This window comes from Alosa pseudoharengus, unplaced genomic scaffold (assembly GCF_046254945.1).
Source record: "Alosa pseudoharengus isolate Yale_2024_CS ecotype anadromous, Long Island Sound unplaced genomic scaffold, YU_APseudo_1.1 YU_APseudo_1.1_scf_1, whole genome shotgun sequence".
NCBI lineage: Eukaryota > Metazoa > Chordata > Actinopteri > Clupeiformes > Clupeidae > Alosa > Alosa pseudoharengus.
In genome coordinates, this window is record NW_027468564.1 from 42,563,376 (window position 1) to 42,632,566 (window position 69,191).

Consider the following 69,191-nt stretch of genomic DNA (forward strand, 5'->3'; position numbering starts at 1 on the left):
GAGAGAGGGAGAGAGAGAGAGGGAGAGAGAAGGGGGGAGAGGAGGGGGAAAAGAGAGATAGAGGGAGAGAGAGAGAGAGAGAGAGAGAGAGAGAGAGAGAGAGAGAGAGAGAGAGAAAAGGGGGGAGAAAGAGAGATAGAGGGAGAGAGAGGAGGGGAAAAGAGAGAAAAGGGGGGAGAAAGAGATAGAGGGAGAGAGAGAGGAGGGGAGAAAGAGAGATGGAGGGAGAGAGAGAGAGAGATAGAGAGAGAGGGAGAGGGAGAGGGAGGGAGAGATGGAGAGAAAGGGAGAGAGAGAGAGAGAAGGGGGAGAATGAGAGATAGAGGGAGAGATAGAGGGAGAGAGAGAGGGAGAGAGAAGGTGGGGGAGAGAGAGAGAGGGAGAGAAAGAGGGAGGAAGAGAGAGAAAGAAAGAGAAAGAAACAGTCCTAGTCAGTCCTCTGATCATGGATATAAACATGTGATTATATAAAAAAAAATGTATGAGTTTAGGGGGGAAGTACAGTAATGTACACTAATGTCCATATGCAGTTTGTGTCAAGGACAGAGCCCATGAGTGGTCAGCTGATGTGGTGGGAGTGCCACTGAGGGGATGATGTCCCGCTGGCATGTGACTCACCGTCCAGCAGGTACTCAGCGCACAGGTGGAGGTTGATGCTGCTGTGGAGGCCGGAGATAAGCCGGTAGAACACTCTCTTCTCCAGACACAAGCCTGCAGTACACAAACAAACACGTCAAACGTGTAAACAAACAAACAAACAAACAAACAAACACCACCAGTGGAACACAGAGGAATGCATACCTTCTAAACACTACGACTGTGCACCCTTGATATATGCTCTTAGAAAACGAACAGTCGGAGGGAAACACTGTCACGCTATGGACTACTCATGACGGGGAAGTCAGAGTCGTCACTGTGACTAAAAATAACATTTAAAAAAAAAGTGAGTCTGACAGAACTGGGGAAAAGAGAATGTGGTGAGAGAGTTGGAGGCACCACAGGAGACAAAGAGAAAAGAGTATGAAAGATGTGAGACAGAGAGAGAGAGAGAGAGAGAGAGAGAGAGTGAGAGTGAGAGAGAGACAGACAGACAGGTGTTCTCTGATGTGATGTAACTTCATCTGCCTCTCCAGCAGGCGTTGACAGGGGGCACCTAAGAACACCTAATACGGGGGGGCCTTTGAGACTCTTTCACAGAGCACCGAGGAGGCCATAACAAAGATGGAGGGAAAACTAAACGTTTCTAACGCGCTCCCCACTCGCGAGAGAGAATGGAGCGGCCCTTTCATGCGCCTCCAACAAAGAGAAACGAGTGAAAGAAAGGGGGAAATGGAGGAGACGGAAACGGAGGCTGGGGGAGAGTCAAACGGCGACTCTGGGGGATTGTCGTTAAGTGGCGGTGGCAGCAGCAGAGATCGTGCACAATAAGTGAGCACTGATCCGCCACCCGATCCCATTCAGACCCAGAGAAAGACATTCTCCAGAAAAAAACGCACACAGAATCCACCGCATCGGAAGGAACAGTGGCCACTTATTTTTGGAATTCTCAGTCAGAAAACTGTTCTCGCATAAGCATAAAAAAAAAACAATACGTGTATTTCAAAACAATAAACTGTAACAAAAGAGACCGAAGAAACATATTTAGCGGACTCTCCCTGGCAAAGAAAATAGAAAGTAATGTTTCAGTTTTTGTACCCATGTTATCAGGTAATTTCTAAAGTCACAAGTAGCGTACTGAACAAAATAATGGGTGCACTGGCTGCCTAACTCAACTCAGGCGAGCAACCTCATTATAACCTTTTGGTGCTGTCAGAGATGTAGTTCCCTACATGGCCTGTAGGAGGCACTGAGGAGGCAGAGATTAAAATAGTGCTTACCTTCCAGCCAGTTATAGAAGGCCTCACCTGCCAAGAAACAACACGAGGACAAATATTGAGTTGAGCACTTAGTCGGGTCGTGGGAAAAGACATCTGCCTCTCTTGTGTGGAGAGTTACGTAAAATGCAAGATAACAGCTGATAAAATATCTCAAATATAGTCGACAGCAGGGGAAAACTTACCATCATCATCCCCTGTGAGGGAGAGACAGAGAGAGAGAGAAACAAATACTGGTCAAGGCATCAAATAATTCAATAAAAATAAAGTTATTTAACAAGCTCAATTAACCAGTGCAAGGGTGCACCTGACAAGATTCCTGTGGTGTATGACCTGTACGTCACAGTAAAAGTGTTCTAGAAGTTTCACAACATTCCACTGAATTTGCCTTGACTCCTTAAGTATCAAATTAAATATTTAATTTAATTAAATTCAGTTAAAACAAATATAACATTAAAAGCCCATATCAACTAATTCCCCCTTTTTAAATCTCAGCTGTTATGTTCAGCCTCTAAATTGTATTTAATAAATGCAGCTTAGCGGTGAGGTTGGCATGAGACTATCGTGCCAGCGAGGGTCATTAACACTGGGCTGTGATGAGGCATGTGGCCGCTGGACATGAGGGCCACCTCATCACACAGCCGGGACGCTGTCTCATTATCAGTGGGGGAGATTGAGCTGGCACAGGGTCCACTGCACAGTGGACACAACACAGGACAGAGCAGGGTGAGAGGGGGTCGATGTGACTGGGGCAGAGGAACACACACACACACACACTCACCTCGGCTGGGAGCCAGGGGGTTTAAAGGCCGGTACACTGATCTGGGCCTGCCGAAATAGAAAACAAAATCCCACTCAGGAAGGTGATAACATGGTGTGTGTGTGTGCGTGTGTGTGTGTGTGTGTGTGTGTGTGTGTGTGTGTGTGTGTGTGTGTGTGTGTGTGTGTGCGTGTGTGTGTGTGTGTGTTGATATGGGAGAAATGTGATTTATGGCTTGTGTGAGCCAATATCACAAAGAACCAGTAAAACCACAAACAGTAAAACAGGAACAAGAGAACTAAAATATGCATGCATGAGGAAGTGGTGTGTGTGTGCAGTGTTTCCCACAGAATTGAATTCCATTTGTGGTGATAGGTTTGCAGAATTAACTTGAATGCAACAGTTTTTAACAAATTAGCACAGCGTGGTTATGATGCTAACCAGCTTTAACTCATTGAGTGCCAAAAACGTAATATTACGTTTTTCCTTCCCATGCGTTGAATGCCAAAAACGTAAAAACTTTTTTAAATTACGAAACTAGCCACTCTAACACACCTTATATGTGATTTTGGGAACTCTGTGATGAATGGAATATATGACGATCGAAAACTCATGAAAACGCACAATCTGGACATTTTATCATAACTCGGTTGCCGCTTTGGGTCGAATCAGTGACGCATGCACGTCAGCTCAAAACCAGGCCATTTTCGTGGGTCTATCACTAGGTGGCAGTCTCGCCAGGTCACTTCCCGGAAACTTTACAGGCAACACTTCATATTTCATGAAAGACGTTATATCTCCATTTCTAGAAAAAAAAACAGCGATTTTGATGAAAACTAGCCACTGTTTAGCTTGGGATTTCTCAGAAACAGAGGTGTGTAGAAATACACGGTTTGCACCCACTGAGAGCTTACCTTTAAGTCTCACCTTTCAAACGAGCCATTGTATGTGTTCATAGCTATAACACAGAATATGCTGTGGCTGTACAAAAATCATCAACAATGGTCTAGATTGCTGGCACTCTAGGACAAAGCTTCCGAAAACAGCTTTGCATTCAATGAGTTAAGCACAATTTAGTACAACCTGGAAAATCATTGTGTGGTGGACAATGTTGATATTGTGGTGGGCCGCCACAAATTCAATTTCAATTTATTGTGCTTATAGAGCGCCAAAACATTACACATGTATCATGGCGCTTTACAGTATGTAGGCAATCAGAGAAAAAGGAAAGAAAGGAAGAAAAGAAAAGAAACAAAGAAGGCCCATGGGTAACAGGGGAGAGGAAAAACTCCCTAGAATTGGAGATACATATAGGAAGAAACCTCGAGCAGCTCCACGACTCAAGGGCCTGACCCATCTGCCTAGGGTCAATACAGAACAGTAAGGTCTGTATACATGACAAATGCATATCATAGTCAGGTGTAGGGAATAGGACATGTTGTTTAAAGCACCCGAGGTGAAAGTTACAAGAGTTGGGGTGATTACGTATCCGGTATGATAATGCATTAATCCTGATTTAGTGACAGAAAGTTAAAATAGTCCAGCGTTGGAATTGTCTAGGGGAAGGGAGTTGTCTCATTATCAGTGGGGGAGATTGTATATTGACAAATAAGTCAATGTATGGGAAACACTGGTGTGTGTGTGTGTGTGTGTATTCCTGCCTGCATGTGCGTGGGTTTGTAGGTATCTGTGTGTGTGCATACAAACGAATGAGTGTGTGTGTGTGTGTGTGTGTGTGTGTGTGTGTGTGTGTGTGTGTGTGTATTTTCATACTTGAAGCAGTTCTCCTCATAGATGCTGTTCCACACCCTCCAGGCTGAGGGGCCCTTGTAGCCCGTGTAGCGCTCTGGGTTCAACATCAGATCCACATACTCTGACTCTGGAGCCGTCTCATCTGGAGGAGAGAAGGGGGGGGGGGGGTTAAGTTAGAAAGCAGAAGACAGGGGAATGAAGAGCAAGTATGCACTTGCACAATAGCCAGTATAGTAACACAGCAAATGTCACACACCACATCGTTTGCTAATGTCTGTGTGAAATTGTCCTCGTCATGTCATGAAGCACACTCACCGTCCAGCTCACAGAAGTGGTCTTGGGCGTCGTCATGGCGAGCCCAGTCTGCAAACGCCTCTTTGCTCTGGTTGCTACAAAGACAAGATGAGACGAGAAGAAATGAGACGGAACAACCAATCAGACAAAACTGGGAGACAAATAGAGACACTAGAAAACCAATTAAAAAACTGAGCAGTATTGATTTGTGTATACACACACACACACAGAGTATATACATATACACACACCCTTGTGGGAAAAGGTCAGTAATCCCTACTAATCAATGCATTGTAAATTAATAAAGAAATGTCCCACTAAAATGCATAATGCCATTCAAAATGCAGTCATTTTTTTTTTTTTTTTCTGTGTTTCGGTATGTGACAGTGGTCGTATAAACATGAGCATCCATGAATGTAACCCTTCCATATGGGAAGAAAGATGAGCTTGACACTACTGATAATGAAGCAGTAGCTTCCCCTGACGACGCTGATGTGTCTTTGCACCTTGCTGTTCCCAGAGCAGTCATTTTGACACAGCATGGGCCATTCTTTTTTGTATATTTTGTTCCTGTGCTGTTTGTTTTGCTAATGTCCTTACAAGTCTGAATATACCCAGGCTACTCAACCCACTCAAATTCCAATCACTCCTCCTCTCTATGTGTTTACTCACCCTAAAACACACAGAGCTGATGGCTCTGCAGAAAAAAAAATACAATGATACACGGGCAAACTTTTAGAGCAATGTTGCTAGGCAACCACTTAACAGTTCCATCGAGTGTTCTGATTGGATGATCATGACAATTTGCCAGAATTTTCCAGAAAATAAATTGTTGCCCAAGGTCGATGGGAACATGCCAGAATAATAATACACAGGATGGAACACAGCCCAGCAACACTGCTCAAAGGTTGCCTTGTTCATCATCAACTTCAAAATAGATTTCTGCCCCAAGCAGGTGTTGGTCACAAGACAAAAAAAGTCTTAAACACCAGATTAACACCATAACACAAATGTAGTGTTCGAAATGTGTAACGTGTTGATGTCTGATTCAGTGAGAGGCATGTGAAGCAAAAAGCTGGTGAACTGCTGATGCTAAATGCTAAAGATTGGAGAAATGCTCTGGACTCTGGAGTTAAAGTGTGAGATGTGGTGATTTTTACCTGAGTGTGCTGTTGATGGCGCCCAGATTCTGAATCTGCTCACACTCTGTAATGTCCTCCACGGCGTTCAAGGCCTTGGAGTACTGCCACGTCGAAGGAATAGTCGGAAGAAACCAAGAAACGGAGAAGCCAAAGGGAGAAAAAGGAGGGAAAGTAAGAGTTTAGCTGATCACACACCATTTGGGAAAAGTCTGGTGCACCTCAGAATCAGAATCAGGTTTATTGCCAAGTAGGGTTTCACATATTTACAAGGAATTTGCTTTGGTCTCAATGTGCATGACATACAATAATTAAAATACATAAAATACAAGAACACAATAAATACCGGTAGACAAAATGTTAGGATGAGACAGACAACAATAAGTATAGCAACACACTGAGTTTGCAAACAAACAAAAAACAACACAAAGAGCACAAAGACACCGAGTCAGCCATTCACCTATACATAATCCTTGTTTATGAATACACTGCAATACAATGGGGTATTTAACAGGCTTTAAAGAATGTTACACCAACAGCCACTGCTACACTGCAAAAACTGCTTATCTAATAAAATGGGTTATTATTCTTATAAAGATCATAATATCTAGTTGGTATTGTTTTTAGTATAAAGAGACTAGCACTTTTCCATAAAATCATTTGACTTAATTTAAGAAGAGTTAATTTAAGAAGAGTTTGACCTACTGTATCTTAAGAGGTCTCATCCTGAAAACAAGCAAATATGTCTGCCAGTGCGTGAAGCAAATTTGTCTTGACAAGTCAAGATAAACTCTTCTTAAATGAAGTCAAAATGAAAGATGAAACACTTTATTGATCTTAATATAAGATTAATAACACTTGGTTAGATTTAATTTTTTTGCAGTGTAGGTCTATAACTATAAGCTACGTAGGTTCAGCAGGTACGACTAAGATAATCAGATCCCGCATGTAACCGGTAGGCGCTTGTGGAGGTGTGTGCAGTCATCCAGTGACTAGCTAGCGCTCAGCAGTCTGAGTCGTGTGTTAGCGGTAGGATATGGGTCACAGGCCTGAGGCTACAGCACAGGCAGGGAGCGCTCAAGCAGGTGGGACGGCCTCACCACCAAATGAGTCAAGTTTACATAAGTATATTACACACGCTTGCACACAGAGATGCAGGGGCGCACACACACACACGCATACACCCACATACTCTCTCTTACTCTCTCTCTCTCTCTCGCTCTCTCTCTCTCAGTCACAGTCACACATACAGACACACACACTTTTTAGCTGGATCAGAGGGAACCCAATGTTACTGGGGAAAAAAACAGACCGATGTTCACACCAATGACATTCTTATACTTACTAACAAGAGAAGAAAGAGAAAGGTCACACACTACATCAGAGAGAGAGAGAGAGAGAGAGAGAGAGAGAGAGAGAGAGAGAGAGAGAAGGCAGGGGACTGGAAAAAAAAGAGTCTATTTTTGGTCTGCAGTGCGAAGTTCCTCTGCTGCTACTCTCTCTGTCTGTCTGTCTGTCTTTCTCCCTGTCTCTCTCAAAATCTACAGATAGTAGCCTATATCTCTACAGATATAATGAAACTAAACCAAAGATTTAAGCTCCCACAAACTAATCTAACTTAACCTACCTAATTTAATTGGTAACACTTTACTTGACAGTATCGACATAAGAGTGACATGACACCGTCATGACACATGAAACCTAACCCTAATCCTAACCTCTAACACTAATCCTAACCCTAACCCTAACTCTAACTCTAACTCTAAACCTAACCTATGACAAAAACCGAATATCACTTAATAACAGAAGCGTTATGTCATAAAAGTTTATGACTTGTTTATGACACGTTTGTGACAGTGTTATGTCACTCTTATGTCGACACTGTCAAGTAAAGTGTAACCATTTATTTTAACAACACATGCCTTTTATATCCCCATCACCCTATTGTGTCAGCTCAGCTAGAAGTAAACATTGCATTACACATTCTGAATAAAACATACATACATTTCTGTTCCTAACTCGGCTTGTTGATTGGGGCTGCACTATAGGTGATCAAACCACAAATACAGTAAACCGGTCAGCTAAATAAACGTAAATATGTACCTTATCACATTGTGTGGCCCCCTGGAAGTGCAAACCAATAGACTATCTCAGGTTAAGTGCCTACACTCCAACAAAACCTTTGCAATACATGTGCGGTGTCCGCAGATAAGAAGAGTGCTGCGAGGTGGTGGACAAGTGCTGACGTGTGTACGAACAGCATGGCAGTGGACGCCGCGACCTTGCAAGCAATCAGATGTTCCTGATGTCCCAACCATGTTCGCAGCAAACACGGGGAGCCCAGCCAAAAATCAGCCTCCCTCGCACTCACCACAGGAGGGAAGGAGAGGAGAGAGAGAGCAGAGAGAGGAGGGGAAAGAGAGGAGAGATGAGGAGAGAGAGAGAGAGAGCAGAGAGAGGAGAAAGAGAGGAGAGATGAGGAGAGAGAGAGAGAGAGAGCAGAGAGAGGAGGAGAAAGAGAGGAGAGATGAGGAGAGAGAGAGAGAGAGAGGAGGAAAGAGAAGAGGGAGCAGGGAGAGAGAAGAGAAAGCAGGGAGAGACCGCAGAAAGGAGAGGAGAGAGCAGAGAAGTATAGAGGAGAGGAGAGAGAGCAGGGAGAGCAGAAAGAGATAAGTATAAGTAAGTATAAGTATAAGTATATATACTCTTTTGATCCCGTTAGGGAAATTTGGTCTCTGCATTTATCCCAATCCGTGAATTAGTGAAACACACTCAGCACACAGTGAACACACAGTGAAGTGAAGCACACAGTAATCCCGGCGCAGTGAGCTGCCTGCTACAACAGCGGGGAGCAGTGAGGGGTTAGGTGCCTTGCTCAAGGGGACTTCAGCCGCTTCCTACTGGTCGGGGTTCGAACCGGCAACCCTCCGGTTCCAAGTCCGAAGCGCTAACCAGTAGGCCACGGCTGCCCGTGGTCAGATCAGAAAAAAATTAAGAGTTAGTGAGAGAGAAAGTGAGTCAAGGATGGAGGGAACCAAAAGTGAGAAAATGTATGGAAGAGAGAGAAAGAGAGAGAGAGAGAAAGAAAGACAAAGAGAGAGAGAGAGAGAAAGAGAGAATCAACAATAGTTAGGGGTTGAGGTGCCCTGCCAAGCTGGCCTGCTGCTCACCCCACTACCCTCTTTTACAGGAGGGAGGAAGAGAAGAGCAGAGGGAAGAGCACAGAGAGGATGAAGGGATAGAGTGCAGGTAAAAAGAGAAGAGAGGGAGGAAGGGATAGACAGAGGAGGAGGAGGCTAGCCTGCAACTCACCACTGCCAATTTCAACAGGAGGGGAGGTAGAGAGGGAGGAGATGAGAAGAGAGGAGAGAAACAAAAAGAGAGAGAATGCAACGGTGAAATGGTGGGAAAATTGGAGTGAGAGGTATGGAAGAGGGAGAGGAAGAGAGAGAGAGAGAGAGATTGAAAGAGAGAGAGAGAGACAGATAGAGAGAGAGAGAGAAAGAGAGAGAGAGTGCACAACAAACCTTGAAAGAGGAGGTTAAAAAAAGATTGAATGAGAGATAAGAGAGAGAACGAGAAACGGAAACGTCAGACTTCAGACAAAGGCTCATATGCTCATGTCTGAGGGCCCAGCAGGCCTAAGAGAATGTTCTAGAAAGGAAGGGGGGGGGGGCAGCATGAGCTCCATTAGCCACAGCAGCCTGGGCTAAAGCAAACAAAAGCCAAAAGCAGTCCACACACACACACACACACTCTAGCTATTTCTGTCCCAACCACTCCACTTCATAAGCGAGGGACCTGCCAAACCCCCTCCTCCCCCCCTCCCTCCCTCCCCCTCTCTCTCGGTCTCTCTCTTTCTCTCTCTCTCTCTGTACCACATGGAACAACACATACACCCACACATGCAGAAAACACTCGTGTCTTGACTACTAAGGCCCTTTGAGGACACCTTGGTTGACGACAAAGCTGTGTGTGTATGAGATGTAATGGTCGCACCGCGTGTTTTTAGAGGAAAAAGAGGAACTGTATCGTTTCAAACTTGCACCTGCATAAAACAACTATGGGTAGAACACATACGCATGTTATTATGGCTGGGATCTTTCTGCATTGAGGTATTAAGGCCTGATATGCCTGAACCTATAAACCTATGAATGAATACATTAGCACAGCATCTACACCGAGGGAAGAAAGAAACTGTAGCTGTGGCTCTTCCACTGGCTCTTAGTCTCTTTATTTTCCACTTTCACTACATGTAGAGGGAAAAAAGTCCATTCACCCAGGATCTACAGGACTATATATTCCCAAAAAAACAGTATTTAAAATGTCATATTTAAGAAAGTGTAAGGAAGTATGCACAAGGCCTTATATGAAGTTTGTAAATCTCAGTGAATTTTTAGTCTAATTATTTTTGTCGTTAGAAAGAACCGCTGTCGCAGTAGTGGTGTCATTATTTATTATGTATTTAACTTCAAGTACTGAATATACTTTAATGAGAGTGAAACCGCTGACAGGAAACCAGTCATCCCTGCTGACAGGAAACAGGAACCAGGAACAGTTGCACATTCTTAGAGACCAAGGGCTCTCATTTTCATAGTGGGCAATATCTTGAGTCTAACTTAAACTAACATAACTATGCAAACCCACACACACACACACACACACACACACACACACACACACACACACACACACACACACACACACACACATCGTATGATCACTTCAGTTCATGCACAGGACATTGGTGGGTCAACACCTTGCCCCCAACACACACCTTTTCCTAAATCCTACCCTGCCGGCTGAGGTCCTTACCTTGTTGTAGTTGCCCGACTTGATTCCCACGGGGATCTTGCTCTGTAGGGGAGACAGAAATAGGAGTTGGTCATCACCATCGCCACCTCCAGGCCTCCTGAGCCCCCCGAAATCTCCTCTCTACCTCCCCACAGACTACCCCGCCTAGTCTCATAACTAGTCTCATGGGTGTGTGTGTGTGTGTGTGTGTGTGTGTGTGTGTGTGTGTGTGTGTGTGTGTGTGTTGACTGGGCCAAGAAACACTCCAGTCCGGTGAGAGTTTTGCAAAGGTAGCAATGTAAGTGCACTTGGAACACGTGGTACAGCTAACAAAGCCAGCATTTGGGCTGCATTACTCAGCATTACTCAGAGCATAGGACTGGGCTTATATGGTACTTGTGACCTATTGATAATTTACAGGTTGAATGTATTGATATACTTCTGCAAGAGTGTGTGTAGGTGTTGAGGTATTGGATTCAGAACTTTTAATTTTTACATTCATAAGTAACTTATGTCCTGATCTTTTTTGTTTTGTGTTCTTCGACATCGATGAGATGACTGTTGTTATTTCATTCTGTTCCTGTGCTGTCCCTGTGTATATCTGTGTGTGACTATGTCTTTAGGGCTAAGAGGGGACAGTATGGTTTTGCTGTGTTAAGCGCTAACAAATGTGTATTTCCTTGTCTAGTTAGAGCAGCTGGTGGATCTTTAGGTGAAGTCGTGCTGTCTCTCCTTTGATGCGCATCCTTAATAAAAAATAAAACTCTAAGTGATGGGGTGTGAGTGGGGACTTACCTCCGGGCAGGGCTCCACGTGGCAGTCTTTGATGGAGCAGTGGCCATCGTCCACCCAGAAGGGGCACGGACGCCTCAGGTTCACCTGTGTGGGGGGGGGGGGGGGTTAGAAATCAATGGAAAACAAGCAGTGTGTAAAAAAGCACATGCACACACACACCGTCACTGAGGCTCTTACAAAATAGCTACATTCATAACTAAGTCTTTTAGGAACCCAGCTTTCTCAATCAGCTCACTTATGCGACCCACAATCAGATGCACTGTCAGGGCCTGCTTTTGATCACAGCTTTAGAGTTTATTTTCTTGTTCATTTGTGTGTGTGTGTGTGTGTGTGTGTGTGTGTGTGTGTGTGTGTGTGTGTGAGAGAGAGAGAGGGAGAGAGAGGCAGAGGGGCAAGTAACGACTAAGAAAAACAGATCAGCCGACCTCTACACACAGCCCTGGTTTCAAAATGGTGGTTCAGCCTTTCTCTCTCTCGGAGAGAAACTCATTACACGCTTCCTGGGGTGGCTTCCGTGCCCCCTATCACACTCAAGAGACGTAGCAGCTCTATCCTGTCCTCTGCCACGTCAATGAAAAAAAAAAAAAAAAAAAATGAAAAAATACTGCCACATCAGCCTCCCCCTGTCCGCCCCCCTCCCCCGCTCGTCTCAACACTTGTGAGAGGTCCTGTTATGCATGACTGGTTGTTAATTTAAAGCAATGGGCCGGAAGGAGTTTTTTTGGTCCAAAACAAGCAAACTACAGTAACTAGGTAACAACCAATAAACTTGGCTTGCAGTGATTAAAGACAGTCCAGCAGACCGAGGGAACCATAAAGCCAACTAGATGGACAAGCCATATGGGAGGGCTCATTATTTATTAGTAAATGTGATAATGTATTCATTCACACATACACAGTAACACAGAACAAATGCATGGTTTACCTTAAAACATATAAGTCAGCTCTTTACCAGATTTATTTTGCAGGTGTTGTAAATGACCAATGGATTCAGGATATGTTTATAAATACCTTTTTACTTACAGCCACATCTGTATTTGTGGCTGCAGTAAGAGCTGCTTTTCCCCCCAGGATGCTCAACCCAAAGCACAAAACTGTATAATGAGGGACCAATCTGGAGAGCTAGTGAGAATGACAGGTGTGCTTGTCAGTCCTTACCAAGAATTACCACATATCGATGAAAGGACTCTCAAAAGTTCTGTAGGCAACGTATTTGGGTGTGTCCTTGAAATGTTGAAAAGTTGGTACCACAACATTATAAATTCAAGTGTTCTTAGGTCGGGATTTACGTGAAATTCAAATGGTAAGCAGATGTCAACTAAGGCCCTGCTAGCCTTGTGACTACGACAGACAACAGAACTATTGTTTGTGGCATTATTGATTTGTTAACATTCAAACACCTGTGTCTCTCAAAGCGGGGAGGGCTGGTGGTTTAACCAAATCCTGCGTTTTGGTTTGGGTCCTGGTTTACACAAAGGAAACACCTATACAACGGACACTACAGGGAACTGCAGTATTGTCTAGCTGAGTTGCATTCGTTTTTTTAGGCTGCATCCTTGGACAACACAGATTATCCCTTGGACAACGCCTAGGACATCCTCAGATTATGCCTTGGACAATGACTAGGACACCCTTGGACAATGACTAGGACACCCTTGGACAACGCCTAGCCCACACCACACGCTCCCCAAAGTTACACGTCAACCGCACATGCAAATGAACACACACTGACCCACACTCATTTGCATTGGCTGACCGAGAGGAGTACAAGTGGGCAATGTGCCGGAACAGAAACTAGCCGAGTCATTTTAGATAAAGCTGACAATTCTAGAGAGAGGTTTGAGGATATCAAACTTGTTGGGTCGAAATTTTAAAAGCTAAGACAGTCCATTTGCAAAAATTCTGTGGCTTTAGAATGACATCTCGGCAGCCATCTGGATGTCATTCAAGGCAGAAAGAAGCAAACTCACCTTGTAATACCTGAAGAAGTCTCTCTCTGTGAGCTTCCTAATGAGGGGGTAGACCTTGAAGTTGTTGAAGACATCGATGCTCTCGACATCGCAAAAGCAGTCGTCCAGAACACCAGTCAACTGAATGAATAGGAACAGAGGAACATTGAGGTGTTACATTTCAAAGGTTCTACAGAACCAGTTCTAGAAACTTCTCAGAGGAAGACAGGACTTTGGTAAAAAAAAAAAAATCTAATTCTAAAGATATATAAAAGTAGAATACAGTGATATTTTACTCCATCACAAAACATAAATAACATGAGCCTAATAGAATAGAAACAAAGTGATGTGAAGCCAAACCAATGACAGACGTGGTTGCTACACTCCACCTGGTAACTCGTTGACATCATGGTTCTGGAGAACCCCTGTTTTCAGCTATAACCCAGTGATTCAATTTTAATATCAAGTGAAGGTAACAAGCTTGAAAAGAATAATAAAAAAAGCTAATTTGTTTTCAGTGACATTCAAACATCCAGTCTGTTTAACACTTCCTGTAATTGATATAAACTGGTCTAGGGTGTTAACCACTATCTGTGCAATGTTGTCAGTCAAATGGGAAAACAATGTCTATTACATACATTGATGTAAATGTAAAGGTAAATTAACTGCCAAAAGCCTTAGCCTGACCAGTTCTTCAGATATGCATTAGACACTAACAGCTGCTGGGAAGCTTTAGGAGGGACTGAGTCTGACACTGGACACCAGACAACAGCATACATAATTTAAGCCTTAATCAAATCATTCCAACAGGTCGGGAGGTAAAATAAATAAATTAGTAAACAGGTTTAAGTCAAAGTGACATCAATAAGTGAACATGTCTAGGTTTAAAGTTATTTTTCAGTCCCCTCTGGCTTCAGATGACTACTGGGACATAGGGTAACGATGAAGTGGACTACAGTAAAATCTCTGGTCTGTTAAATGAAAAAGCCTGAAAGGACCAGGCTAGGTTTAAGTCAAAGGAAAATACGAAGAATATAATCTCACAACATCCAAGACTAACATCTAGAGACATCTCGAGGGAACGCTTTAAAATATGATGACATGGGTTGGTTATCACAGACACATCACCGTTATGAACTAAGAGGAGCTCGTGATGCCAGTGTGAACCCAACCTTAGCATGCAGTAATCCAAAATAAAGAATGTGCAGTAACGATGTTGTCCAAGGGCTACAAATATTTCCGGACATGTCGTAAATACGGAACTTTCGCTTCTTCTGGCTTCAGTTCATTAGTTTCAGAACTTTGTTGCTAGTCTCTCTCTTTCTTCTGAAGTGCTGCCATTGCTAAACCAAACTCCCGAAGACAAAGTCGCTATATGAGCAGTTGATGCATTATTATGCCAGTAAGGGACTTTGCTGCGTGGATGAGAGCGTGCCAGAGGTGAAACAGTCTGCGAGGATGAGCTGTCACTTTGGGGCCACTTGCTTTTTCCTCGTGCCCATTCTGTCCCTGCAGGCACCGCCTCCAAAACAAAGGTGCACGTTCGTAGAAGACAAGTTCTGACACCTCCCCCGTTCTCTGTGAATTGTAGTTTTTGTTTTTTACACTGTCATAGCCTCGGGAGGTTGGTCTCACTGTACAGAACTACATATCCCATTGACACGATTAATAAGATGTTATGTCTATCCAATCAGGTTAAACCACGATTTACAACAGAAAGGGGTGCGCAGTGTTAAACTGTTTGAAATATGTGATTGAACAAGACAAACAAGTATTAGACTAGAGGGAATATTACAATAACATATTTTACGTAACATTAGGCAACATCATTTCAGAATCGGACACGGTCTACGTTGAATGTGATACTCAAAATAATAGAAGCAACACAACTGTCTAATGTCTTGCTTGTTGTAACATTAAGGACAACTTATTTAAGCATTTCGGCTAGGCTAGATTAATCTTCAACCACTTTGAAACGTTTAAGCAACCCAAGTAACTTATGCCTCTGTCGTTCTAAAATTCCATGCGACAAAGAGAGAGAATATGCTCGAAGTTGAAACACTTCAAAACATTTCAACGTGATTTGCCTTAAACGTCCACGCCAATATCCAACATTTAATTAATAATCCTGATTGCGGCTGGTAATCAGTTACTATATGCTAATTCAGTGACGAACGAGGGGTTTGTTTTAGAAGAATTCTCATTATTATCTAGCTATGCATGTCAAAACACGAAATACCACTTCCAAACTATGAAAATGACGTCAAATGAAGGTGACTGTGGAAAATGCGAGAACACTGACTAGCAAGTCACCCATCCTGTTTTAAACCTCTGATAACAAAACCTCTGACACATTCTGTTCGAGTGCACACATACAGACACATGTTCTGAGTTTGGCGCAAAGCTTACTTGGCAAAAACAGCTTTGCTCTTCGTTGTCGGATGCACTTTTCTCGGACTGACGGTTCTGTGGCGTGTTGACGTTGTATTGAAACCACCCCTGAACAAAATCTCCAAGGAGCAGCCACAGTAATACAAATAGTCCTGCGTTCTGAACCGTGACTTTTAACATTACTGTTGCACAATAAGTATGTAACCGTGACTATAAACAAAAATGACAGACTGACCAAATGGCATCGAACTAATGGTTTAACGACTAACGTTAGCTAGCTGTAGTTGGCTAGCCAGTGCTAAAGAGCATTCGTCTTTTACCGCCGGTAGAGCTTAACTACACTGTTAAATTCCATAATATAGGTTCTGTTGCACGGAGATATGTTAAGCTATTTCTAAATTAAACTATAAATAAGCCTGAAAACAGCAACACTAGTTGTACGGTCTGCTTCCACGGCGATCAACATTCGTGCTGTCCATGATACGGCAAGCGCAAAGGATCGATCATTTTTTCTCATGACCGACCGACAGTTACAAATACGCCACAGAGCCGCAGTAGTTATACAATAGCGCCCTCCATTGTCGTCAATATCGCACGATAGGCCTATGTAATAATGTCGCAGATTTTAGGCCAGTCAATCTAGTCCAAAAAGACAAAAATAATTTTTGCAAAAGAAATGTCTCATAGTTTTATTGGTCCTAATACCCTCCTATCCTGAATCATTTACTAAAAGTCTGATGTAGATGGAGTTGAACACATTTTCGAGATTAGGCCTAAAGGCCAAAGTTGTGCTCAATTCTAAACACTTTTTTGTAAGCCTAGAAGAAGAAAAAACATTATTACTTTACTGTTTTGCATATTAAAGTGACTACTGGGCTTTCTCTTCTTCACCAGTTTCTGAATTATGGTTTTGGGTACATATTGTCTATTTACAGATTTCAATATCAATGACTTGTCTGTTAATAGTGGTTTCCGCTGAAAAAATGTATTCCCTTTCACTATAATCTTTAAAGGGTGTTTTCTCAAAATTAGGTTTCCGTACTGTGGAGGAGAAATATCCACTTCAGTACACCTACATAAACTATTCATTACATATTTCTTCCTACCTGTATTTTGTGTTTGAGGTGTTCTGTGATGTAAACAACTGAGCTTAGTTTCAGTATTGGAGACTCAATGAGATCACTGTTTTGAAATCCCCAGTTCATCAGCCCTGTTAGGGGACATTATGAGATCCCTCTTGGCAAAAGACGTTAAGCACAGATAGTCAGATTGGCCATGATGGCTGTTAAGTAGACCTTTAGCTTTGCAGTGGAACAGTGCAGTGGTAGAGTGCAGCATTTTCTTTCTGATGTCATCACTATCACTTATGGAGCCCCCAAGGGGACATGGGGGGATTTTTTTCCATTGCAAAGGGGATTTGTCTTTTTTAAACTTCTGCTTTCCCTCACAATAGGGTTGTGTCCCTTTGAAATAGTTTTGCATTCCCTCATAAAGTCACAGGTAATGTGATGGAATGCAAAACTAGACCTATTGCGAGTAAATGCAAAAACATTGTGAAGGAACTGTTGCAAGGGGATGCAAAAGTAGCTCAAAAATTGTGCACCATCAAGGGCTTCATATGGACCTGTTGTGGGTGGCAGGGCCGTATGGAGCCCTTTAAGAGCCATGGGTTTTACGGCAAGATTTTTTTTTAAACATTTTTGGAGGGTGGTCTGTCCATGGACAGTTTTTTTTTCAGTTGGGCATCTGTGCATAGTGCAGCCTCAAACCCAGTTTAGATGTAGATCAGTTTGTGTTGAGTGTAATGTGGCTACATTACAGCTGGGACATAACTGTGCCCAGAGGTGGGACAGACACCTTCCTATCTGAGAGACAGTGTTATATTTTGCAGGAGAGATATGAGGCATTAGTGTGTGAACAATTACTGTAGTTGGATTTGTGTGTAGACTTTTGAAAAAAAAAAAGCTTTGAAATTGTGTGTAGGCAGTGTTGGAAATAATTGCAAACTGTTATATGTTTTATTTGGAATATAGAGTTTTGCATACGTAGTTGCCTGTGCAGCCTTGGTTGAGTGCAATGAACAACATGTAAAACTCCACTGTTATGTTTACATCAAATCGTTCAAATTTAATTGTTCAGAGAAAAAATGTTCGCCATGAACATTTGCCACTGTTTGCCAAATTTGAATGCACCTCAGACAGGGCTGTAGTGGAGGCTAAATGCAAGTAAACACAATTTATCCACCTCTGAAATTTCACAAATAGAGTTTATCCACCACTTATTAGTTTATATCCACCTCCGAAAAGAGTTAATTCACCAATTGCATTTTTTCAAAATCACACTGTATTATCCACATTTAAAATATGTACACTTCGATGTATCGACACTCATTTAATATCGCTAGTATTGTTATAAACATTGGTCAACAACCTATCATCAAACATGTTCTGAATGCCTTTTTTAAAAATCCAATAGCCTACTGCATGGTGCAGTCCACCTTACCGTGATCACAGAATTCATAGTTTACCCACCTCTTATTTTACCACTACACCCCTGACCTCAGATGATGTCCAAAAATGTCATGTAGTGATGTGTGTCTCGAGCTTCAAATTGCTTATAATGCCAAACTGCTAATCCAAGCTTCATTCGGACACTCTGTACTTTAAAACCTTCTGCAAATCCATCCTCACAGTTGTCAAGCTCTGACACACGTAGCCCTAAAGCCCCATCTCAACCTGCTGTTTGTGTTTGTCAATTTTGATCCCATGTCACCGCTTTGCTAGCCTAGAAATCTAGACGCACCCTAGCGGCAGCAAATGTAATTTGCAGGGCTAGTCTAGCAACTCTCTGTTGGCTTGTGAGCTCGAAAAATTAAACTTCTATCAGGCCAATCAAATCGTGTATAGACTCGTTAGGCGGGCTTAACATAATGATTGATGGCAGAGTTGCAACGTTCGGCTTGAATTCCCTGCTACTTGAAAACAAATAAGATAATGTTGCTATTGGCGAACAGTGTGACACGAGTTAAGCTTTTATTAAGTTGGCAAAAGTGAACTAGCCAACTAGCTCCGCTGGTGGGAAACGCATGGGACTCAGCGCGGTTGCGTTTTAATGTGGGTCTGGCTCGTCAGGCTACCGCTTTGCTATGTTGCCCACTCAATATTTCTTCCAGCCCACCTTTACAGTATAGTAGGCTATACTGGCCCTGGTGGGTGAGACTGGTCTTGTGCAATTAATTATATGACCACAAAATATCACTTTTACAGAGGACCACAGATGCTTCAGTTAAGTGATATGGAAGCAAGATAAACAAATTAACAGTTTATAAAACCTTTAGTCAGGTGAGATGACATCAATGCACACTTCTTTGGCCTAAACTTTATGTTTGTAATACCATTTACCCTGACAAATAGCCTGATTATACACTGGAAGAAACAGGGACAGATGGTAAGAACACATGAGAATGTTTTTCATCTCTTTGTTTAGGCTTCTCTTCAGATCCATCATTAATGTCTTTGTATCACACTCTGTTTATTTAGTTTCTTCATAGGCTATCATGACAGTCTGTGTAGTGGCCAGGGCAATTTCTGCCTCTAGGGACAGATATTGATTTGATTCGGCTCAACAATCACGTAACCATGCCTGGTATACTCCAGATTTTTCCAGTCAACAACATTACCCGGTCTTGAAATAACACACTTCATATAGTTCTCAATTTCCGCGGGAGAAAGCACATTGTCCCACATGTGAACATCAGTAACGTGTCCATAGAATGCATCATACACATCAAATCCACCCGCATACGCGTCTTGGTCTTGCCCAAGCATGATGCTTGGGGTTCCTGCAATGGATGCGCCAGCCTGAAGTGCTTTTTTCGCACTTGGTTTCTCATTGACCCAGAACTGAGCTAGACCGGTACCACTGTCCCAGGTCACGCAGACAGAGTTCCACTCGTTCAGCCCAGTCGGCAGACCGTTGAAGATGACACCCTTGTCACCGATATACAACCTGTACCTTCCGTCCCCTCTGAAGAATACAAAGCCATCCGCTTGTGATGGAGTGGATATAGAAAACGGCGCCTGTTCCTTGTTGTAGTCTGAGAAGAACCTCAAACACACTGTGACGGAGAAGAAAATATTTTCCACCGCAGGGGTCACCTTCACATGGGCAGTGTTGGTTTCCGCTGGGAAGATGATTACTTTCCCCGACATGTCTGGCTGCAACATAACACAGCATCATTTATAAACCATTTAGCCAAAACATAAACTTCATTTAAGTGTCCCCACACCTCCACAGTCAAGGTATTTATTATGACCGCCGCGCAGCGAAGCGGCGGTCATATAGGTTTAGTCAGATTTTTTTTTTTTTTTCGCATGCCCAAATTTCTGTCAATGATTCCCAGGACACTGAAAGACCGGGGTACACGAAACTTGGTGGGCATGTAACCCCACATGGATAGCATGGAACCATCGTTTTTCGTTTTGATCTGTAGCCCCCCCGCTGGACTGGACCCCCCGAAAGGAGGGTAGGGCAGACACAGTTTTCTGTGAATATCTCGAAAACCGTAGGGTTTAGGAGGACCATTTTTTTTTGTATGTTGATCTCAAGGGGCCATGTCAACCCATTCCATAACCACTCATTTCATGTATAGCGCCACCTAGTTAAACACAAAAAAGTAAAAATGAGGTGTTGTAATTGAAGGTATCTGTGACCTAACAAAGTCAAAACTGTACAAAATTGGAAGTGTAGGATCATTATGACACCCTCTGTATGCACGCCAAGTTTTGTGGAATTCCGTTCATGGGGGGCCACACAATAAATTCATTTATGTTACTATACACCAACTGGCCTGTAGGTGGCCGGAGACAGTTTTCTGTGAATATCTCGATAACCGTAGGGCCTAGGAGGTCCACCTTTTTTTATGTATGTTGGTCTTAAAGGAGAATTCCGGTGTGATTTTGACCTAAAGTGTTTTGAAACATGACGCCGAGTGTGAACCTATGTCTCATAGCCCATCTCGGCTTGTTCCCTGCACTCCGAAATCTGGCGCTAGTTAGCCGATGCTACCAACAAGCCAGGCAATGCTGGTACCTCGGGCATCGGCCTAGCCATGCAAATAAACCACTGTTTTACACCATTTACAAGGCTCAACATATCTCCACACTTCATTGGTATACTTTCCAAGGCCCTGACATTTAAAACGAGACATTGAGAACTTTGAAAAAGCACTGGTAGTTTACTTACAAGACGATTTATACAGACAGTGTCTTCACGAAGTTTAGCGTTTGCAGCCATCTTGAATTTAGTCACGATAAGTCGAGCGACGAGCACGAATGAACAGGATAAGGGATCAGGTTGCAAAAATAATCCCGTGGAAATGCATGCATTCCAGTTGCTGCTTAAATTATGTATTGACGATGTACATGACAACGAAGAGCACCTTACAACAAATGGCATAAATGTTTTACTACTCAGTGACGTGAATCTTGCATCTATAGCCTACTGTTGTTGGAAGACGTGCTGTAGGCTACACGTGAAGAAGGAGTGGCCAGGTGTGCATACTATAGCCTACTGATTGCAGCTTCAGATGGCATTACGAAGGATAAGAGAAAAGGAAGAGAGGTTCGCGTTTGTGCTTTTCCAGGTTGCGGCAAAGCTATGTTCCAGAAAGTTTTCACAGGCTACCTCTACACGAGTCAACTTGATAGCAGTGGCTTGTTGTTTTGCAAGTCGATGTCGAGACACCTATCCATATACTAAAACAGAAGGATTACCGTGTATGTAGTGCACATTTTGATCCAGACGACTTTATTATAAGAGGCTCTAACCCTCGACAACGAATGCGTCTGAAGAAATCTGCCATCCCGAAAGCGACACAACTTTCTCCGGAGGTATGAATTTATTTGGTTATTAGACTGTAAATTGTGTTAGCATGTATAAATCGTGTGCAGCACTGAACATTGTGTTTGCTACAAATTCACGTAGTTTTGTATTCCAGAAAGAGAAATGAGGCAGATTATGCTACATTCATTATTTAGCCCACCATCAGAAATGTTGCTGGAGAGGGACGGAGTGGTGTGGTTTGTTCTGATATTTTTGATAAATACGTTACAATATAAAACTTGCCATGTAAGCTAACCTGGCTGACCGTGATTGGGGTCCGCTAAGGTGTTTGGGGGATGGGTTTGCTATGCTGCATTCAGTTGCATTGTTATGCGTAATGGTCTAAAGTATTAGCGGGGGGTGGGTGTTGGGGAGTACATTCCTCACAGTTTGAAGTGTTAGAACTTTCCAGGTAGTTAGAGTACCTAAAAGTAGCAAGTGATGGTCAATGAACAGAGTGGGGCCACTTTGGATGGATTGCAAAACAGATGTGCTGCTGTGTGCATCTGAGTGTCCTATAAACCAATGAATAAATAAACGTACTTTGTGTGTATGTATTTTCTTAGGCCAGTACCTCTGAGGACCCGGCAATGTTTCCCTCTGAAATGGCTGCTGCCCCCCAGTCCACGCCTAAAAAAACCCATAGACAACTGCAACACAGGAGGTCTGATTGGTCCACTAGCCTCAGTTTTACCATTTCAAGCCCCAAACAGCCATCAGTAAGGCCACGAACTAGGCATCAGCATCTGGACAATACACTGCACAACCTGCATCATGGCAATACCCACAGGTAAGCCATGTATTGTGTTGACAGTCAGCCAGTGTTCACATTTCACTGTAATGTCTGCAACACCTTGGTCACCATTGAAGTATCAATGTGGAATTTTTTTTATCAATTTGAAGGAAAGGACTGAAACACCCTCATCATTGTTGAGTCCCTCGAGGGAAGCCAGTGGTGTGACACAACAGCCCTCAGTAAGGCCACGAACTAGGCCATCATCATCTAGACAATACACTCCCAGACCCGCATCATGGCAATACCCACAGGTAAGCCATGTATTGTGTTGACAGTCAGCCGGAGTTCACATGGACCATAGAATAGTCTAGAATAATATCTACTTTTTGGCTCCCCTTATCCAGCACTGGCCTTGGATCTCCCCCAGAAGATAACTGCAATGAGACATTCTTTGTATCCCTTCACCCCACCTGCAAACAGACTATGAACTCTATACACATACACACACACACACACATCTTTACACACGTACACCCCCTACTCCCCATCCCATACATTCGCCGCTTCTTACTCCCAGTCTGACAAGCGTGTCTGGAACAGCGCTGACCATGGCTGCAGAAAAGGATGCCCCCCCCCCGTTGTCTTCCATGTGTCTATGTGCCTATGTTGCTGAGGCTCCCCATAGGAGCATAGTATGAGGGTGCTACTACTACTACTTTTCACTGTAATGTCTGCAACACCTTGGTCACCACTGAAGTAGCTGTGTCATTTTTTTATAAATTTGAAGGAAAGGACTGAAACACCCCCCTCATTGTGGAGTCCCTCGAGGGAAGCCAGTGGAGTGACACAATCAGTGAGTTGAATTTTTAATTTCATATATGGTTCTGGTGATAATGTGCTACACTGATGCTCCATTTAGAAGTAAACCTTGTAATCATTTCCAACAATGACATTATTCATCTGTCCTTTGATCAACAGGAAGATGTAGAGGAAGGTGTTGCAGGTGCTTCAGACACATCTGTGCAAGATATGAGCATTAGCTTTGGGGAAATGGATTTGGACCCTAAAGACACCAGTTTTGTGCCCCTGAGTGACACCACCTCATCCAGCCCAAGCTCTGGCTCTGTCTCCAGCTCTGGCAGCACAAATGGATGGGCAGGAAGAAAGTGGCTAGTTGATGAGGCCAAGCTGATGGAGCTTTTTAGAACATGCACTCAGTGTGGTGTGGCCATTGAGGAAAAACGAGTAGCCACACGTGCCAGCCAGATCAGAATACACTGGATGTGTTTGAAGGGACACACCGGGGAATGGGCATCATGCACTGACCAAAGGAATATGGCCCGCAACAACCTCTTGGCATGTGCTGCAACATTTTTCACCGGAGCCACCTACTCGGACATCAAAGAATGGGCAGAACTAATCAACCTGCAGCTACCAGGCAAGACTCAGTTTTACGCTGTTCAATCCAAATACCTCATCCCTGTAATAAATCATGCATACAAGGGACAACAACAAAAAATTCTGGAGAGGATTTCTCAACTTTCTGCTTCGGGGCAAAAACTGGAAATGTGTGGTGATGCGAGGAGTGATAGCCCTGGTAAGCATTGTTATTCGTCAGATTTTGGTTGACTTTCAAATATACACAATTCCTTTTTTTTTCCAAAATCACAGACATGTTTGTTTTTCCAAAAGGCTACAGCTGCAAGTACAGCACCTATTCTTTTCAAGATGATGCAACAAAAGAAATTCTTCATTTTGAACTTGTACAGGTAAACAAGCATAGATGCCTGTTGTTGTTATGTGAAATAAGCGTACAGTTGCTGTCAAGGCAATAAGTTGGGACTATGTACATGCACATGTGAAATAACAAACTGGTATTTTTACTATGTTATTAGGTTACAGAAGCATTGAGTTCCGTGGCAATGGAGGCAATGGGCTTTTAGAGAGGCCTAAATCACCTCCTCGATCTCAGGCTGGACATTGGGGTGATGGCGACCGACAGATCGCCATCAATAAGAAAACTAATGAGGGAAAGCTATGGCAACATTCGTCACGAATATGACCCTTGGCATGTGAACAAGAGTATGCATCATATTTACTAGATATCCACACGTGTGTGACTGGTTGTTGCTGGTGAAATAGAAGCTCATATTGTTTTTGAACTCTCCATAGGTCTCAAGAAGAAACTGGTGTCTGTCTCTAATAAAAAAAATTACAGAGAGCTTCGACCATGGCTGAGGTCTATCAGCAATCACTTATACTGGGCATGCAGTTCCAGCCATGGTGATGAACAGGTAACCATGAAATTATGAATCATTATTTTATGACGCACATTAGGAAAAAAAAATATTTTTAGTTAAAAAATGTACAACCCAAGACAGTGTTGACACATGAACTCACAAAAGTATTCTCCATAATTTCTAAGGGTTGTATTTTATGTCGTTTTTCAGGAGTGTGTGCGACGGTGGACATCTGTTCTTCACCATATTCGTGGCATCCACAGATGGGAAGAGAATGGGCGGGAGTACCAATGTGCTCACCCACCTCTCTCAGAGGAGGATCAGGAGAAAAAAAGGTGGCTGGAACATGACTCCCCAGCTTTCCGTGCTCTCAAAGAGTTGGTTGAGGAAAAAACCCTCCTGCGTGACCTGAGACAGATGGCTCTGTTCGAGCACACTGGTATGCCTTCAGTCATTGAAATTAGTTTCTTAGAATTGCATTATCTTTGTTATTAAAAAGAGGAAGCGAACAGCTGTTTATTATCTAGTCACACTGTTGTCATTTGTAACCTCAGACAGCATAAGACTGTCAGCATTCCTGATAAATCTTAACTTTTCAACACCAGCTATTATCACTTTACATGACTGATATTGATTGATATATTTAAATTGGACATATTTTGCAGGATCTCTTGAAGTCTTTCACAACGTCACCCTGAAGTACGCACCAAAGCGACTTCACTTTACATACGACTCAATGAGAGCCCGCACAGAATTGGCCGTCATAGATCACAATATCAATATTGGAAGGGAACAACTTGAGGGTAAGGAAACGGCTTTGCGTCCAAATTTTGTGTGTTCTGAACAGTACAGTAATTAGTAGAATAACTAACTTGATTTCGGACTTATTTTACCATGACACACATAGCTAAACAGTGTTATAGTAGCCTACATAATCAACGACTTATTTTGTCTGTGGGATAGGAAAACCACAGTACAAGTACATGTACACAAAGACGACACAGCAGTGGGTGGCTAAGCCAGTGTATGAGCCCACCTCTCAGGACTTTAGAAAAGACCTGATGGAGGACGTCTTGAAGTTGAGGGAGGAGAAAAGCCTGGAACCTTGGCCCCGTCCTCCTCCTCGCCCAAGAAGGTTGCTGCAAAATATTGCACCAGTGCCGAGGCCAGACCCGTCTGAGTTGGTGGCCCAAAGGCTGTCGCGGTTCAAGCAACTCTGACTTGTAGTGACATTTCTTTTGTTCTTTTAGAGTATCGTTTTCTTTGTATTTTTTATTTATAATGTACATAGTTTGTTTTTCCTTCCTTGTGTTTATTTCATGTTCTATGTGTGGTCTACATCTTTGTTGTTTGTCTGTAAATAAATATTGTAGTTTGGAATGAAAACAAACAAAATGTGTTGATTTTATATTGTTATTTCAAATGAGTATGAACAATATTACCCCCTCACATTGCAATACAAATAATATCAACAAAGTAACACATTTTAGTAATTGGTAACTAGATGATCGATCCTGGAAGCGTCTTCTGCCTCCTGGAATCCATGGTATACTCCACTGGTAGAGGGGTATTTTTTTCTTATTGCTGTAACCACACAGCTTGGCAGACCTTGTCTTTCCCCTCGTCCCAGTTTCTCTCCTTGAAGCACCCACTCAAGGAAAACCCGGTAAGCCACAAGTCTGCACTGTCTGGGAGGGGAGGGGGGGGGGAGAGGCAAGAAAAGGTGACACTTCGGTCATTATCATTGTTATATCATATCATTATCATAATCAAGTAACTTAGCTGCCAATTCAAACTACAAATACAGTAACTATTGGATTGATCAAAAGCAATAAAACCCAAGTGTGCAGAGTACTTACTCAGTAGATAAATGTCCATCTTGCCCCTCCGGCGTGGGTCTTCGTGTCCAGTTTAATTTTGGGACATGGAAAAAGGCTTCCAATACCCACAAGTCCAGAAGGGAAGAAAAGCCTTGCGCTAATGTCACGCAGCGTGCGTCTTGAGTGCGATGGTGCAAAAGGTCCCACTCTTTGCAACAAAAACACTCCATATCGGTAGGCATTATCTCACAGCATCGGCAGGAACACCACCATTTCCCCATGATACGAGGCTGTGTTGTGGCTGTGCTTACAGCTGCTTGCTCCGCACGCTGTCTCTCAATCTCTCTCCTTTCACGGCGCTCACGCAGCTCTTCCTCCGTATATTCAGGCTCAAATAAATAAGGACGACCATCAAACTCAAATGTTTCCTCCTCGTCTTCAAAGTCTTCATAAAACTCCGTAGCTTCATCATCCAAAATCCTTGCAATAGCCTAGTTGCCAACTGTTTGCACTAACTCCAGTCCACAACTAAAGCGAGTTTTCACGTGACTTATCAGCTGTAGTTTCGCTCCTGCTCGTCGCTCGACTTATCGTGACTAAGTTCAAGATGGCTGCAAACGCTAAACTTCGTGAAGACACTGTCTGTATAAATCGTCTTGTAAGTAAACTACCAGTGCTTTTTCAAAGTTCTCAATGTCTCGTTTTAAATGTCAGGGCCTTGGAAAGTATACCAATGAAGTGTGGAGATATGTTGAGCCTTGTAAATGGTGTAAAACAGTGGTTTATTTGCATGGCTAGGCCGATGCCCGAGGTACCAGCATTGCCTGGCTTGTTGGTAGCATCAGCTAACTAGCGCCAGATTTCGGAGTGCAGGGAACAAGCCGAGATGGGCTATGAGACATAGGTTCACACTCGGCGTCATGTTTCAAAACACTTTAGTCAAAATCACACCGGAATTCTCCTTTAAGGGGGCATGTCAACCCATCCCATTACCACTTATTTCATGTATAGCGCCACCTAGTTAAAAATTAAAAAGCAAAAAATTAGGTGTTTTCATCACAATATCTCTGGCTGACAAGGTCAAACCTGCACGAAATTAAAAGTGTAGGATCATTATGACACCCTCCGAATGCATGCCAAGTTTTGTGTACTTTCGTTCATGGGGGGCCTTACAATAAAATAATTTATGTGTACATTTAGTGACGTACACCAACAAGGATTCCCGGGACACTGAAAGACCGGGGTACACAAAACTTGGTGGGCATGTACCCCCACATGGATAGCATGGAACCGTAATTTTTCGTTTTGATCTGTAGCCCCCCCGCTGGACTGGACCCCCCGAAAGGAGGGTAGGGCAGACACAGTTCTCTGTGAATATCTTGAGAACTGTAGGGCCTAGGATGACCATTTTTTTCCGTATGTTTGCCTCCAGGGGTCATGTTAACCCATTTCATGTGCACACATGTGCACAAACAGATACACACACACACACACACACATACATTCACAGTAATCATACGTATGACACATACTCACACAGTAGACATATGTACTCTTGCATGCACAGGCACATACGCAGGCATACACACAAGCACGCACACACACACACACACACACACACACACACGCATAACATAAACATGTACATGCACACATGCACACAATTCAAGAATTTCTCAGAATTATGAACAGGCAAGATGGAGGTGGGGTTGTATAAAATGAATTTTACATGTGAAATCTATGAACTAATCATGTTTTGGTACTTGTTGTCTAGCAGATACCAGTGAGAATTGAGTGTGGATAATGCAATTTAGTGAGACAGTTAGAATCATATAGGCCTTTCAGCGTGATTTATTTTTGTGGAAAAAATGTGCTGGACTGGGCGGCGGTCATATTTTGTACCGCTCTGCGGTACATCTAGTTAAGGTAAATGTTACACAAGAATATTATAGAGACTTTCTATAATTTCCAAATAATGTAGGCCTATTTGCATCTAAAGACACTGTGTTGTGTTGTCTAAAGAACATGGCTTACCATTTGGAACAGCATAGCAGCTTGAGACCGTTAGAAAAAGGATTGCCAGTTTCATCATTTGGATCCTCCACCAGACAGCAAGAATAGCAATTGTCTCTGTGTCAGTTCACCCTGCTTATATTATTTCCTTATCTGGTTTTATCACCTTTTCACAAGCCAGACATATGATGTGTTGACCTTAATTGTTTTATTATAGTCTTGACCTGATTAGTTTAGCCTTAGCTTAGATATCCTAACTGCATATTCTGCTGAATGATTTAGTTTGCAATTAATATCATATTTTTTCTCTTTCAGAGTGAACAAGCTAGATGTCATGATTGTAATTTCACCTTCTCTCAACAACTGTTTTATTGGGTTTGAATATCAAAATGTGTTCATAAATGCTCATCACTGTACTGTAGGCCTATTATTCAGAAAACACCTTGCTCTGTCTATCTTCTTGATCCACACGTCTCTAAATTCCTGATGATAAAAGCGAGTAACGCTCAGCCATTCTGAAATATTAAAGATGATCAGATAGGATTGGCTGTCAAATTTTCAGTTTGTTTTTCTTTGACCTGACCTGAATCTGAAACCTTTTATTCTAACAATATTATTATATTTTATGATATGATTTTATTATTATTTTATTATTCTAATACAAATAGGTTTGCAAAAAGTTAAAAGACTGTAATAAGCTTGAAAAGTGAAATCACTGCACAAGGGATCGCCAGGCCTTTAGATTTATTGACACATATTCAAGCAAAGATAAACACTATATGCATGCACAGAAATCAACTATGCAGAGCATTAACTGAAAGTAGTCCGAGAATCAACGGTTTTGGTTTGGCATCTGCACACAGCTGCTGAGGCTAATTGTACTGTATAGTAGCCTACTTTAGAGTAGCCTACAGGTACAGCATCAACCAGCGATCAAATGAAATGGTACCAAGACCAGAGGAAAGTCCAGTCTGTGATATCAGTCTCTCTGTGATAGATTTATGATAGGGAATCCCTGTGGATATATATATATGAGGGACGTGAGAGTCTGAACAAAAACAGGAAACTCTGCATCAACTTCATATGTCACTAATCATAGCCATCATTACAACCATGTTTCACAAATCAGTTATTTAAATAAATAAAAGGCTATTTTAAAATGTAAAATCATTTCAAATAAATCCTACCATCAGAGTTAGTCATTAATCTATTCTCAAATGTATGTTCAATCAAGAGGTGCCAGGTGTGGATCAAAAAAGGCTGTTGCAGGCGTCATTTTGCAAGCACTCGCAGTCCTGTTTGACATTTCCGTTTATCTGTCTCTCCTCAACCACATTTGCATACGTGGTATACTCAAGTGCCTGCCAGCTGATCAAATTGCCCCCCTCAAACTTTTCATTCTCTGAAAAACGGTTTATCTCGCATGGAGAAATCACCCGGTCCCACATGATGTGCACCTCTGTGAGCTGTCCGATGAGCGCATCGTTGTGGTTGAACCCACCACCATATGCGTCTTGGTCATGACCAAGGACGATTATCGGCGTGCCCGTGAGAGAGCCACCTTTAAACACGAACTTCCTTGAGCCGTGTTTGCCGTTCACCCAGGCCTGAGTCAAGCCTGTGCTGGACTCCCACGTAAGACATAACGAGTTCCATCTGCTCAATTCGTCTGAGAGCCACCAAAAACTCGATCCAGAGTTACCGACGATAATCTGATGGCGGCTCTGTCCCGTCTTGTAAAGCACAAAACCATTGCTGTATGCAGGAGTAGCCAGAGAGAAGAAGGTTTGCTCTGCCACTATCAAGGATGTCAGAGAAATATCGGAGACAGACGCTGACTACATCTAAATTCCCATTTAAAGTGGGGTGCAGTCTCACGTAGCTGTTTGTCGCACCTCCAAAGGTAAAAGCCTTACCACTGAGATCTGCAGGAGAGAGAAACTTAATGATTAAGCCTATTTCTCTTGATTTTGCATTATTCTGTATCCAGAAACATGGTTTTGCAATTGTTACGAGGCTTTAATAAATCAACACGAAACAAGCAAAGCTCAATTAATTATTTAATTAATTAATCAAGTTAGATGTTATAGGCTAAATCTATTTGAGCTTTGCTTGATTCGTTTTAATCCCTATATAATAATGACTAATTACATTTATCAGCCCACAATATAAATTAAATTCAGTGCAAAAACATAAAAATCTTTGGAGATATTTTAAACAAAATCTATCCAATTATCTAAACATATGCCAGATCAGGAGTCATGCTGCACACTCACCTTGTGGAATGGCTAGCAGCAGAGGCCAGGACACAAATAAAGAGCAGCGTGAGCATCTCTGATCAGTCACATGGATCACAACCAGCAGTCTATGAACAAAACAGACTGTGTCCTTATATTATTATTTTGTAATAATTAATTATTATTATATTAATGAGTATACTAGTTACTCATTAAGTGTTGTGGAGATGTGAATTGGTTCTTGTGGGTTACTATTTTATGATTAACACCATAACAAAGGCTGATGGTAAACCCTCTACTAGGCACTGATAAGCCTTTTCATACAACTTTCTGGCATAGGGATTTTGTGATGACCTCCAGGTTATTGCTCCAAAGTAAATCATTTAATTTGCATGAGACTAGGCTTTGGTCCACTATCCATACACCGGAAATATGGGTAGAATATTTACCCTCAGGACCTTGTTATGATCGTAAAATTCCGTGGGGCACAGGTATCTTTCTCATCCAAACAACCCAACTCATGCTGAGAATTAGTCTGTAGGCTACTTCCTTATCAATGTGCACAATTATTAGATGACAGGTTACTATTTTAAAACCATAACAAAGGCTGATGGTACAGTAAACCGTCTACAACAAGTAGGCATTGAGAAGCCTTTTCATACAAACTTGAGCACAGAAATTAATGGCATAGGGGCCTTTGTGACGACCGCCAAGTTAATGCTCCAAAGTAAATAATTTACTTTTTCACGTGGGCTTTGATCCACTATCAATACACCAGGAATATGGGTACAATGTTTATGCTCAGGACCTGATATGATCGGGCAAGATTGTAAAGTTCAGCGAGACACAGTATCTTTCTAATCAAAACAACCCGACTCATTGCCGAGAATTATTCTGTACTTCCTTATTAATGTGCACAAACATTAGCTGAGTCTACTTGTCTCTTGGCATACTCAAAACTATGATAAAAGATGAATAATTATTTGATTTTTTGTCATGTCATCACTTTTTCTCTTCCTCCATGTGCCGGAGTGTAGATGCAGCTACACTATTTTGAATTTGTTGGTTACAGCTGATTTGTTCTTTGTTGGCAAATACGTAATGTAACCATAAGATCATGCATAACTAGATTGTAGGTCACACACATAATTTAGAAAAAACACAACAAGAGCGGATTTTTATAAAGTGAAGTAGGCTACTTTTACTGACAGAAAAGTCAAATGCATTAATTCAGCATTGGGTACAAGTAAGGCTGTAGGCTAAATCAAATGTGGAGAAAACATATAAACCATACATAGAAAATAAATCCCATTTCGAAAAGAAGCTCTGAATAGATGATGAACCACACATTGCCATTGCACTATTTTCACAGGAGGTTTTCACTGCATAGGCGGGGTGGATAGGTGGTGGTCAGTATATACAATCTTTCAGCTGCAAATATGTTATGTTTTTAAATGTGAGTTTCCTAATTCTTGCAGTGTAGTTATTAGAATCACAACCCAGTCAAAGACGATGTTATCATCACTTCCGCTGGATATATAGCTTACACATGATAATACTAGGCTAATTAACTGATGATGTTCTCAATAGTTAGGCTAACCTCTCTGATGGTTAATTAATGCAGCAGCAAGGCTTGGGCTACCAAAAAAAAATTGCAAACACTTGCAAACTCTGATAACAGTACCGCTAACAACAAACAGCTGACCTGGTGTTTTTTGGTGACACACTGTACTGTTGCTCAAGTGATCATTTTATTCAGCCAGGGCACAGTCCTGCTGGCCAGCGCCATCAATCTGCTTTTCCTCGATCACATCTCCATATGTGCTGTAATCCAGTGCTTCCCAGTTGATCATATTCCCACCATTGACAAGCTTGTTCTCCGTGAATTGCTGGACCTCGCACGGGGAGATGACCCGGTCCCACATGTGCACGTCCGTGAGCTGGCCTATCAGCGCGTCGTTGGAGCTGAACCGACCGCCGTATGCGTCCTGGTCCTGACCGAGCACAACGACCGGCGGTCCTGTCAGAGAGCCGCCCTTGAACAGGGTCTTCCTGGAGCTGGGTTTGCCGTTCAGCCAGACTTGGGTCAGGCCCGTCTCGGACTCCCTACGTGGCGCAGAAGGAGTTCCAGGCGTTCAGCTCGTCCGGCAGGCCCCAGAAGTCCACCATGGCGCTGCCGATGTACATCTGGTGCCGGTTGAGCCCCTCCTTGGAGAGGAGGAAGCCGTTGCTATGGGAACGGGTTGCCAGGGAGAAGAAGGTTTGCTCTCTGATTTTTGAGGGGATGTCGGAGAAGTATTTGAGACACACGCTAGTGACGAGTATGTTGCCACTCAAGTTGGGCTGCAGCTTGACGTAACTGTCTGCCGTCTCTGCGCCAAAGGTGAATACCTTTCCACTGAGGTTTGACGCAACTGCAAGATGGCAAAAAAAAATGGATTTCAAACAAACATATTCAAGAATTAAAATGCATTATGCAGGTACCTTTGCATAATACATAAAATACATAAAATGTGACCAATGGTTGATCTGAAATGTCTTGTACACAGAGTCTTGTTTGATGTAGGTCTACAAACAGCCTTCATTTTATGCCTGATAAAGGTTTCTTGTTGAAGCATGACCAGTGGACATGTGCAGGCATAACATTTCTACTCACAACAGGAACACTGACTGACTTTATCATCATGTTTGACCTCAGGGGATCAGGGGAATCACTGACCATGACCAGAGCTCATCAACTCGTGTCCTTACTGGTAGGAGGTTGGAGGGAGGAGGGGCAGTGTCCTGTCAATCATCAAGTCAGAACCAAGGTTTTCACAAACTTGTTATTGATATCTCTTGTTCATCTGTAGGGTTGGGTTGAGGACCTGCAGGCCCAGGCAGACTTCACAGTTGATGTGATTGCTCAAGCCCATTAAAGGCTCCAGAAGCTTCTCTACCTAGAATATGCACTACTATGCCGGAGGGTCTCCAAAACCTGATAAAGACTAGATGTACCGCAGAGCGGTACAAAATATGACCGCCGCCCAGTCCAGCACATTTTTTCCACAAAAATAAATCACGCTGAAAGGCCTATATGATTCTAACTGTCTCACTAAATTGCATTATCCACACTCAATTCTCACTGGTATCTGCTAGACAACAAGTACCAAAACATGATTAGTTCATAGATTTCACATGTAAAATTCATTTTATACAACCCCACCTCCATCTTGCCTGTTCATAATTCTGAGAAATTCTTGATTGTTTGTGTTATGTTTATGTTATGTGTGTGGGTGTGTGTGTGTGTGAGTGTGTGTGTGCGTGCTTGTGTGTGTGCCTGCGTATGTGCATGTGCATGCAAACGTACATATGTCTACTGTGTGAGTATGTGTCATACGTATGATTACTGTGAATGTATGTGTGTGTGTGTGTATCTGTTTGTGCACATGTGTGCACATGAAATGGGTTAACATGACCCCTGGAGGCAAACATACGGAAAAAAATGGTCATCCTAGGCCCTACGTTCTCAAGATATTCACAGAGAACTGTGTCTGCCCTACCCTCCTTTCGGGGGGTCCAGTCCAGCGGGGGGGCTACAGATCAAAATGAAAAACGACGGTTCCATGCTATCCATGTGGGGTTACATGCCCACCAAGTTTTGTTTACCCCGGTCTTTCAGTGTCCTGGGAATCATTGTTGGTGTATGTCACTAAATGTACAAATAAATTATTTTATTGTAAGGCCCCCCATGAACGAAAGTACACAAAACTTGGCATGCATTCGGAGGGTGTCATAATGATCCTACACTTTTAATTTCGTGCAGTTTTGACCTTGTCAGCCAGAGATATTGTGATGAAAACACCTAATTTTTTTGCTTTTTAATTTTTAACTAGGTGGCGCTATACATGAAATAAGTGGTAATGGGATGGGTTGACATGCCCCCTTAAGACCAACATGCATAAAAAAAGGTGGACCTCCTAGGCCCTACGGTTCTCGAGATATTCACAGAAAACTGTCTCCGGCCACCTACAGGCCAGTTGGTGTATAGTAACATAAATATATTTATTGTGTGGCCCCCCATGAACGGAATTCCAAAAAATTTGGCGTGCATACAGAGGGTGTCATAATGATCCTACACTTCCAATTTCGTGCAGTTTTGACTATGTTAGGTCACAGATACCTTCAATTACAACACCTAATTTTTACTTTTTTGTGTTTAACTTGGTGGCGCTATACATGAAATGAGTGGTTATGGAATGGGTTGACATGGCCCCTTGAGATCAACATACCAAAAAAAAATGGTCCTCCTAAACCCTACGGTTCTCGAGATATTCACAGAAAACTGTGTCTGCCCTACCCTCCTTTCGGGGGGTCCAGTCCAGCGGGGGGGCTACAGATCAAAACGAAAAACGATGGTTCCGTGCTATCCATGTGGGGTTACATGCCCACCAAGTTTCGTGTACCCCGTTCTTTCAGTGTCCCGGGACTCATTGACGGAAATTTGGGCATGCGAAAAAGAAAAAAAAAAAAAAAAAAAAAAAAAAAAAAACTAAACTAAACTGACTAAACCTATATGACTGCCGCTTCGCTGCGCGGCGGTCATAATGATGGATTGAACTGGGCTCAAGACAGGATTTTTTTTTTGCTTGGGACTTATTTTCCTCAGGCAAAAACAATGACATAACTCTGCAACTCCTCAGCTCTTGCAAAATGAGTGTGACAAGCACCCTGGCTTGATGAACTGATACGTGTAGCAACAGAAGAACAGCAGAACAAACTGAATGTTCCATAATATAATATAATCAGGGACTAGGTTCTTGAGAATTTAAGACTGTGAAAGTAAAGAAAATGGCTCAACATAACCAAATATACTCTAAAACTTACTTACCTCAGGGTCTCCTAGAGATACAGATGTGACCAACTTCAAAGTATGCATGCAAGTATGTTTGTTAGTACAACTGGCAAAATAACTATTAATATTTGGGGCAGCCGTGGCCTACTGGTTAAGGCTTCAGGCTTGTAACCGGAGGGTTGCCGGTTAGACCAGTAGGAACGGCTGAAGTGCAAGGCACCTAACCCCTCACTGCTCCCCGAGCGCCACTGTAGCAGGCAGCTCACTGCGTCGGGATTAGTGTGTGCTTCACCTCACTGTGTGTTCACTGTGTGCTAAGTGTGTTTCACTAATTCACGGATTAGGATAAATGCAGAACCCAAATTTCCCTCACAGGATCAAAAGAGTATATACTGTTAGGCAAAACCCACCCTCAGTAACTGAGCCTGAAATGTTTATCTCAGTGTCCTTTTATGTAAGGTCCTAACAGATTGTTGGTAATGTCTTTCAGTTTAACACATCAAGCCCTTATTCAAATGTCAGTCATGTCTTGTGCATGAACTAAAGTTTTTGTGGCGGGTAAAAGCCACTAATGACCCACTAATATTTGCATCTAAGATTATTGATCTACCCTGAGGATAGTTATTAAAGGAAAATTCTGGTGATTTTTCACATAAATCTCTGTTTCTCGCGGTCACCGAGTGCTGTCGGTACGTGAAAGAAACTAAATCAAATCGGTTCTACCTAGCCTACCTAGAGTTGCAGCCAACTGCTAGAGTTGCAAGGCAGCTACAGTGCGACACTCTGGGGGCATGAACATGGGAGCTCATCTACAGCATATTAGACTTTTAGACTTTACCCCTCATCAGGGCCTTTCATTTTCTTGCCATCAGGTCTCATGTCCAGAGTCTTTTCGTCCACCGTATATCCTCTTTTAGATTGTATGCACTAGGCAAATAATTAATGGATAAATATACCTAGGCAAGTACGGCACCCTCTGGCACTGCAATTAACAGCACAACATGTTAATAAAAGTACAGGTACCTGATTCCAGGGCAGACTCTTTAGGGACTGGGAGAAAAAAGAAACAATTCAATGTCAGTTAAAAAGCTTGATAAAATTGCTCCTCAATAACAAGACAATCAAGACAATCTTGAGCACAGAATTCACAGAATTTAGCAAATCTGATTTTGCTATCTGGGATGTCGATAAATGTACACACCGGAGGTTGAGCAGTTGTCTGAACCACTACCGCTTGTAATCTTATCCTCTAGAACAAACATTTCCATTGGTGGTGAATACAAGGTCATGCCAGTTGATCATGTTCCCTTTCTCGAAGTCCCTGGTTTTGGAGAAGTTCTCGATCTCGCACGGGGAGACGACGTGGTCCCACATGTGCACGTCCGTGAGCTGCCCGACCAGGGCATCGTTCTTGTGCATCCCGGCGCCGTACCTGTCCTGGTCCTGACCGAGAACCATGAAGGGTCTCCCGGTCAGAGAGCCGTCCTTGAAGAGGGTCTTCCTGGAGCTGGGTTTGCCATTCAGCCAGACTTGGGTCAGGCCCGTCTCGGACTCCCACGTGGCGCAGAAGGAGTTCCAGGCGTTCAGCTCGTCCGGCAGGCCCCAGAAGTCTGCCATGGCGCTGCCGATGTACATCTAGTGCCGGTTGAGCCCCTCCTTGGAGAGGAGGAAGCCGTTGCTATGGGAACGGGTCGCCAGGGAGAAGAAGCTCTGCTCCTTGCCACTCTGTGGGAGGTCGGTGTAGTACCGCAGGCAGACGCTGATTAAACTCACAGGCCAGTCTCCCGCAGGCTGCAGCTTCACATAGCTGTTGTCTGTCTCCTCTGGGAAGGTGAAAGCCTTGCCACCGAGATCTGGAAAGAGAGAAAACTATTTAGTTCAATTATTATCATTATTTATTAAATTAATTCAAATAAATTTGCTGGGTTACGTCAAGTCGCCCTGGGGGTCGTTTCTAGAAAAGTTAGCAACGACGTTGCTCAACCACCATGGTACGACGCAACTTGCGACCAAACAACGACCTGTTTCCAGAAAGCATCGTACCTGTGTCGCAATTCGCTACCTCCGACGTTCGAACACCATAGTTCCAACAACGTTGTTGATGATGCAGCGATACATATCATTGGTGGAAACAGTGACAACGTGTAATACCCCACCCCATAGAAATGTTCTGTCACGGCCTATGTCGACATGTTTCTAATCTTCTTTTACTGTCTATGATCTAAACCGAGTGATTAATGCTGGTATTGTCATTGCCATCAGCCAAAGCCTAAACCTACTGCAAGCATATAAAACAGTTAACTTAAGCAGACCAATATGAGTCATTGGTTGTGTTAAATATCTGTGTTGGAAAAAATATATAGCCTGGACAAATATCTGGGTATCCCATAGGTTAACAATTGTCTCGTGGCTTAACAGCAGCGCATTGGTGCACTGCGCGCTCGGCCGGAGTTCGCATCCTATCTCTTCTTTTCATCTCTTAAGAGTAGGCCTACGAGACACAACAATAGGTTTTGACTATACATATTTATGTATATAATTACTCTACATCGAGAGACCATAGGTACAATATATCAGTCAAAAACAATTGAATCTACGTGTCACACAGTTCACCTGCAGGTAGCGAGAAGCAAGAGGACAATCTCACATCATAAGAAAATCGAACCTACAACGTTGGGATGACAAGTCTTCTGCTCTAGCCACTACACCATTTATCACTGCTGTTTTAAGAGTCTGTGAAGATTATAATACTAAAAGCAAGGCAATACTCGAATTAACATAAATAGCAAGAATGAGCCAAGTAGGGGAGTCAGTGTCTTAATCAAAATTAAGCTACAGGATAGATCAATCATTGAGTCACGAGATAAACATCCACTTCGCAATTTTTGGTTAGGCGGTTGTGGTTTTTGGTTAGGCGCTCCGGACACCAACAGGAACTACCAAGGAACGACACAAGTGCGACTGCCTAGGGGCAGTAGTTCAAACGACCAAACTTTGCGTCCTTGTTTGCGATTGAGAGTTCAAACTACCTTTTCTAGAAACACCAAATCCAAGAACGATGGAGCGTACTACCAAGGTTGCGACAAGTTGGCAAACAACGCTTTCTAGAAACGACCCCCTGTCTAGCACCTTGTTTTTGTTTGACTTTGTTTGTAAACTCGGGGCATTGCTGTAAAAGAGCTTAATGCTCAGTCAATTGCCCCTGAATAAACAATGGTTGATGATGGCAGTTAAGCTTGATCAATTGCAATAATGACAACTAATGAAATATGCTTGAAATTAACTTTTGAGAATTGTGAATATTGTGTAGATTGTATAGTTCTGGACTGAAGTTTTGCACTGACACATCATACTACCCTCAATCTGCACACATTATAGGCCTATATGTGTTTAGGTTCTCTAACTATTCCGTACAACAAATTAAACATCACTGTCTATAGGTGTTGTGGAAAATCAGTCAAGAGATCATTAATGGCAGTTGGTTTTCTGTTTACATCTCTGCTGTAAGGATACTATAATACAGTTATGATAACAAGAGACCAGAGCCGGACAGTAACGGAGTACATTTACTTGAGTACAGTACTTGAGTACAATTTTGAGGGATCTGTACTGGGTTAGGGGGAGTACTCATGACTTTACTCAAGTACATTTAATAGCCAAATATTATACTCTTTACTCCACTACATTTCTATCCATAACTGTGAGTACCCGTTACTTCTTCTACAAAAAAGGAAAAAAAGAAAAATCTCAGAAACCCTCAATTTGGTGTTTCTCTCTCAAACGTGATTGGATTGTGCAGGCGCCACTGATTGGGACAGCCTATCAGCAATCACCTTCAGCTTTCCGCCAAAGTCAACTCCATGGTCAGATTTAGATAAGAGACAAAACCATAGACGAAACAATGGATGAAGACTCAGCAGGTCCATCCCGGGAATGTGCCAACCTGTGGCCCCATCTCGCCAGACTATTTCAATTTTCTGAACAAGTTAATGATAGTTTTCGCTTCAAGTGTTTCAATTACAAAATAGTATTTTGTATTTAAAATACATGTATTAGAAATACTGCCCATCCCTGGTAACATGTTAAAAAGATGAAAATGACTTGATTTTACTTTCAATTCCTTTTACATTCTCCAAGGTATTAACATTAACATTTTTCATAACTCCATGTAGGACGTTTCTGTACATAAATGCACTGGGGCAGTAGTAATGCAATATTTAGAAAATGTACTCTTGTACATTCGATACTCAAGTACTTTTAAAAACAAGTACTTCAGTACTTTTACTTAAGTAGACATCTAACTGTTGTACTTTTACTTGTACTTGAGTAAAATTTAGCAAAGGGTATCTGTACTTTTACTCAAGTGATGAAGCTGTGTACTCTGTCCGCCTCTGCAAGAGACTCACCTTGTCCTGCAGCAGAGCATCTCTGAAGGAGTAGACAAAGGGCGGTAAATGGGAGAAACTTCATCTTTCCTTATTTCGTTAGCGATCCTTTAACAAAACTAGAGCACTGGCACAACCTACGATGAAGGTGAGTTGCTTTATAGGACCAGAAAAAAAAAACCCCACCAGATATGCATCTGGAGCAGGCTATTGTCAACAGTGACAGGGTGGCCTGAACAGACTTGCCTGGGCAGACCTGGAGATCTGTTCAGTCAGCAATTCTGCTGATGCTGTTTTGTAATCAACTTAATCCACTTTTCAGGCACCTAGAGGGCTTTACTTGCTTTAGCTCTGTCTTCTGTTACACATACAGTATGACATACTTGTCTGCCTGTCCTATCTTGACACTGAAGGAATCTTCAGCAGAGCAGGAACCACATCTGGTGTTGTATGCAGAACAAAAGCATTATTATTATTATTATTATTATTATTATTATTATTATTATTATACATTTAAATGCATATCTAAAACAAAACTCTCTAAATATCTTAACATTTGACCTTAAAGAAATATTTGCTGATTTATGAACATCCAGGGGTCCACGTCCACGTCTGCCCAGGGGTTACTGTCTTTTTAAACATTTCAGTGTGTGTGTGTGCATGCGTGTGTGCTAGATAGGCTTGGTTATGGTTAACAAACTATGTCTGTTTTCCATACCTTTGTGTAGGAAGGGGTAATAGTTTCTACAACTTCTTGCAAAACACTCCTACAAAATGAGTCATGTCATGTGTGAATATAGACACAATCCTGTCTGGATTGGTGTTTGTTTGCATTTTGTTGGTTCACATTCACCTTTCTTATGCACAACATCTGTCTTTTGTAGGTGCTTCAGCAATACATGACCAGGAAAGTGCTAGTTCTGCTTTTGCTGGTACATGGCTGTAGTGCAGGTTGGTCAAGCTTAAAATGAACTTAAAAAAATGAACTTAATTGGCAGTGGATTTCAAAGACAGTGTAACACTGTGTGCCCGGGCGCTACCAAGTAATGCAGTTCCTTGTGTTGAACACTAGAGGGCACACTGCATATTTCAGATGCATGTTTGACAGGCAAATGGAAATGAGCGTAACGCTTGTGAAGTTAAGGGCAAACATTTCTTGCTGAAAGAAGAGAGTAGATGTGAGTACATTCTGGTCACATCCCACATCACACACTGATTTACACACTCCATGGCGTTTGTTGTGTTGTGAAGTTAAGGGCAAACATTTCTTGCTGAAAGAAGAGAGTAAATGTGAGTACATTCTGGTCACATCCCACATCACACACTGATTTATACACTCCATGGCGTTTGTTGTGTTGGTTCACGCCTACAGCGTCCTGTAATTTTCTCATGATTTCCAAGCCAAGTCATGACAAAGTGGGGGCTCGTCTGGGATGACCCCTTTTTGACTGGTTGAAATCAGTCCATCGCACTACATGAACAGCTGGAGGTGTTGAGCAATTCTAATCTATAGAATATATCTAATCTATATATTTATATTCAAATCTATAAATAATATGAATGTAGGGGATTATAACAGTCTGTTTGAATTTGTCACCGTTTCTCATACATTTTCGCCTCAGTCATGGGGACTGCTCTGGTTGGCAAGATGTCATGTCATAAGTCATATGTGTTTATCATTTCGTGTTTCTCTTCTGCTGCCATATAACTCATGAGGTAGCACTCGATGAATCAATATCTTATTAACATTTTGTCAGAGTAGACCCTGTTTCCCCATAATTTCCCTTTCGTAGGTGTCATCAGTGTCTGAACCAGAGAGAGAGAAAGAGAGGGGGAAATAGAGAGAGAGTTTGCATAACCACCTTAATGTAAACCAACTAAATACTACTGTCTACACTGCATTATATTTCTTGTCCTGTCTATGCACCACCTGTCTATTCTTTGTATATCACATTGCATTTTTCTGCTTTTCTGCACTTCTGGTTAGACACAAACTACATTTTGTTGTCTTTGTACTTGTACTCTGCACAATGACAATAAAGTTGAATCTAATCAAATCTAATATGCCTACTGTGAGGAATTTATTTCCAGTATATGTTATGGTGTTTTCATGAGCAACCAGGAAGTGGGGAAGTTCCAATCTCTAAGCGGAAAAATACACCTGAACACATTTGTTTATCTGAGAACATCCCAGTAGGAATGTGGAAGGGGTGTACAGAACACACTACGGAGCTCACCAGATACAATACCATAAGTAGTTGTAATGACATGATACTGAGCATTGGAGATTACAAAAAAGAAACATGGCTCACGGGTTGCACAAACAGGACGGTGAGTTAAAAATATCTTATTAACAGAATTGTCAGAAGTTACCACCATTGGTGTTCAGGTACAGTTTTTTATATGCTGATAAATGTTGAAGTTACAGTATGATTAATTGCAATCCCCAATCATCACCTTGCTGCTGTGTTGTAGCTTTTGGCATCATATAGACTTTTTAATTCCGTACACTTTTAACATAATGGAACACTTGTACAATTGGGCTGTAAGCTGTATAGATTTTCTTGCTATTTTGTTTGTTCACATTTGTGTGATTCATGTTGCATTCACACAACTTAATTTATTCATCTTCCGAAACATTTTGTGTCTTTCCTCGAACCTGTAAGATCTGCGGATTATTGTTCTTGGGTCCAACCGGTCTGGCAAGACCGCAACGATAAACACAGTCCTGGGAGTTGGAGCGTATCATCAGGGGGAAGGATCAACACACTCCGTCAAGAGAGAGGGCGTGGTTGTGGGCAGAAAGGTGACTTTGATTGACACTCCAGGGTGGTGGAGGTTTTTTTCTGCCACCCAAACCACAGAGCACATCAAACGTGAGCTTGTGCTGAGCACCTCCCTCTGTCCACCCGGACCCCACGCCTTCCTCCTGGTGGTCAAGCTTGACAATCAGTTTACTGAAAATGAACAGACTTCAGTGGTGGAACACTGTCAGCTCCTGGGTGCAAACATCTGGGAGCATACCATTGTCTTGTTCACCAAGGGGGATTTATTGACAGACAAAACCATTGAGGAGCGCATCAAGAGCAAGGATGAAACCCTTGAGTGGTTGGTGAGGACATGCGGAGGCAGATTTCATGTCTTTAACAACAAGACCAAACATGATGATCAATCTCAAGTCGTAACACTTTTGGATAAACTGGATGAACTGATTGCCAGTGACCATCACCGTCCCTTTGAGATTGACCACATCAAACTGAAACATATTGAAGAGGCAAAGAAGGCTGATAAGGAACGAGGACTATTATACAAGAAGAGAGTTATGGAACAAAGAAGGAGAATCAAGACATGTGGTAGGTAAACTCTCCTAACTCATAAATAGTTTGGGGCATGAAGAGTAATGCTCAATACATTTACCATATGTAAATTATATAACAATGTATATTTTTGATTGCAGGAGAGGTGTTCCCTCTACCTGAAATAAGAATGTTACTGGTTGGATTTGTGATCTCTGGGAAGAGTTATGCAGGAAATATCATCCTAAATGGGGATCATTTTACCCCTGGGAAAGTGACTGAGAAGGCTGAGAGCAGACAAGGCGAAGTGTTTGGCAGAAATCTCACAGTGGTCGACACACCTGGGTGGTGGAAGTTCCTCCCGACTAAGTACACTCCTTGGCAGGTTAAGTCAGAGTTAGGAAGAGGAGTAGAACTTTGCGGGAAGTACCCTCACGCTTTCGTCCTCACTTTGCCGGTAGAGGTGTCATTCCATGAGGAGCAAAGACGTATAGTTCAAAAAACATTGGAGAAGTACTTGGGAGAAGATGTCTGGAGACACACCATAGTTCTGTTCACATGGGGAAAACTGCTGAAAGACACCACCATAGAGGAGGTCATCGAGAGTGAGGGCAAAGCTCTGCAGTGGCTCGTCCAGAAGTGCGGAAACAGATATCACGTCTTTGGTGAGAGAGCGCAGGGTAGCAACCAGGTTGAAGAGCTGCTGGAGAAGATTGCAGAGATGGTGGCAGGGAATTGTGTGCATTCCCCTATGATGGCCCCTCAAACAAACATAGAAACAAAGGCTAACAGGCACAAGGACGACAATGATGTTGCATGCACAGATGATGTGGGTAATGCTCTGTACAGAGAATGGTTGAGAACAGATGAGAAGATGATTGAGGAGGTCAGGAAGAAGTGGGACACTGCTACGGCAGCATGCACACAAAAAACAAACAGAAGCATGGAAAAACCAGCTAGATGTGAGTGTGATTTGTGAATTCACATTAAAGTCTATTCAGAAATAATTTAGTTTCCTTTAATGATACACTTGTTTTTTGGATTAGTTCAGGGAGAATCACAATCCATGGACACTATCAGCCATAGTGAAACCTTCCAGGAAAATCCTTCCAGTAAGTATTGCATGATTTTACAAAATAGCATATTAATGGACAAAAAATCAGTAATAAATAGCTAAGTAAGTAGTCTTGCAATCGATGTATGACAACTTTTACAAGCATTCAAATGTCAGCATGCAGAAATATATTTTATTTGCCCACATATTAACCAAGGTTTGTGCATTGATTTTGCTATATTTCTTCAGCAATGTGGTTAATACACAGGGGTGGGCTACACATGGGAATGCATTTCTGTACTTCATTCTTCTTTCTGATTAAAGCCTGATCTGTTACAGATTCATTGGTCTACTGAGCACTGCGGTTAAAGGTTGTATCAGCGATAGCGGGGATACGTCACTTCTGTTGATGTTCAAACAAAACAGAGAGCTAGCTCGCTACTCCCTCCCCCTCCCTCCCGTGCAATTAAAACTCTCCTAAATGGGCATCTCGTCGGTTATTGGTTTGAACACTTTATTTTGCCTTCGAGTGGGTTGCCAACCCTTGTTGGTAGCAATTGTTTTTGTGTACAGATCTCGGAGCCTAGGCTGCCTACAGAGACGCGTTTTTTTGATGGCCTGCTTATGGGGCAGACAGCTAGCGGATCTTTAGGAAAGATTAGATGAATGTGATCATTTATGTTTTGGCCTTTTTTGGGCCTGATATCGCTGATACAACCTTTAATACACGGATGCGGTCAATACACTGTTTTGTCTTTTTTAATTTGCATAAAACACCGTCCTGAGATTTATATAATATGCAGCTAATGTATACACCAATATTTTGGTTATACTGTACTCCTACAGAGATGTTATATTTTATAATATTTTTACTATTTTTATGTATTTACAATATCTATTTATCTATCTGTTTGATGCTCATTGAGCTCAATGCAAAGCAAACCAGCTAATAGGCTAACTGAAATAACACCATGCCAATATTTAGGTATGATGAAGGGTATGTGATGATGTGGGGCTATTTTAATTCCAAAGGCCAAGGGAACTTTATCAGGATGCATAGTATCCTGGATCCATGAAATAACTGGCCTTTAAAAATAAAAATCTGCCTGCCTCTATGGGAATTTAACATAGGGGTGCCAATACTTATGACTCCTGTATTTTAAGGAAGAACATTTATTGATTTATGACATTATTCATTCACAAAGAAAATTGGTGTCCTTAAAGGTTGGATATTTCCTCATTTTTTAACTTAAGGCATTAAGATCAATTTCCAAAAGATGATTTTATATTAATCTTTTTAGTCAACTTTAGCATGGGTGCCAACACTTTTGACCATCACTACATATCTCCTCTTCTAGGTACACTTACAAAAGATGAATTGCAGAATGATAAGAATGACCAGAGCATCCAAAGACAGCAGTCAGATGATGAGACGCTTGCAAGTCATTTGAAAGATCTGCTGGATTATGAATGGAGACGGCGGGACTTCATAGTCAACGAGACTGTCCGTGAAGCAGTAAAGGAACTTAAACTTGGTGAGTAAGCATGATCATAGACACCAAAATAGTGTGGATGCTGGCAAGAATTCATACCCTGAAATAATAAATAATCTTTACAGAAAAATGAAATATATCACAAGGCACAACAGTGTACAGCTGGTATTCTCTCTATAATGGAGTGGAATGGAAACTTTTGACTGGTTGTGTGTGTGTGTGTGTGTGTGTGTGTGTGTGTGTGTGTGTGTGTGTGTGTGTGTGTGTGTACAGCAATGAAAACATGTAAAGGCTTACTTTATATGTAACCCTTAAACGTAAACAAAAAAATATAAGAAATGTCAAGTTTGTGTCATTAAACTTGATGAGAAGAGAGACTGAAGTCCTTCTCCTTTCTTTCATGAATGTCCTCAGGAAATTCATCTGAGCCAGATCCAAAGGAGCTGAGGGAATCCAGGGACAAAGTTGTGGACTGGTTACTGAGAAGCTCTGGCTATGGTTCCTATATGAGTGGCTCCCAAGACCTTTTAAACGTCGATGACAAGGACTGCTCAGACTAAAAACACAGTACTGCATTGTATATAATAACTAATGCGTAATTGGCTATAGTCATGTTATGTGAGGACATACAGTAGTTGGAATGGATTTAAAAAGTTATTAATTGCTCTTAACGTATCAATCCGGCAGTGTTGGGAAGGATACTTTCAAAACGTATTCCGTTACAGAATACAGAATGCATGGCCAAAAAATTATTTTGTAACGTATTCCGTTACGTTACTCAATCTGAGTATATATAATTAAGGTGTGCCTGTGAGATTTTAGATGGCATCAACCCAGTAAAAGCGAGGGGCGCATATGACAGGTGGGACGCAAATTACCTGGAAATGTAAATACTATACTGTATATCAGTGCTCTCAAAATTAACATGATCGCGTAATGACAATCAAAAACTGTACGTTAACATAATCAAGCTACATACCCAATCTCTCGGTGCAGCTATCACAAGAGTTACATGAGTCAGACTATGTGCCTACGTTACATCTACGTCCCCTGAGCCTGCGCAGAAAGCCTTGTCGACCAATAGGAAACGGTTGAAATTTGCTTCACCCGTCTCGACTGACGTCTACGTGATGACTCTGTCCATATATTTTACTGTCTATGCATATAATAGGCCTAATAATTTTAAAGAATAATTCCTCAGAGGCTGCACCACAATTCATTTTACAACTTAAATGTAGATATAATTAGAAAAGAATAGCAAACTGTGTAGGCTAACCGACTGGCCGAAATAATACAGGGAATTATCTTTGAACAGACATCAGGAACCACGATCAGTGAGGAACAAGAGTTACCTCCACTTACTTTACTCCTAATTTGCTGTGCAAACAATCATTTCAGGGTCTCCGATGGGACGACCATAATGCGCGCTGGCTGCGTTTTGATGGGTGCAATGTGAGGCTATCGGCGGGGCTAAAACACATAAACAATTTCATCATAGATTGCTTTCAGGAGCTTCTGGGAAATGCAGTTGCCTTAATTTATTTAGAGAGTGAATAAACTGATGAAACAGAGAAGTATCGTCATGTAATCCATTGATTTCAACAATGTAACTGTATTCTAAATACCAACTATTTAAATTGTAAGTTACTCATCATTTGTATTCTGAATACTTAACGCCGGTAGGCCTACATGTATTCCGTTACTCCCCAACACTGTAATCCGGGGACACTTGTAGAATAAGATGTGTGTATATATGTCATGTTGTTTCCCACAAATTATTTTAAGAGCATTTTAAGAGAAAACAGCCTAATAGCCTAATTGCTGTTACGGACTGATAGCCTACCATTGCCAGTACTGGGTGAGCAGTACTGGATGCTTTTATACTTGTTCTCGTACTTATAAGAAACGCTCGGATACCATAGCATGGCAACATTATGTGAATAAAAATATTTTTTTTTAAATGTTTTTGGAAATGTCATATTCTCTTTTATATTTCATGTTGTAATGACCAGAATGCATGTAATGAAAATAAAACTTCAAATTCATTGCACTCATTGCAGATGTTTGTTATTTTATAGTGGAGACACTATTGGTACTTGGTAAAGGCAAGACTTGTCTTTGACCCAGTTATATCAGCCATTTAATATGCCATGGCTGTTCCTTCTTGCTTGTTGACTGACAGGGATGAAACAGCTTGCCTGCTGTTACTGTAACATTCCTGAGGGTGACAGCAAAGGGCCGTTTATATAACATTCCCTCTTGGAAAGCTATGGCCATTCAGAGAATAAAAAGGTGCCCATTATGTTTGGTACAACTGTGTAGATCTTTATGTTATACAGTAGTGTTGTGCTCTCTCACTGCTCAAGACATCAACAGCACATCACAGGTCTCACTAATTGGTTGTTTGTTACTTTTCACATCAAGAGTGAATGGTGAATAGGCACAAAGTCTGTGGAAATATATATTTTTACAAAAAAAGTTTAAGTGTGATAAGATCAGTTTTTCCCCTCTGACTTTCCCTCCGAAATGGGTGGGTCAGTAACACGGTTGGATGCATTTATAAAATGTATTTCGGCTTATTTCATTAAAATAATTTCAATGTCTCTCAGCTCAAGTTTGATGGAAAACACAGTCTGTTGTCAAAATGGATCAACAGAGAATTCACTTATTGATGAATCTTAAAATTACTTTTCCACTGCATGGTATCAGCTCAATTCGCCTCAACTCTTCTCGCTTTTTTTAGTTTTCCATTAGCAAAAACTGGTACCTGGTACTATTTTTGGGATCACCTCCATTGAGGTTCCAAGCAAGCTGAGGCGATACCAAAAGGTGACTTGAAAGTATTTCAGGTTACTGATTGGTCGCTATTGACATTGCACTGTGTTCTGGACAAGACCGTCATACAAAAATTAAATAAAATAAAAACCCTCAGCAATACTGTGCTAGCACGACAAGCAGCATGTTAACATAACAAAGTCTAGGTCTGAATATTGTTATTCCCAACAGGTGCGTTAATTCAAATGGCTATAGAGTTTCTGTTGGGTGATGGTATTCCAAGACCAGGCTCCACTGAGATATAGGTTCTAGTTCCTGTGTAAAGGGCAGAATGAACACCAGAGATCACTGGCCACTGTGAAGACAAGTCTGTACATAAAGAAAATCTTGGGCTCAAACTTGACCGTTGACCCTTATTGGGAAGTTACTGCACTCTGCCCTTGTATTATCTGCCAACAAATAAAGAGCCGTGCCAAGGCACTCAACTTCAATTTCAGCGGCCTAAAACTAAAGGAAAGATCCGTAACTCAGGAGTTAATGCATTCTGCCTTGGTATCTATAGGCTTTTGCGAGTTACTGTTAAAATAAACAATATTTTTTTTAATAAACAACCAAATTGACTCAAGATATTTCTCCACATGAAAAAGGAGGTCTTGAATATCCCAAAAATGACAATAACTCATTTTTGACCAAAGATGAAGTTACTGCCTTTTGCCTTTGCATGGCAGAGTGGCATTTTTTTTATGGATGTTTATGATTTTGTATTTCATGTCATGAGCTTGTTTTGACCTGCTGCATATCCAGTTTCCTTGTTTCTTTCTCTCTGTTGTACTCTTGCTGATGCCTACCAAATGAGCACAGAAAATACAGTGACAGTGTTGCACAGAGAATGGGAAGACCATCAACATTTTAAATGAAAGATTACTGGGATTACTAGACAGAAAGAATGGCACATGGAAAATAATGTCTGTTGACATTGTCCGTTGTAAAATACTAGGCCCTAACACAGAATTTGAAAATCAGAACAGTCTGATGTTCACATTCTCTGGCATGCAGTAGATCCAGTTTCCACAATTTGTTTCCCTTCCGTGTAGTGTAATCGATGTGAAATGCTCAAAACATTCAGTTCTACTTTATCGTGGCTGTGCGCAGAACACAGTGACTAGCAGAGGTCACCCAGAGAATAACTACAGTACTTACAGTACCAACAGAGTTTGTAATGACTGAATATTAATAATGAGTATTGGAGATGGAGAAAATGTCACCGATAGTATGCAAACAGGATGGTGAGTTAAAAATCTAATTTCAAAGTTTGCCAGAAATTACCACTATTGACAGGTAGTTTTTCATAGACAACTTGTTATCATGATGTTATCACCTCAGAAAACTGCTTGAGGCATTGTCTGAGCATAGACATTTGAATCTAATACTTGTAATTAATGCAATAAAACACACTATTTGTCTGTAAGCTGTGTAGATTTAGTACTATTTTGTTTGTTCACATTTGTGTGATTTATGTTACACTCGCACAAGTTTATTTATTCATCTTTCTGAAACATTTTGTGTCTTTCTCCAATCCTGTAAGAGCTGCAGATTATTGTTCTTGGGTCCAACCGGTCTGGCAAGACTGCAACGATAAACACAGTCCTGGGAGTTGGAGCGTATCACCAGGGGGAAGGAGCAACACACTCCGTCAAGAGAGAAGGCGTGGTTGTGGGCAGGAAGATGACTTTGATTGACACTCCTGGATGGTGGAGGTTTTTTTCTGCCACCCAAACCACAGAGTACATCAAACGTGAGCTTGTGCTGAGCACCTCCCTCTGTCCACCCGGACCCCATGCCTTCCTCCTGGTGGTCAACCTCGACAATCAGTTTACTGAAAATGAACAGTCTTCAGCAGTGGAACACTGTGAGCTCCTGGGTGCAAACATCTGGGAGCATACCATTGTCTTGTTCACCAAGGGGGATTTATTGACAGACAAAACCATTGAGGAGCGTATCAGGAACAAGGATGAAACCCTTGAGTGGTTGGTGAGAACGTGTGGATACAGATATCAGGTATTCGACAACAAAACCAAATGTGATGATCAATCTCAAGTCAAAAGACTTTTCGATAAGATCGATGAACTGATAGCCAGTAACCATCGCCATCCCTATGAGGTTGACCACATCAAACTGAAACATATTGAAGAGGCAAAGAAGACTGATAAGGAACAAGGACTGATATACAAGCAGAGAGTTACACAACAAAGAAGGAAAATCAAGACACATGGTAACTCATAAAAAGGGACATTATGGAGTTAAAGTTCAATGTAATGTTACATGTAATTATATAATAATTTCTATTTTTGTCCCACAGGAGAGGTGCTCCCTCTACCTGAAATAAGAATGTTACTGGTTGGATTTGTGATCTCTGGGAAGAGTTATGCAGGAAATATCATCCTAAATGGGGATCATTTTACCCCTGGGAAAGTGACTGAGAAGGCTGAGAGCAGACAAAGCAAAGTTTTTGGCCGAAATCTCACAGTGGTCGACACACCTGGGTGGTGGAAGTTCCTCCCGACTAAGTACACTCCTGGACAGGTTAAGTCAGAGTTAGGGAGAGGAGTAGAACTTTGCGGGAAGTACCCTCACGCTTTCGTCCTCACTTTGCCGGTAGAGGTGTCGTTCCATGAGGAGCAAAGACGTATAGTTCAAGAAACATTGGAGAAGTACTTGGGAGAAGATGTCTGGAGACACACCATAGTTCTGTTCACGTGGGGGAAACTGCTGAAAGACACCACCATAGAGGAGGTCATCGAGAGTGAGGGCAAAGCTCTGCAGTGGCTCGTCCAGAAGTGCGGAAACAGATATCACGTCTTTGGTGAGAGAGCGCAGGGTAGCAACCAGGTTGATGAGCTGCTGGAGAAGATTGCAGAGATGGTGGCAGGGAATTGTGTGCATTCCCCTATGATGGCCCCTCAAACAAACATAGAAACAAAGGCCAAAAGCCACAAGGACGACAATGATGTTTCATGCACAGATGATGTTAGTAATGCACTGTACAGAGAATGGTTGGGACGAGATGAGAAGATGATTAAGGAGGTCCGGAAGAAGTGGGACGCTGTTACGGCAGCATGCAAACAAAAAACAAACAGAAGCATGGAAAAACCAGTTGAATGTGAGTTTGTGATTTGTGAATTCACATTAATGTCTATTCATAAATATTTTAGTTTCACTTAATAATATACAGTACTTGTTCTGAATTAGTTCAAGGACAACCACAATCCATGGACACTATCAGCCATAGTGAAACCTTCCAGGAAAATCCTTCTTCCAGTAAGTATTTACATGCAATAAAATGGCATGATTTTACAAAACGTTGTTTTAAAATGGACAAAAAAAATCTACATCAGTAATAAATAGCTAAGTAGTCTTGCAATCGACATATGTCTTAATTACAACACTTACAAGCATTTAAATGTGAGTATGCAAAAAGATATTCCAGAATACCTGTACTGTAATTGCCAGCATATTAATTGAGGTTTATACATTGATTTTGCTAAATTTCTTCAGCAATGTGGTTAATACACAGGGGTGGGCTACACATGGGAATGCATTTCTGTACTTCATTCTTCTTTCTGATTAAAGCCTGATCTGTTACAGATTCATTGGTCTATTGAGCACTGCAGTTAATGCACAGATGTGGTCAATACACTGTTTTGTCTTTTTTAATTTGCATAAAACACCGTCCTGAGATTTATACAATATGCGGCTAATCTATACACCACTATTTTGGTTGTACTGTACTCCTACAGAGATTTTTTATTTATTAATATTTTTACTATTTTTATACAATATCTACCTATCTATCTATCTATCTATCTATCTACTCCTCTAGGTACACTTACAAAAGATGAACTGCAGAATGATAAGAATGACCAGAGCATCCAAAGACAGCAGTCAGATGATGAGACGCTTGCAAGTCATTTGAAAGATCTGCTGGATTATGAATGGAGACGGCGGGACTTCATAGTCAACGAGACTGTCCGTGAAGCAGTAAAGGAACTTAAACTTGGTGAGTAAGCATGATCATAGACACCAAAATAGTGTGGATGCTGGCAAGAATTCATACCCTGAAATAATAAATAATCTTTACAGAAAAATTACACATATCACAAGACACAACAGTATACAGCTGGTATTCTGTCTATAATGGAGTGGAATGGAACTTTCTAAGTGTCTCAACTTTTGACTGGTAGTGTGTATACGTATATATTATGTACTTACATAATTGCAAAAGGGTTCTCCAATGTTTTCTGTTAGCCTTTTAAAATGATATCAGATTAGTAAACAGAATGTGCATGTTCGAGTCGAGAACCCTTTTGCAATTATGTACTGGTTGTGTGTGTGTATCAGTGTTGTGCGGTCCGCCCGGTCACCTGCGGTTATGAGTCATAAAAAAAATATTTTAATGATATTTGGGTCATTTGCGGGCGATCAGTTAAAATTAATTAAATGTATATATATATTTTTTTTAAATACTTAAAGTACAGTAGGCTATCACGACAAGACCTAATGACAAGTCGCTCAGTAAAATAATGCTGATGCTGCCATCTGCCCACGTTAAACTTTTAGCCTACATGAGCAGGTGCCTGCAGGAATAAATGGTATGGTACACAGACTACACAGCCATATCTACCGGTATGTATAGGCCATATAGGTTTGCTTCGTGCATGCATAAAAGTTACTTTAGTTCGTTGTGTCTCTCTTTAAACAGTGTATGTGCTTCAGTAAAGCTTTGTACTTCATTCAGCCAACCAGTTCTTATGCTAACGTTTTGACCAGCAATGTATCTCTCTTGCCTACCTTGCTGCCTTCACCATTTCTGTTTTCGAAAGAGTTTTAGTTTGTTTTACAGAAATGGCCTACTGTCACACTGCATGGTAGGCTATAACAAAAAGCGCACATTTTGTAAAGCGGGTCAGATCACGGGTCGGGTATAATTTTGTCCTAATTAATATTCGCGGTCCGAGTTGCCGTCGGGTTGATAAAAATATTGGGCGAGCTCGGGCCGCTTGTGACCAAACCCGTGCAACACTGGTGTGTATATATGTGTGTGTGTGTGTGTGTGTGTGTGTGTGTGTGTGAGTGTGTGTGTTTGTGTGTGTGTGTGTGTGTGTGTGTGTGTGTGTGTACAGCAATGAACACATTTAAAGGCTTACTTTCTATGTAACCCTTAAACAATACAATTATTATAAGAAATGTCAAGATTGTATCATTAAACTTGATGAGAAGAGAGAAGTCCTTCTCCTTTCTTTCATAAATGTTCCCAGAAAGTTCATCTGAGCCAGATCCAAAGGAGCTGAGGGAATCCAGGGACAAAGTCGTGGACTGGTTACTGAAAAGCTCTGGCTATGGTTCCTACATGAGTGGCTCCCAAGACCTTTTAAACATCGATGACAAAGACGGCTCAGATTAAAAACACAGTACTGCATTGTATGTAATCACTAATGCATAATTGGCTATAGTTGGCTATTGTCATGCTAGGTGAGGAAAGTCCTAACTGGAATGGATTTAAAGTTTTTATTTTACAGTTGCACAGTTTAAAAAAAAAAAAAAAGTTAAACGTTAAAGGTTGTTTTAAGGACATGTTTGTGCATGTCCACAGCCAGCCACTCTGAAACAGTCAACGGCTATTCAAAACGAGCCAGAAAGTTGAGACAGGACCCATTGTCAACATTTCATTCATCCAAAACAAACCAGAAAAGGGACTCAAAGTGCTAAATACCGGAATTATACTTTAACGTATCAATCCGGGGATACTTGTAGAATAAGATGTGTGTTTATATGTCATGCCACAAATTATTTTAAGAGTTAAAATTACCTGGAAAACAGCCTAATTGCTGTTACGGACTGATACCATTGCCAGTACTGGGTGAGCGGTATTGGATGCTCATATACTTGTTCTCATACTTATAAGAAATGCTCGAATACCATACCATGGCAACATCATGTGAATAAACAGAAGTTTTTCTTTTTCTTTTTTATGTTTTTGGAAATGTTATATTCTCTTTTATATTTCATGTTGTAACGACCAGAATGCATTTGATGAAAATAAAACTTCAAATTCATTGCACTCATTGCAGATGGTTGTTATTTTATAGTGGAGACACTATTGGTACTTGGTAAAGGCAAGTTGTACATAGTCTTGTCTTTGACCCAGTTATGTCAGCCATTTAATATGCCATGGCTGTTCCTTCTTGCTTGTTGACTGACTGTGACAAAACAGCTTGCCTGCTGTTACTGTAATATTCCTGAGGGTGACAGCAAAGGGCCATTTATATAACATTCCCTCTTGGAAAGCTATGGCCATTCAGAGAATAAAAAGGTGCCCATTATGTTTGGTACAACTGTGTGTAGATCTTTATGTTATAGTGTTGTGCTCTCTCACTGCTCAAGACATCAACATCACAGCACAGGTCTCTGCACTAATTGGCTGTTCGCTACTTTTCACATGAACAGTGAATGGTGAATAGGCACGTCTGTCAAGTCAAGTCAAGTCAGTTTTATTTAGTATAGCGCATTTAACATGCACAGAGTGCAACCCAAAGCGCTCCACATACAAGACATTGACACAAAACAAAAGACAATAAGACAAAAAATGCCAGACGGAGCGGCGTAGTCGCCAGGGTAGCCTACCCTTGACACCACATGAAAAAAACATTTAAAAAGTAACAAACACAAAAGATGCCGGACGGAGCGGCGTAGTCGCCAGCGTTCCCGTGACACTAAGACATACAAGACAAACAACACAGCAAATTGAAAATAAATAAATAAAATAATAATAATCATGTTAAAATTAGTCCAATTTTTATTATATATATATTATGTGATTTATGTGGAAATATATATTTTTGCAAAAAAAGTTTAAGTGTGATGAGAACAGTTTTTTCCCCTCTCACTTTCCCTCCGAGTTGGAGGGGCCAGTAACATGGCGGTATGCATTTATAAAATACACAGTTTTTTTTTTTTTTTCATTTTATTTCGGTGAGGCTTATTTCATTAAAATAATTCCAATGTCTGTTTCTGCAAACAAAAAATCTCAAAAGACTCTCAGCTCAAGTTTGATGGAAAACACAGTCTGTTGTCAAAATGGATCAACAGAGAATTCACTTATTGATGAATCTTAAAATTACTTTTCCACTGCATGGTATCAGCTCAACTCGCCTCGACTCTACTCGCTTTTTTTGGTTTTCCACCTCCGTTGAGGTTCCAAGCAAGCTGAGGCGATACCAAAAGGTGACGTGAAAGTATTGCAGGTTACTGATTGGTCGCTATTGACATTGCTGTGTTCTGGAAAAGACAAAAAAAAGAAATAAAAAGAAACCTCAGCCATACTTTACAGTGCTAGCACGATAAGCAGCACGTTAACGTAACACAGTCTAGGTCTGCAAATTGTTATTCCCAACATGTGCGTTAATTCAAATGGCGGTAGAGTTTCTGTTGGATGACAGTATTCCAAGACTACTGTAGGCTCCACTGAGACATGGGTTGTAGTTCCTGTGTAAAGGGGAGTAGAGGCAGAACGAACACCAGAGATCACTGGCTGATGTGGCCAGTGTCATTTTATTATGCATGTTTATCATTTTGAATTTCATGTCTTGAGCTTGTTTTGACCTGCTGCTGACAGACATGCTGCATATCCAGTTTCCTTGTTCCTTTCTCTCTGTTGTACTCTTGTTGATGCCTCTTGGGAAGAGGTCATATTACTCTGTACCAATTGAGCACAGAAAATACAGTGTCTGTAGTTGCACGGAGAATTGGGAGACCATTAACATTTTAAATGAAAGATTATTTGGATTACTAGACAGAAAGAAAGGCACATGAAAAACAAAGTCTGTTGGCATTGTCTGTTGTAAAATACTAGGCCCTAACACAGCATTTGAAAATCAGAACAGTCTGATGTTATCATTAGCCTAATAACATTCTCTGGCATGCAGTATATCCAGTTTCCACAATTAGTTTTCCTTCCGTGTAGTGTCATCGATGTGAAATGCTTAACACTTTCAGTTCTACTTTATTGTGAACACAGAACGCAGTGACTAGCGGAGGTCACCCAGAGAATAACTACAGTATGTACAGTTTGTAATGACTGAATATTGATACTGAGTATTGGAGATTACTGGAGAAAATGGCACAGATGGTATGCAAACAGGATGGTGAGTTAAAAAGTTTGCCAGAAATTACCACTATTGACAGGTAAAATGTTTCATAGACAACTTGTTATCATGTCACCTGAAAAATCACCTGATAGTGATACTTTTAATTAATGTAGCAAAACACACCATTTGTCTGTAAGATGTGTAGATTTAGTACCTGTTTGCTTGTTCACATTTGTGTGATTCATGTAACACTCCCACAAGTTTATTTATTCATCTTTCTGAAACATTTTGTGTCTTTCTCCAAACCTGTAAGAGCTGCAGATTATTGTTCTTGGGTACAACCGGTCTGGCAAGACCGCAACGATAAACACATTCCTGGGAGTCGGATCGTCCGATCAGTTGGAAGGAGCAACACACTCTGTCAAGAGAGAGGGCGTGGTTGAGGGTAGGAAGGTGAATTTGATTGACACTCCAGGATGGTGGAAGCTTTATTCCGCTACCCAAACCGCAGAGCACATCAAACGTGAGCTTGTGCTGACCACCTCCCTCTGCCCACCACGGCCCCACGCTTTTCTCCTGGTGGTCGAACTGGACAGTCCATTCACTGAAATCGAATATACGTCAGTGGTGGAACACTGTGAGCTCTTGGGTGCAAACATATGGGAGCATACTATTGTCTTGTTCACCAAGGGGGATTTATTGACAGACAAAACCATTGAGGAGCGCATCAAGAGCAAGGAGGAAAAGCTTGAGTGGCTGGTAGGGAGATGTGGAGGCAGATATCATGTCTTTGACAACAAGACCAAATGTGATGATCAATCTCAAGTCAAAACACTTTTGGATAAACTAGATGAACTGATCGCCAGTGACCATCACCGTCCCTTTGAGATTGACCACATCAAACTGAAACATATTGAAGAGGCAAAGAAGGCTGATAAGGAACGAGGACTAATATACAAGGAGAGGATCTTAGAAGAGAGACAGAGAATCAAAACAAATGGTAGGTAGACTCTCCTAACTCTTGTAGTTTCGTGGTGGTATGCCACGGTCAAGTTTTGAGTCCCAGTCAGGCAAAACCCAACAAGCAATTTCTTCATGAACTAAACCTATTGTGTGATGTGGTGGAGCATTGAGCTAGCCTGGGTGTTCCCATGCTGCCTTGCGCGCGATTTGATTCACGCTGCTAAGGCAGCCTGGAGACCATGGAGCAAATTTTCGCCTGAAATAGGGGACCAATCACAGAACAAGGGGGAAAGCAAGACGATGATGAGCTATGCACAGACGCATTTGATAGACATCCGTGGCACCCAATAAACGGATCTTTTTTCAAATACGAGAAAATTAATGCTTGGTTCCCAGACCACGTCTCATTGAGAAGTGGTGGCGCTACCCAGGCTAGATTTGAGCTGACCCACTGAGTTTTGCTATTGGAATCGTGTTCATGGTATTAAATTAGCACAAAGATATAACATTAGCTTTAGTATAGACTTTAAACTAAAGTAGCTACTCAACTCCATGGTATTAGAATTTTATTCAGTGACATTGGAGTAAAGTTCAACATCTTTGTGAATGCATGTAGTTACCGTTCAACTCCAATATATTAGAATTGAATTTAGTGGCATTAGCCCTTTAACTGGCACACCATGATAAAAGTGATGACATTTTTTTTTTTTTTTTTTTTTATCTTGCTCTATAAGGACCCTCCCATTCAATTTCTATGAACCTCTACCAAACGGTTGAGGTGCCCGTTTATGGTAAAAGTCAGTTATATGACTTTGGCATGAGATTATTGTGTTTTACTGAAAGAAAAAAGTTGTTCCCCCAAAAAAGTGGTATTATCTTGTCCCAGAGTTTAAGAAAAATCATGTTAACAAGAAATAAACTCATTCCCACTGTACCTGCAGACCACTTAAGTAAATTTACCATTGAAATGAATGAGATTTTATGGATTTAGGTGAAGAACGTGTACACATAATACATTTTGGTCTGTATCATGAAGAGAAAACTGATTCAACTATATAAACCATACATTTTCTGAAAGCTTAGACCCTCAGGATGTGATCTAACATGACATGAGACATGTCCCACCCTCCTCATTAGTATGCAGCCCATGCATTACACATTGGGTATTGGTAAATCGGTATATGGCTGATACCTTTGGGTCTGTGCCATTTAGGAAAAACTGGTTCAACTATATAAACCATATATTTTTTGAAAGCTTAGGCCCTCACACCTCCTCATTAGTATGCTGCCCATGCATTACACATTGGGTATTGGTAAATCGGGTATATGGCTGATACCTTTAGGTCTGTGCCATTTAGGAAAAACTGGTTCAACCATATCAATCATATATTTTCTGAAAGGTTACACTCTCAGGATGTGATCTAACATGACATGAAACATGTCCCACCCTCCTCATTAGTATGCTGCCCATGCATAATCCATTTGGTATTGGTAAATTAAGCGTATGGCTGATACATTTTGGGCTGTACCATGGAGGAAAAACTAATTAAACCACCTAAACCATACATTGTCTGAAAGCATATACCCACAAGATGTGAACTGAAATGGGTTTTGACATTTCTCACCCTCCTCATGACATGATAGCCCAAAACGGTACTAGCCATATACACTATTTACCAATACCCAATGTATTATGCATGGGCAGCATACTAATAAGGAGGGTGGGACATGTCTCATATCATGTTAGATTACATCCTGAGGGTCTAAGCTTTCAGAAAATATATGGTTTATATAGTTGAATCAGTTTCCCCTTCATGGTACAGACCAAAATGTATTGAATTGCATTGAATTGCATAGCTAATAAGCCTATTTGATATATTTCATGCGTATGCATGCTTTTTAAACATATATATGCTGTGTTTACAGTAGTAGTATACATTTGAAAACAGTATATAATGGTTAATATGATTAATTCATAAACTTTGTCATGTTTTCTAGTATTATCTGACTTTTACCATAAACTGACTTATCAACCGTTTGTTTTCAAAAACTTATTTGACCATGAAAATATGTATATATTTTTAATGTAAGTTAAATAATGTGTTATTCCACTTCAGTTTAACATAATAATGAAGAAAAAAAGTCTTACTTTTGAAAACTTGGTAGATGTGACTCCAGAAAATATGGCAGAAATCGCGTAAACGAATTTCTTAAATCGCGTATGATGAGAAGGTGTGGCCTTCGACATTACAGAGGTACTGAGCAAATATTTTGTGCTTAACATGTAGTACTTAAGTGGTAGATATGGCTCCCTATGTTTAAACTCAAAACAGTTGGATTTTTTGGTAAGATATGGCGTCTTTTAAGAAGTGTGCTCTACCAAACGAAGTTCAATCTATATATTCAAGGTAATTTATGTTTGCCTTGCAGGAGAAATTCTCTCTCTGCTTGATATAAGAATGATACTAGTTGGATGGGTGCTTTGTGGGAAGAGTTATGCAGGAAATATCATCCTAAATTGGGATCATTTTACCCCTGGAAAAGTGACTGAGACAGCTAAGAGTGGACAAGGCAAAGTGTTTGGCCGAAATCTCACTGTGGTCGATACACCTGGGTGGTGGAAGTTCCTCCCAGCCAAATACACTCCAACACGAGTGAAGGCAGAACTCAGGAGAGGAGTGTCCCTGTGCGGGAAGTACCCCCAAGCTATCCTCTTGACACTGACAGTGGAAATATCATTCCACGAGGAGCGGAGACGGATGATTCAAGAAATGTTGGAGATGTACTTGGGAGAGGATGTCTGGAGACACACCATCATTCTGTTCACATGGGGACACCTGTTGAAAGACACCACCATAGAGGAGGTTATTGAGAGTGAGGGCAAATCTCTGCAGTGGCTCGTCCAGAGGTGCGGAAACAGATATCACGTCTTTAGTGAGGGAGCACAGGATAGAAGACAGGTTGAGGAGCTGCTGGAGAAGATAGAGGAGATGGTGGCAGGAAATTGTGTGTTTTGCCCTAGCGCAGAGTCTTGCATGTACACAGAAAGGAGACACCGGGTAGAAGAAAGAAATGATCCACAGACTGAAGATGCCATCGATATAGTGGACAGGGAGTGGTTGCGAACAGATAAGAATTTGATTGAGGAGGTCCAGAAGCAGTGGATTGCAGCCACTGATGCGGCACGGAAACAGAAATCTAACACAAGCAGGAATGAGCCACCTTACTGTGAGTGTGATTTTGTTAGTCATATTAAAATCTCAATCTATAACATGATGTAACTGGTTTAATTCAATAATGCTTTCTGTATTAGTGCAGGGAGAAGGGCATTCCACGGACATTGACAATTATGGAGAAACATCTCAGGATAATCCTCTCCACCGTATGTAATTTGCCGAGCAATACACACATTCAAAGAAACACCACACACTGACAGAGAAAAAAATAACTTTAAAATTTTGTTCTGTCCTTTTCATCCAGGTGGCACAGCTGACAAACCACAGAGTGAAAAGAGTGATCACAGCCTCCAAAGACAGCAGTCTGATGGTGAGATGCTTGCATTTCATTTAAAAGATCTGCTAGGAAGCGAATGGAGACGACGGGACTTCATAGTGAAGAAGCTAGTCCGTGAAGCTGTACAGGAACTTAAGCTGGGTGAGGAAACATAACATAACATATAACATAGACAAAATAGTGTGGGAGCTGGATTGATGAAATGAGAGTAACATTGAAGTCTTTCTTTCATAAATGTCCTCAGAAACTTCATCTGAGCTAGATCCGAAGGAGCTGAGGGAATCAACAGACAAAGTCGTGGGCTGGTTACTGAAAAGCTCTGGCTATTGTTCCTACATGAGTGGCTCCCAAGAGCATTTAAACGTCGATGACAAGGACTGCTCAGACTAAAAACACAGTACTGCATTGTGTGTAATCACTAATGCATTATTGGCTATAGTTGGCTATAGCCATGCTATGTGAGGACAGTCCTCTGGAATGGATTTAAAGTTTTTATTTCACTTATAAATCTGGGGACTGGGGACACTTGTAGAATAAGATGTGTGTTTATATTTCATGTTTTTTCCTACAAATTATTTAATAAAATAAAATATAGCCTATTTGCTGTAATGGACTGATACCATTTCCAACACTGGCATTTCCAACACTGGATGCTCATATACTGGTTCTCGTAATTATAAGAAATGCTCTGATACCATGGCAACATCATGTAAATAATGTGAAGCTTTATTTTTTTATGATTTTGGAAATGTCATATTTTCATGTTGTAACGGCTAGAGTGCATATGATGAAAATAAAGCTTAAAATTCATTGTGCTCATTGCAGACGGTTGTTATTCTATATTGGAGATACTATTGGTACTTGGTAAAGGCAAGTTGTACATAGACATAGTCTTTGACCCAGTTATGTCAGCCATTTAATATGCCATGGCTGTTTCTTCTTGCTTGTTGACTGACAGGAATAAAGTAAACAAGCTTGCCTGCAGTTACTGTAACATTCCTGAGGGTGACAGTAGAGGGCCATTTATATAGCATTCCCTCTTGGAAACATACAATATTTTTAACTGTATAGATCTTTATGTAATAGTGATTGTATAGTTGTAATTTAATTGATGTTATAAAATGTACACAGTCTTTCTTATGTGAGGCTTCTTCTATTAAAATAATTTCAATGTCTGCTTATGCAAACAAGAAATATATCTGACCATTTTTTTGCTGGGGTGTGGCTGGGGAAGGGTGGTGGTTAAGTACCGCCTAAATAATTCTCACTCTAAGCTGACATTAAAAGACTCTCAGCTCAAATTTGATATAGACACATAATCTGTTGTCAAAATGGATCAACAGATAATTAACTTAATGATGAAGTTAAGCGTGTTTTGAGTAAGATATAGCATGTCATTTTTATTATGAGAGATGTAATTTTTTTTATCATGGATTTACATATTGAATTACTTATTTGTTCATCAATGGGCTGATTATGAAGGACAAGGCCAGCTTTAACTTTGGGCTATGCAAAATATAGCTACCCCTAGGCTAGGGATAACGGCCGCCGAGGTGTATATGGAATTAATGGACGAGGGCGAAATTTGTTGTTATTTGTATGTCACTTTGGACAAAAGCGTCTGCCAAATCCCATAACCACAACCATACTTGTGAGGTGCTCAGTGGCAAAAGAGGAAGATGGATCTGTGCCAGAGTGCTTTATATCCTCACCTGGGAGTGGCCTGTGATAAGACTGATACATTCAACAGCCAATCAGTGTGGCTGTAGAGTTTCTGTCTGATGACGGTATTCCAAAACCAGGTCCCACTAAGAAATAGGTTGTAGTCCCTGTGTAAAGGGAAGTAGAGGCAGAACGAATACCAGAGTTTTTTTAAAATAGTTTTTGAGTGGATACACTGAATGGACAGGTGGAGGACAGTGTAGAGAAATTCTAGGCCTTAGAGTTAGGGGCTAGAGTAGGGGTTAGAGTGTCATTGACGTTATAACATGCACACAGTCTTTTTTTTTTATTTCAGTGAGGCTTATTTCATTAAACTTATTCCAATGTCTGCTTCTGCAAGCAAGAAATCTCAAAAGACTCAAGTTTGATGGAAAACACAGTCTGTTGTCAAAATGGATCAACAGAGATTTCACTTATTGATGAATCTTAAAATTACTTTTCCACTGCATGGTATCAGCTCAACTCGCCTCGACTCTACTCGCTTTTTTTGGTTTTCCATTAGCAAGAACTGGTACCTGGTACCTGTATCACCTCCATTGAGGTTCCAAGCAAGCTGAGCAGTACCAAAAGATGACGTGAAAGATGACACTGTGTTCTGGACAAGACCGTCATAAATTAAAAAAAAAAAAAATACCTCAGCCATACTGTGCTAGCACGACAAGCAGCATGTTAACATAACACAGTCTAGGTCTGAAAATTTTTATTCCCAACAGGTGCGTTAATTCAAATGGCTATGGAGTTTCTGTTGGATGATGGTATTCCAAGACCAGGCTCCACTAAGATATATGTTCTAGTTCCTGTGTAAAGGGTGGTAGAGGCAGAATGAACACCAGAGATCCCTGCCCACAGTGGCCAGTGACCGGAGCCCTGCTTGTACTGTTGTCTCTTTCGTATATGCCTCTGTTTTATTTGTTATATGTTATATGTTTGCTTTCCACTGGTCTCTGTAAAGCACATTGGTTGATGCAAGTCATGTTTAAATGTGCTATATAAATAAATCTGTTTGATTGATTGATTGAGTGCTGCACTGCAAATGCAAAAGACCTCGCCAGAGTGTAAACTGAGAAAAATGACTTTCAAATGTCTTTGTTGTCCAGCCAAATGTATTATAGGTAGGACTCTAGAAATCTGGCTGTTACCTGTTTTAATGACGACAAGTCTGTTCATAAAAAAATCTTGGGCTCAAGACCGTTGACCCTTATTGGGAAGTTACTGCACTCTGCCTATGTATTATTTGCCCAAGGGCGCGGAAAGGGGGGTGCTGAGGGTGCTGCAGCACCCCCTGCTGGCAGGAGATAGATTTTTAAAAATGATTATATATTTTTTTTAATAATTACTAATTCGCTGTCTGACATTATTTATATTTTTGTATGTGAAATGATGAGTCAAATAGCAAAAAAGGGTTATGGATAGGTTCGAATATAGGTACTAAAAATTAACAGTTATAGAGATCAACGTGAACGTGAGTCAGTTAGGCCTAGGCTACTGTAAGAACCGTAGCGTGGTTTCAGCTATGTGATAGTGATCAAGTGTGTAGGCCTACGGTTGATATAGGCCTACATATTCTATGTGATTTACACGTTCAAAAAAAGCATGGATAAGCTGAAAGAAACTAATAAATGTATAGCTAGTGAAATCATTTCACTATCTTAGTCGCTAAGATAGAAATTATTAGGACACATACTTGCTATGGAGACGACACACTTTAGGCTATTCAGAAATTATTTGCGAGATCATTGCAGCCTGATTATTAGCTATATTTAAAGCTTATACCATGGTCTAGGTTGAAAAGGGTGTCATTTAAAAAGTGATATACTAGCCTACACCTATAAAATTAGGGCCTGTTTACACGTATCTAGATATTTGAATAAACGCATACTTTTGTATGCGTTTGGCCCTTTCGTTTACACGTAAACGGAGATTTATCTCCCTCAAACGCATACTTTTGAAAACGCACTCCAAAGTGAAGATTTCTTAAAACGATGACGCGTTCGATTGTGTCGTGGGTCAATTCGATTTCAATATGTGCAGCAAAGATTCTAGAGCGGAGCTTTTGACGTGCAGTGCAGTGCCTGCCTGAACATTTACATTTCACACAAACTGTAGCCTACACACCACACGTGATATGCGATTATTTTTAATATTTCACATACTATTTCGTGCTCACCTCACACAGGTTCACACAGCAACTGTCTGTTGACTTCTGAGTTAATTATAGAGTTGTTTAGTTGTTTACTTCATGTAGCTAAGTAAGTCTCGTCTTGTGATGCTAACAGCCTAGGCTAGGCTAGGCCTACTCAATGGATTATAACATGTTGGATTAAGTCATCTTCATTTCCAAACCTAGAGGATGTACATGTATGTAGAAGATAAGGTAGGCTATGTTTGTTATTCTGGCCCGCTGTGGCATGATTAATTGCCATATCTGAGAAGTTATGCTATGGTGAGTTTTAAATGGGTTTGCTATTCTGGTTAGTTTTGGCATGACGTGCGAGTTTTAGCGTTATTAGCGCATTGAAACGTGTTGTGATGTTGGCTCTGCATGCTGCCAACACTGTCATTAAAACAGCCCCATTCCCCCGACCTTCTCAGTTAAAAGGCCCTATGTGTGCGTGCAGACTAGCTGGATCATTGTCCATGAACACTAGCCTAGCAACTCATGGATACTCAATATCCTACCACACTTACATCACGGCAGTGTTATTACATGTCTTTATTAAAATGCAGATATATTCTCATGAATTAGCCTAGGCCTATTATTGGATCGCAGGATGTGTGGGCGTACTGTATACACGCACAGCATTCTAAATCGCCTGTTTACGTTGTGGATAGCTAAATAAATGTAGCCTGTTGTTGCTTGACAACGCCTGAGTTAGTCCGCTCAGCTGTGACTTAACAACATTCCACAGCATTGCAAAAACAGCTGAAAAAACTAACGATTTTAACTCTAAAACTCATGTAGTATTAATAATTGATTTCATATTTATTTATTTCGTAAGTGACCATGGTATAAACGGGACATCCATTATTTTTGTTATTCAGCACCCCTGGTCAAAAATAGGTTCCCACGCGCCTCCCAGATAGCAGACGGGCATTGAAACTATGTAGAATCAACATTGCATTGTCAACGTTAAATAATTGAATCAATGTCGGATTTCGATGTTGATTTAACATCAGTTTGCACCCTCAGTTAATATTGAAACAATGTTGATTTATTAACTATAGACCAGCGGAATTTCAATTGTATTTCAATTAAAATACATATTGAAACAATTTTGAAATTACAACCAAACTAAAGATCAATGCGATTTCAATGGTATTTCAATTCATATTAAACCGCAGTAAACCACTATTAATCTGGCAAAATATTGGGAAATCCATACCCTGCTTTATCTACAGCCGGGATACATTTGGCTAGGCCAAGGCATGTCTGGTTTAGGCTACACAAGCTTGCATAAATAACCATTGACAACTTGTTATCAGTTTGAAAAGCAAGTGCATTTATTCACTCTTCTTCATTTATAAATTCCCGTGTGCTGAGCTTCCCTGCCATCCAGTAGGCCTACGGTTGCAGTCAGATCCTCCACCATCCAGTAGAGCGGCACCTAACATAAATAGAAGAAATTATAGACAGTGTTAGATAAATATGTTCGACTGAAGGCTACTTACAAGTGAAACTTTAAAATAATCATATTCAGTCTATGTACATCGTAGGCTACTGTCTAACTTACAAACTCATTCATGCTAGAGTCAACGTCATGCTAGAGTCAACGTCAAGCGTCATCTTCAGCCATAATTTTGACAGTAAACTCAACAAACATTTTATGTAAATCATATGAATATAATAAACTCTAACTTACTGACAACTAACGTTAAGGAAGGCCTAATTATAAATCAGACTGGGAGTAACGTTAACGTTAACATAACATTGATGAACTGCCATAACGTAACGTAAAACATTAATTTGACAACAGCAAAGATAACGTAGTGCTAGCTAGCCTAAGTTGACTTAAGCATGAATGAGTTTGTAAATTAGACAGTAGGCTACGATGTATATAGATTGTAAACATGCCCGAATTTAATGTAGTACAATTTCAGTTTGAAACATTATCGTTAGATAAATAAATGCTTGCTTACCAAGAGGAGCGGCGAACTTGACAGAGAGCTGAACACTTTTGGTCTGACTGAACCGTTGATCAAAATGATCTCCCGCTGGACAGTTCAAACGTCGTCGCGCGGTCAACTAAAAATCCACTACTTTTCAATCACCACGTCAAAATTTCCCAGTAAACCATACATCCATGACTTTTCAATATCTTTTAGTGAACTATGTATCGATGGTCTATCGATTATGGTAATATAAACTATAAACCAATGTTGTTTCGATGTCTCTCTATCTATGCTCATGCACTGTCGGAGTTTTGTCAGGATTGTAATGCTGATTCAATGTCTATTTACCATTGAGATTTCAATCTCAACCAAAATGACGATTTGGATGGAAAATCAACATCATATCAATGTCACCTTGCTATCTGGGATATTTGCCAACAAATAAAGAGCCGTGCCAAGGCACTCAACTTCAACTTCAGCGGCCTAAAACTAAAGGAAACACCCGTAACTCTGGAGTTAATGCGTTCTGCCTTGGTTTCTCTCAGGCTTTTGCGAGTTACTGTTAAAATAAACAATATTTTCTCGAAAAAACAACCAAATTGACTCAAGATATTTCTCCACATGATAAAGGAGGTCTTGAATATCCTAAAAATGACAATAACTCATTTTTGACCAAAGATGAAGTTACTGCCTTTTGCCTTTGCATGGCAGAGTGGTATTTTATTATGGATGTTTATAATTTTGCATTTCATGTCATGAGCTTGTTTTGACCTGCTGCTGACATGCTGCATATCCAGTTTCCTTGTTCCTTTCTCTCTGTTGTAATCTTGCTGATGCCTATCATATTACTCTGTACCAAATGATCACAGAAAATACAGTGACAGTGTTGCACAGAGAATGGGAAGAGCATCAACATTTAAAATGAAAGTTTACTTGGATTACTAGACAGAAAGTATGGCACATGGAAAAAAAAGTCTGTTGGTATTGTCTGTTGCAAAATACAAGGCCCTAACACAGCATTTGAAAATCAGAACCGTCTGATGTTATCATTAATCACCTCATAAGAGAACATTCTCTGGCATGCAGTAGATCCAGTTTCTACAATTTGTTTCCCTTCCGTGTGGTGTCATCGATGTGAATGCTCCAAACATTCAGTTCTACTTTATCGCGGCTGTGCGCAGAACACAGTGACTAGCAGAGGTCACCCAGCAGTATGTAGAGTACCAACTGAATATCGATACTGAGTATTGGAGATTACTGGAGAAAATGGCACAGATGGTATGCAAACAGGATGGTGAGTTCAAAATCTCATTTTAAAAGTTTGCCAGAAATGACCATTATTGACAGGTAAAATGTTTCATAGACAACTTGTTATCATGTCACCTGATACTTTTAATTAATGCAACAAAACACACTATTTGTCTGTAAGCTGTGTAGATTTAGTGCTATTTTGCTTGTTCACATTTGTGTGATTCATGTTACACTCGCACAAGTTTATTTATTCATCTTTCTGAAACATTTTGTGTCTTTCTCCAAACCTGTAAGAGCTGCAGATTATTGTTCTTGGGTACAACCGGTCTGGCAAGACCGCAACGATAAACACATTCCTGGGAGTCGGAGCGTATCATCAGGGGGAAGGAGCAACACACTCCGTCAAGAGAGAAGGCGTGGTTGTGGGCAGGAAGGTGAATTTGATTGACACTCCTGGATGGTGGAGGTTTTATTCCGCCACCCAAACCACTGAGTACATCAAACGTGAGCTTGTGCTGAGCACCTCCCTCTGTCCGCCCGGACCCCACGCCTTCCTCCTGGTGGTCAAGCTTGACAATCAGTTCACTGAAAATGAACAGACTTCAGTGGTGGAACACTGTGAGCTCCTGGGTGCAAACATCTGGGAGCATACCATTGTCTTGTTCACCAAGGGGGATTTATTGACAGACAAAACCATTGAGGAGCGCATCAAGAGCAAGGATGAAACCCTTGAGTGGTTGGTGAGGACATGCGGAGGCAGATTTCATGTCTTTAACAACAAGACCAAACGTGATGATCAATCTCAAGTCAAAACACTTTTGGATAAGCTAGATGAACTGATAGCCAGTAACCATCACCGTCCCTTTGAGGTTGACCACATCAAACTGAAAGATATTGAAAAGGCAAAGAAAGCTGATAAGGAACGAGGATTAAAATTCAAAGAGAAAGTCACAGAACAAAGAAAGAGGATCAAG

The 69,191-nt window shown here is 41.3% G+C and overlaps 8 protein-coding genes across 14 annotated transcripts in view; 5 read left to right on the forward strand and 3 right to left on the reverse strand.

Moving 5' to 3' along the window:
• Positions 1 to 410: 410 nt before the first annotated feature.
• Positions 411 to 16,222, reverse strand: LOC143128433 (ERO1-like protein beta). Of its 2 annotated transcripts, none has more exons than XM_076289848.1 (11): positions 14,530 to 15,725; positions 13,379 to 13,498; positions 11,409 to 11,492; positions 10,635 to 10,676; positions 5,841 to 5,923; positions 4,702 to 4,775; positions 4,408 to 4,528; positions 2,656 to 2,702; positions 2,060 to 2,071; positions 1,878 to 1,904; positions 411 to 711 (listed from the first exon to the last, which is right to left on the reverse strand). In XM_076289848.1, exons 1-11 carry the CDS (start codon positions 14,602 to 14,604, stop codon positions 560 to 562), a joined length of 837 nt encoding a protein of 278 aa, XP_076145963.1. In that variant the 5' UTR covers positions 14,605 to 15,725; the 3' UTR covers positions 411 to 559. The 2 variants fall into 2 exon arrangements, with proteins under 2 accessions (XP_076145963.1, XP_076145962.1); XM_076289847.1 differs by lacking the exon at positions 14,530 to 15,725 and adding an exon at positions 15,767 to 16,222 and having other exon boundaries at positions 412 to 711.
• A 5,336-nt stretch (positions 16,223 to 21,558) lies between these two features.
• Positions 21,559 to 25,983, forward strand: LOC143142135 (uncharacterized). Its single transcript, XM_076302891.1, has 11 exons — positions 21,559 to 21,639; positions 22,198 to 22,421; positions 22,535 to 22,678; positions 23,155 to 23,220; positions 23,346 to 23,964; positions 24,060 to 24,136; positions 24,263 to 24,449; positions 24,540 to 24,661; positions 24,818 to 25,046; positions 25,273 to 25,410; positions 25,571 to 25,983. Exons 7-11 carry the CDS (start codon positions 24,356 to 24,358, stop codon positions 25,825 to 25,827), a joined length of 840 nt encoding a protein of 279 aa, XP_076159006.1. The 5' UTR covers positions 21,559 to 21,639; positions 22,198 to 22,421; positions 22,535 to 22,678; positions 23,155 to 23,220; positions 23,346 to 23,964; positions 24,060 to 24,136; positions 24,263 to 24,355; the 3' UTR covers positions 25,828 to 25,983.
• Positions 25,984 to 29,576: 3,593 nt separating this feature from the next.
• On the reverse strand, positions 29,577 to 40,035 carry LOC143128475 (C-reactive protein-like). Of its 3 annotated transcripts, XR_012987984.1 has the most exons (6): positions 39,918 to 40,035; positions 36,713 to 37,364; positions 36,535 to 36,561; positions 32,383 to 33,091; positions 30,717 to 30,805; positions 29,577 to 30,365 (listed from the first exon to the last, which is right to left on the reverse strand). XR_012987984.1 is itself a non-coding variant. In XM_076289850.1 (3 exons), the coding sequence occupies exon 2, from the start codon at positions 37,144 to 37,146 to the stop codon at positions 36,754 to 36,756; it is 393 nt and encodes a 130-aa protein (XP_076145965.1). In that variant the 5' UTR covers positions 37,147 to 37,364; positions 39,918 to 40,035; the 3' UTR covers positions 33,888 to 36,561; positions 36,713 to 36,753. The 3 variants fall into 3 exon arrangements, 1 of the variants encoding a protein (XP_076145965.1); XR_012987983.1 differs by lacking the exons at positions 29,577 to 30,365; positions 30,717 to 30,805 and having other exon boundaries at positions 31,877 to 33,091; XM_076289850.1 differs by lacking the exons at positions 29,577 to 30,365; positions 30,717 to 30,805; positions 32,383 to 33,091 and having other exon boundaries at positions 33,888 to 36,561.
• On the reverse strand, positions 32,429 to 33,412 carry LOC143119028 (mucosal pentraxin-like). The gene is made up of 3 exons (XM_076280243.1): positions 33,397 to 33,412; positions 32,788 to 33,091; positions 32,429 to 32,735 (listed from the first exon to the last, which is right to left on the reverse strand). The coding sequence occupies exons 1-3, from the start codon at positions 33,410 to 33,412 to the stop codon at positions 32,429 to 32,431; spliced, it is 627 nt and encodes a 208-aa protein (XP_076136358.1).
• Positions 40,036 to 42,075: 2,040 nt separating the features above from the next.
• On the forward strand, positions 42,076 to 47,789 carry LOC143128459 (GTPase IMAP family member 8-like). Its single transcript, XM_076289849.1, has 6 exons — positions 42,076 to 42,227; positions 42,563 to 43,249; positions 43,354 to 44,154; positions 44,239 to 44,304; positions 45,605 to 45,781; positions 46,154 to 47,789. The coding sequence occupies exons 1-6, from the start codon at positions 42,200 to 42,202 to the stop codon at positions 46,297 to 46,299; spliced, it is 1,905 nt and encodes a 634-aa protein (XP_076145964.1). The 5' UTR covers positions 42,076 to 42,199; the 3' UTR covers positions 46,300 to 47,789.
• A 1,835-nt stretch (positions 47,790 to 49,624) lies between these two features.
• LOC143128501 (GTPase IMAP family member 8-like) lies at positions 49,625 to 54,632 on the forward strand. The gene is made up of 6 exons (XM_076289851.1): positions 49,625 to 49,800; positions 50,100 to 50,786; positions 50,874 to 51,674; positions 51,764 to 51,832; positions 52,395 to 52,571; positions 53,830 to 54,632. The coding sequence occupies exons 1-6, from the start codon at positions 49,764 to 49,766 to the stop codon at positions 53,973 to 53,975; spliced, it is 1,917 nt and encodes a 638-aa protein (XP_076145966.1). The 5' UTR covers positions 49,625 to 49,763; the 3' UTR covers positions 53,976 to 54,632.
• Positions 54,633 to 56,585: 1,953 nt separating this feature from the next.
• On the forward strand, positions 56,586 to 61,949 carry LOC143128517 (GTPase IMAP family member 8-like). 2 transcript variants are annotated; one of them, XM_076289852.1, is made up of 6 exons: positions 56,586 to 56,715; positions 56,972 to 57,658; positions 60,052 to 60,849; positions 60,935 to 61,003; positions 61,102 to 61,275; positions 61,379 to 61,949. In XM_076289852.1, exons 1-6 carry the CDS (start codon positions 56,688 to 56,690, stop codon positions 61,522 to 61,524), a joined length of 1,902 nt encoding a protein of 633 aa, XP_076145967.1. In that variant the 5' UTR covers positions 56,586 to 56,687; the 3' UTR covers positions 61,525 to 61,949. The 2 variants fall into 2 exon arrangements, with proteins under 2 accessions (XP_076145967.1, XP_076145968.1); XM_076289853.1 differs by having other exon boundaries at positions 56,627 to 56,715; positions 56,980 to 57,658.
• Positions 61,950 to 68,118: 6,169 nt separating this feature from the next.
• The window catches only part of LOC143128544 (GTPase IMAP family member 8-like), a 4,010-nt gene continuing 2,937 nt past the window's right edge, over positions 68,119 to 69,191 (forward strand). For 2 of the 3 annotated variants that reach the window (XM_076289854.1, XM_076289856.1), the window contains exons 1-2: positions 68,119 to 68,260; positions 68,512 to 69,191. The exon at positions 68,512 to 69,191 is cut by the window's right edge and continues 4 nt beyond it. In XM_076289854.1, the coding sequence (XP_076145969.1) occupies positions 68,233 to 68,260; positions 68,512 to 69,191 (708 nt within the window). In that variant the 5' untranslated portion in view covers positions 68,119 to 68,232. The remainder of the gene's footprint in view (positions 68,261 to 68,511) is intronic. The other variant, XM_076289855.1, reaches the window with a different exon arrangement.

What these genes read in the sequence shown, in the direction of transcription:
- LOC143128501 (XM_076289851.1), top strand. Translation starts at nt 49,764, where the DNA reads ATGGAGAAAATGTCACCGATAGTATGCAAACAGGATG. An exon ending in CCAGGAAAATCCTTCTTCCA is followed by an intron (nt 51,833 to 52,394) that starts GTAAGTATTTAC and finishes CTACTCCTCTAG; the next exon opens with GTACACTTACAAAAGATGAA. An exon ending in AGTAAAGGAACTTAAACTTG is followed by an intron (nt 52,572 to 53,829) that starts GTGAGTAAGCAT and finishes AAATGTTCCCAG; the next exon opens with AAAGTTCATCTGAGCCAGAT.
- LOC143128433 (XM_076289847.1), bottom strand. Translation starts at nt 15,928, where the DNA reads ATGTTAAAAGTCACGGTTCAGAACGCAGGACTATTTGTATTACTGTGG. An exon ending in GCCATCAACAGCACACTCAG is followed by an intron (nt 4,776 to 5,840) that starts GTAAAAATCACC and finishes TTGTCTTTGTAG; the next exon opens with CAACCAGAGCAAAGAGGCGT. An exon ending in CCACTTCTGTGAGCTGGACG is followed by an intron (nt 4,529 to 4,701) that starts GTGAGTGTGCTT and finishes TCTCTCCTCCAG; the next exon opens with ATGAGACGGCTCCAGAGTCA.
- LOC143128459 (XM_076289849.1), top strand. Translation starts at nt 42,200, where the DNA reads ATGGCTCACGGGTTGCACAAACAGGACG. An exon ending in CATGGAAAAACCAGCTAGAT is followed by an intron (nt 44,155 to 44,238) that starts GTGAGTGTGATT and finishes TTTTTGGATTAG; the next exon opens with TTCAGGGAGAATCACAATCC. An exon ending in CTTCCAGGAAAATCCTTCCA is followed by an intron (nt 44,305 to 45,604) that starts GTAAGTATTGCA and finishes CTCCTCTTCTAG; the next exon opens with GTACACTTACAAAAGATGAA.
- LOC143128475 (XM_076289850.1), bottom strand. Translation starts at nt 37,146, where the DNA reads ATGTACATCGGCAGCGCCATGGCAGACTTCTGGGGCCTGCCGGACGAG.
- LOC143142135 (XM_076302891.1), top strand. Translation starts at nt 24,356, where the DNA reads ATGGCGACCGACAGATCGCCATCAATAAGAAAACTAATGAGGGAAAGC. An exon ending in CCCTTGGCATGTGAACAAGA is followed by an intron (nt 24,450 to 24,539) that starts GTATGCATCATA and finishes AACTCTCCATAG; the next exon opens with GTCTCAAGAAGAAACTGGTG. An exon ending in GGCTCTGTTCGAGCACACTG is followed by an intron (nt 25,047 to 25,272) that starts GTATGCCTTCAG and finishes CATATTTTGCAG; the next exon opens with GATCTCTTGAAGTCTTTCAC.
- LOC143119028 (XM_076280243.1), bottom strand. An exon ending in TGGAACTCCTTCTGCGCCAC is followed by an intron (nt 32,736 to 32,787) that starts GTAGGGAGTCCG and finishes CGGCAAACCCAG; the next exon opens with CTCCAGGAAGACCCTGTTCA.
- LOC143128517 (XM_076289852.1), top strand. Translation starts at nt 56,688, where the DNA reads ATGGCACAGATGGTATGCAAACAGGATG. An exon ending in GATGGTATGCAAACAGGATG is followed by an intron (nt 56,716 to 56,971) that starts GTGAGTTAAAAA and finishes CAAACCTGTAAG; the next exon opens with AGCTGCAGATTATTGTTCTT. An exon ending in ACAGAGAATCAAAACAAATG is followed by an intron (nt 57,659 to 60,051) that starts GTAGGTAGACTC and finishes TTTGCCTTGCAG; the next exon opens with GAGAAATTCTCTCTCTGCTT.